Below are 72,089 nucleotides of genomic sequence, written 5' to 3' on the forward strand. Positions count from 1 at the left end.
ACCAGATGGAAGCATTGATCACCTCACTGGTGATACGAGTATTAAGAAATGGAATTTCACTTATTTTATTCTTAGTTTTAAGATAATCTAATTTAGCAAGTGATACATTACATATGGATATTAATATTATACATTATACATATATTACAAATGGATATTTTTTAAGTTAATGATATATTATAATATACATATTACGTGTAAGAATGTGAAATTGTGGTTTTGATATGGATTTGTGGTTTTGATTTTGTTATACTATACATATATTTTATAAAGGTTCAATTTCTTTTTTGGAGATGATGCTTTATACTTAATTTTATTTGATATTATATGATAATATATGATTTGCAAGGGGCAGGTGGGGCCACAACCCCCCTCCCCCAAATTTTTTTATTTTTTTTCATTATTTTGTATTTATTTTTTTTAATTATATAAATTTTAAAAATTTTAAATTTTTTTTTTATTTTTTTAAAATTAAATATAATTATATTCAAAATTAATAAAAATTAAATTAAGTATTTTTTATTTATTTTATAAAATACAATAATAAATAATATAATATAAAATTAAATATATAAAGAAACAAAATTATTAAGATATTTTTTATTTTCTCTCTCATTGTCTTTTGAATTTTTCATATGTTGTATTCTTCTTTCATGTTTATTTATTTTCTTTTGTTACTAAAAAAAAGACATAAACTTAGTATTTATATCCTCATTTTTTCATATTTGTTTCCATTATTAAATAAATAAATAAGGTAAATTTCTCTTATCTCACTTGATAGTGAACTATTTATTTAACATTTAGCATTATTTTTGATCTTATGACCTTTTTGTATATTCATTTATTATTAATGTAGAAGAAGAAACAGTGTACTATGATTTTTCATAGTCGATTTTTAATTGTAGCTTGATTATTATAGTTTTTTTTAGTAATTATTCTCTCAATTTTTGATTAGATTATGATAAATTATTTTTTAGTCTTAAACTTATTTTTTAAATACGTATATTAATGAAAAACAAAAGAATAAATTTATTTTTTAAAATTGATAGAGAAACTATTGGTGAAGATGAAAACATGATAATATGGTTATTTATCGCATAGCAATGAAATGAAAGCTTGCGAATATTTTTTAAATCAAATGCATGTTAATAAAATGGAAGATGAATATTTTGCAGATATGGTTATTTACATCGAAAAAAGTTAACTGAAAAATTTAATTATAATTCAATTACCATGAGTTCAAAAATATGAAAAAATGATAGACATTCCTTTAGATATGTGTAATTTCTTTGATAATTATAAATGTACTAGATTATGTATTCATTTTTATTGAATTAGTCACAATAATATTAAATATATAAATTTTGAGTATATTATTTTGACTCCCCCAAATATTTTGGTGAAGATCCGCCACTGATACCTGCAATGAGTTGAGCTTATTAAGTTCATCAAGATGTAATTATATGTATGATCATTTGGTATGCAGTAATGTTGTATTGACTAATAAATATATGTGTCTTGTTGATAGTGCAACAACTCATACAATTCTCAAGAGTAATATTTTTTTTCTCTTGTTTAGTTATGTGAGAAGTCAATATTAGCATTATTTCTAGTACTACAAATATATTTGAAGGCTCCAAAAGAGCTATTGTACTTCTACCAAGAAGTTTAATAGAAATTTATGAAGTTTCAATGATATTTGTCTAAATGAATATCATATTGAGACAAACAATGAAGGAGATATGAAATATCTTTATATCACTGGAATTGAGTTGAATAAAAAAATGTGTATAAGAGAATTGGGTTAAATTGGAGAAATTATCAGTTTTCTCTTATGATTTGTACTACACAAATATTAGCGTAATTGAAACGCATGTCATTGTAAGCCAGAAGCTTACAAATAAAAATGAATTCTTTGTTTGGCATGATCAGATGGGTCATCATGAATCTATTTTGATGCGAAAATAGTTGAAAAACTCATGTGGACACTCACTAAAGAGTCAAAAACTTCTTCATTCCAATGACTTCTCATGTAATGCACATTCACAAAGGAAAATTGATAATAAGTCTATCACCAAAAAAATTAGAAATGAGTCAAACTCATGTTTAGAACAAATAGAAGGTGATATTTGTGGTCCAGTACACCCATCATGTGAATCATTTAGATATTTCATGATTTTAATTTATGCATCAACTAGATGATCACATATTTGTTTATTATCAACTTGTAATCAGACATTTGCAAAGTTATTAGCACAATTAAGAACTCACTTCTCAGATTATCCAATTAAAAAAAATTGTTTTGATGATGCTGATGAATTTACATCTCATATTTTTTATGAGTATAATATATCAATTGGAATTGAAGTTGAACATCTATTAACACATTTCATACTCAAAATGAACTTGTAGAATTATTAGTAAAATGTCTAAAACTGATTGTAAGATCATTATTTATGAGAGCTAATCTTTCACTGACTACTTAATTATATACAATTTTACATGTTGCAATATTGATCACATCAAACCTACAAATTATCACCTACAAATGATCACATATATGCTACTATACAGTTGATTTTTTTGTTCAATAAGATAATATTTCACATTTAAGAATTTGTTTCTTGGAATAATATATTTTTTTACGAGAGAAAGTAATCTTAAAATGACACATGTTAAACAACATTTTTTATTATTAAAATTATATGTAAGAATATAAAAAAGTAAAATCTGTTTTACATTCTAATGAAAAACTGCATATTTTAATTTCTGAATTCTAATAAGGATCTTTTACTTTCCTTTTCTCTTGTATTTACAGTGTGACACAGTAGTAAGTTTCGTAGGGTGTGTAAAAATAATGTTTAAGGTATTAATTTGAGCCTCGAAAAGAGACCCAAACTCTTTGGTCATTAACTTGTCTCAACCTCTGGCACAGCATTAGCAGCATCCTCACTCACTCACCTCTCATGCAGTCCTGACACACCACTGCACAGGTGAGGGACCAAAACCAACTACCTTCTCTTTTCTCCTTTCCTCACCCATTTACCTTTTTTTTTTTTTTATTTCCTCTTTTTTCACTCTGTCTTCGCAAAAACTCCAACAAAACCTTCAATTTCAAGAAACCACACTGCATTACTCACTCTCTCACCACCTTTTACCTTCTCACACACTTTCTCTTTCTATATATACGTGTATATATATATATATATATATATATATATATATCTCATTTATTTTTCTACAATGCTTGTTCTTCTACTTACTCTTCCATACCTCTAACCAAGACGAACTTCACAAAGAAGACTTCTTTCTCATCCATGGATTTTAACCTCGAAAACCCTCTTGGAAACTTCCACGACCTTCCCTCTGAAGCTCTTCCTTCACTCTTCCTCATCGAATCCGACCACATCCCTCCACCCAATTACTGTCAAACTCTCAAAGCCAGCGACTTCGACATCTCTGTTAGGAGAAATGTTGTCTCTTTGATTTCACAGGTAACCAACCACCAACACCAATTCACTTTCTTTCACAAACACAAATATCCAATTTTCGTGTTTTTCTTTTTCTTTTTTTCTCAACGTGGCTTCTTGCTTGTTTCGTTTCTCTTCAGCTCTCCTGCACTTTCGATCCAGTTCTTCCTTACCTTGCCATCAACTACTTGGATCGCTTCCTCGCTAACCAAGGAATATTGGTAATTAGCCACACTTTTCGACTGAAATATCAAGCTTTTTGGAAATACCAGGGAAATTGTGGTGGTGGTGGTCACATTTGTTTACAATTTTGATTACATTTGTGCATGATTTCTCGCAATTTCAAGGATTGTAAGGAAATTGTGAAGGCAAATGCAACTTAAAACCTTAGTTTTGTACCAATAGAGAAAGAGTATACCCTGTTAAGATCTAACGAAAAATGGGTTTGTGCAACAGCAACCAAAGCCATGGGCAAACAAGCTTCTTGCAGTATCTTGCTTTTCTTTAGCGGCCAAGATGTTGAAAGCAGAGTACTCTGCCACTGATGTCCAGGTAAACTGTTTGAGCATTCTAAGGTTTTGAATCTCTTTCTTGAATTGAAAGTTTGAAGGCAAATGTTTTGTAAGAGGGATAGATTGATATTCATTTGAACAATACTGGTATTACTTTTGACCAGGTTCTTCTGAATCATGGTGATGGAGGTGTCATCTTCGAGACACAAACAGTTCAAAGAATGGAGGGAATTATCTTGGGGGCACTCCAATGGCGAATGCGTTCCATCACCCCGTTCTCTTTCATTCCCTTCTTCGTGAACTTGTTCAGGCTCAAAGACCCGGCATTTAGACAGGTTCTGAAGGATCGAGCATCCGAAATCATACTGAAGTCACAAAGAGGTATATATAATAATATAACTATAGCGAATGCTTAATTGACTTGAACATTGTAAGTTACATGAGTTAATTGGATTGCTAATCTAGGATTAGAGTTAAACAATGTTTGTTATTTTACTTTACTTTTCAGAGATAAAGGTGTTGGAATTCAAGCCATCTGTAGTTGCTGCGTCAGCCCTTCTGTATGCTTCACATGAGTTGTTTCCCTTTCAATATCCATGCTTCTTAGGAGCAATATCCGACTGTTCATATGTTAACAAAGTACACATTCTTTCATTCTTTTAATTTTTCTTTTATCCAACACAACATATATGGTAAAATGAGTGGTGAAAAAAACCAAACTTTTTGATACCATTATTGATAGTATTATGTGGAGATAACAGAGGGTACGATGATTTTACTGCAGGAAACTGTGGTGCAATGTTATAATGTGATAGAGGACATAGCCAGGGAGGAGTACGAATCTGTGTTGAATGTAAATTCAACTTCAGACACCCCGGTTAATGTGTTAGACGAACATTTTCTAAGCTTGGAAAGTGAAAAAACCAACGGCGTCATACAAGAGCAGGAGTTCAAAAGAAGGAAAATTACCGATTATGGCAACAAACGCACTGTCCCGTTTTCTCATTTTCATCAATGCTGAAGTACCAGAACAAGACCACATTTAATCCTCTGCTTCATCCATCACCGATTAATGTCGTTGGAAATATCACATTGTCGTGGTTTAACCGAAAAAAAATACGAGGAAAACCAATGAAGAACACAATAATAACAAGAGACACCGGTGGACTCAGAATGACAAGAGAAGAATTCGATTATCCGTAGTAACTGGACAAAATCACTGTAACGTGATCCTGGTACGACCTTCATTAAATCTGTTGGTTGTGTAAAGGAGCATAGATGATAAGATGGGTTTTTTTTTTTTTTTTTATGGTTTCGAAGAGAAAAAAAACAAAACGACAAAACGTGACTTTGAATTGTAGGGTTGAAGTTTTGTTTTTTGTTTTTTTGTTTTTCTTACTTTGTGGCTGCTTAAGCAACCAATTTTCTTGGAAAATAAAACACAGAACCTTTGTTCATGTATTATCATTGCACACAATGCATTGTTCATGTTTCTTCTTTCTTATCTGTGGGTTCAGGTCAGCGCAAACCAAGAATAGCGAAATCCCGTTATATAGCCCTGCATATACCTGTTTTCCACTGCAGATGCTAATGTATACTATTTCGTTTCAGTGATTCCTATATATATATATATATATATATATATATATATATATATATATATATATATATATATATATATATATGTTAAGGTAAAATATCGTTGTGGCAATAATTGGGCATCTGAGAAGAGTGTCCTCAAACACAACGAGGGTAAAAACTGAGTTACAAATACTACAATTTTTTTTGTATTTGATTTTTTCACAAGTATATCACCTCTTTATCGTAATCAATTTCTTCTGTTGGCAATGACTAATCATTATCTTAATATCATGAATCTAATTCAATCTCATACAAATTAGTTTGTAAAGTGAAATTAATACCATTAAATGAAACCTCCATACCTTGAACATCGATAACAAGAGGATAAAAAATGAATGTTACATAACCTGTCAACAAAAAGCTAAAAGAGGACACATTTAAACTAATTTTAAGGTAACATGTAATGTAACCAATTTTTTTTTTTTTTTACTTTCCCTCATACACGTATCTGTGAAGTTGGTTAATGTTTTTGAAGTAATTAGTGGGTAGAGAAGTGGTGAGTGTTTGGTTTGAGGGAATTTAGTGAAGAGTGGTGTTTTAATGTATATATATGAATGGTTGAAAGGTCCGAATGACTCAGACTTCTTTATCAAAGATATTTGTTCGGACCCATTTTTGAGATCTCTGTTATTGTACCTGGGAATTGATTGCAACTTCACAGTGGGAATAGGGACCACAGTGGGTTGTTTTCTTTTAAAAACAATAATAATCTTTGCTCTTTTATAAAGTTTTGTTCTCTGTTTTGTTGGGTTCTCTCCTCTTGTTTGAACTAACGTTTTTCGTGTTTATTATAATGGCGACACGGGTGGCGTTTTCAGTCGCAGACGGTCACTTATACTGAAGCATTTTCAATCCAAGTGATAAGAATCTAAAACAACACTCTTACCCTTCAAGTAACAAAATTTCTTACCTGTTCCCTGCCATAGAAAAGTTCGAGCTTGATGATGCTATGCGGTGCTTTTTTTTTTTTTTTTTTTTACTTTTGAATGCGCTGTCAGATTCCTAACATGAAAGCGCCGTTTGTTGAAATTCTTGTTTGACTCGAGATAAACAGCATGTGTAGCGGGGTTTCTGGTAAAGTAAGTATTTCATCAAACCCTTTTTACCATTTTCTATTTATATATTTTTTTTCAACACAGGTATATTATTACCAAGATTCGTTATTTGTTACCATACGTAACAGTTGTTTATAAAAGGAAGGAATATTTTCACGGTGTAATTTTTCTTTCGCGAAAACCGACGTAAGAATTCGCAAGAATAAAGACCATAAGTTAAAGCTGGGCTTTGAAATGTTGTCTAAGAGTTCAGTACTAAGTGTTATCTTCTGTAGCTGGGTTTACCAAACATGTGTCTCAGACCCGAAGTAAAACTTCTGTGTAAAAAACTTACCTTTTATATATGAACTCTTTCTGAAATTTTTAACTCTCATAAATCATCATGTGGTGGGTGGGGGTATAAATTAATAAAGAGTTTATTTTTTGAATAACCAAGTAAAAGGATTTTTAGATGAGAAATTAATAAGAAAATTAAAGCGATGCTGATATGCTTTTAAAATAGTTATTTTAATAAAAAATTTTTTTTATCATGTTTGATCATTTATGATTGAAATTTTGTAGTCTGTACATTCTAACGGAATTTTACAGTAAATGGACAAAGGTTTATAATTAGATAAAAGAAATATAAATGGTACATATAAAAGTATTTTAAAAAAAAACCTATTTAATTATGTTTTTCACTTTTATGTCATAAGAAACATTCATTTAAAAAAAAACTAAGAAGAGAAAATTAATTTCCTTTTTATTTTCAATGTAATTGGAAAGGACATTCATAAAATCTTTTCAATTTTCTCTCTCCAATAGATACCAAAACTAAGCATTTGTGTATGTATTTTTTTCTCGATTTCTCTCACTTTATAATGTCTATATACATGTGTCAAATTATATATTAATATTAAATTTGGATGACTCACTTTAAATTTATTTGTATTTATAAAGTAATATTCGTATTACTTATATATTTATAAATTCGTTTTTATCTTTATTGAGTTAGGTTCTCCAAATAGATGGGTGAAGTAAACTAAAGTTACATATATAGCAACATTATTTGTATCTTGTGAAGTTTTGCTGAGATGGTTTAGGGTGAAATGTGGAGAAGTGAGGTTGTAATTTACTGCTTCTGATGTAGGCACAAAAATAGTGAAGCAGCAATATGCTGTTATAACTTAAACTGATTCACTCATTTCCACCTAAAGAGACAAATATTGAAAACGAATTGCAACCTTGCGGGCCTTTGTTCGTAATTTCTGGGACACTGCACTCTCTTCACAGTAGATTGGACAAAAATATAATTAAAGAAAACAAGTACTCCATACCAAGATTTGTCGCAATGCTTTAGTAATGTTTTGTTTGGATTAAAATGAAAAAAGAAAAACAGTAAAAAGGAAAAGAAATGAAGATAAAAGAGACTGAATATTTAGTAGATTTGGATTTAGGGTATGAAAGAAAGAAATGAGTGGAAAATTTATAATAGAGAAGGTTTATGTAATAAAATAAATCGTTGGTATAAATTTAAAACATAGTTTTTTAAAAAACAGTTTTAAAATATAAATTGAGATAATATAAATTTTAAATTAAAATAAAAAATATTACCAAATTTAATAAATAAAAAATGTATATTTCAAAATACAAATATATTAAAGTAAATTACTTTATAAAATCTAAAATTTAAATTCATTATATTTATTATATTTATTATTTTAACATTTTATTTTACTCTAGTATAGTAATATGTATTAATAAAATATTAAATTATCTTGTTTTACTTTATCTATTATTTTAATTTTTTCGTTTTGATCATTATTTTCTATAGTACAAAAAGTGTGAATTAGTAAAATACTAAATTATTTTTATTAAATATAAAAAACATTATAAAAGGGTAATATGTATGTACACTTAAATAAGAAACATGTGAAAAATTATAATGGATTATACATATATACAATCTTCAAAAATCACCTCATTTTTCATCATCGATTGAGGATAACTATTTCCAATTTCGTGACAACCCTAAACTAGTTAATAGACAGGCTGGAGCAATAAATTTGGGAGTGATGCACACTGAGGCCCTGTCTTATGAACCAAGTAGATGGATGGGTCAGTGAGACAGTGACACAGTGAAAAAGATAAACTGCATGAATAGAAAGTTCAGTTGCATTGATATTGCCGACGATAACTCTCTACTCTTACGGTTTCACTCTTCCACGATAACTCTTATCATCAAACAGATAGAAACATGCAAAAGGATTACGTAATTACCGATACTAAATTAATCAACGTAGCAGTTGTTAAGTAATGATTGAGCAGTTATTAAGAAATTTACTTGTGTAAGAATAAAAGAATAGAGTGAAGGAAAGTATAGGTAATTAATGCAATGTGAGAATCTTGCAGGATGAGAATGGTACGAGTTGTTTTTTGGTTGAATTGGGGTGTGAGGGCAAGATGAACAGAGCAATTAAAGGAGTGGAACCCCCAGTCCTGGTGAAAGTCACATGAATTCTGAGACAAAAGAAAGAGAGTTGGCACTTGTCATGGTTATAGTTAAAGTGGTTACAAACTTACAATGATAAGCCTCCAAACTCCATAATACGAGGTGGTCTAGATCTTTGTCTCATTAGTGAAAAACAATATCCAACACACTTCTCATGCTACCTTCACTTCATATCTGCTTCCGTGCATCCACCATTTGCTTGGATTTTAAAACTCATGAAATCCAAACTCAACTCTTCTTTCTCCCTCTCTGTGGATATGTTTGTTCACAAGTTTAAAACTATTTTAACGAACTAAACAATACATATGAAAATCTATTTACACTTAAATGAAAGTTAGATAAATTTTATTCCACTACAAAAAATTACTCATTAACAATCAATTTTAATGATCAATTTAAATATCAATTTATAAAATAAAAAATATTAGTTACTAAAATAGTCATTATTAGGAATAAAAAATTATAATTGGTCTCTAAAATTTGTTTATCAAAATTTTAGTTATCAGAGAAAGTTGGTCACTAAAGATTAGCTACCACGGTTTTTTTTTTGCTACAAAAGGAATTAGTTTTTAAATTAGTTTCTATTTAATTAGTGATCAATTTAACGACCAATTATAATTTTTTATTCATAATAATAATTATTTTAGTTACCAATAATTTTTTATTTTGCAAATTGATATCTAAATTAGTTAGTATAATGACTAACAAATTTTAACCACTAAAATTAGTTGTTAATGAGACTTTTTTTTTAGTATTTAAAAGCATAAGTTTAATTAGGATTCCAAACAGAAATCTAAATAATTAATCATGTAAATCCTTCGTCTATATTAATGCATGCAATTTTCTTTTATGTTAAAAAGTAGGATTGAGTATAATTTATTGTCTTTAATCTACTTTTAGAAATTATATTTCATCCTTAAACTAAATGTATACTTACTTTCTTTGTGTACTATATGAAAACAATGTAATACATATCATTTTCAATGAACACGATGTGAATGTTATATTATAATTTATTTTGAAACTTCATTTGTCCCATGATAAATACTTTAAGAATATTTTACGTGACTTTCATAATGTACAAATGAATGAAATATGTATATATTTGGTTTAGGACAAAACACAAATTTCAAAAATAATTTAAAAAGGAAAAACATATTTAACTTAAGATTTTATTAAGAGAAAGAGAAAGTAATACGAATATACACTCCAATCTACCAGTAGAAACTATATGAAGCCATGCATATAAAGGATAAATGCAAACATGTATAAGATCTATACAACCTAATTACAAAACATCATTGAAATTGAAAAAAAAAAATCTAAAATACAATTTTAGTATGCATGATCCATGTAAATGTAAATAAGAAAAATGAGAAAGGTTGTGTACTAGAGTAAAAACGAAATAACTTTAGTATCAATAATAAGGAATTGATACCTCTACTTGTCTAATAAATTTTCAGTCAAAGAATTTCAAGTACTTTACCTTTAAACTACCAAGATTTCGTTTGGCAAGTTCCTGCTACTAACCTTTGTAACGTATATATTAACTAGTTTTAAAATTGACAAAAAAAATATTTTTCCAGATAAAATTGAAATTATTTAGATAAATCCCTTACTATGTGTGCATATTTACACACCTTTGAGTATGAGCCTTTTATTATTGCACATAAGTAAGTTCTCCGTGTATGGTGATTTGGAAAAAGAAACAAAGGGTGCAGGAAGAAACATCATAGGCCTTCATGTATTGGCCCATTCTATGTTAGATATATCCAAAGCAGCAAAGCCCATTCCAAATAATATACTATTGGAATTTGTTTTGGATATGCTGAAAGAAGAAAACAATTAGGGTGGAAAAAGAAGGGTAATAGAAAAAGTTGAGTAGAAAAACAAAATAAACTATTTTTTGTTTATAAAATAAAAAAAATGGAAAAGAAAAATTGTATAATTCACTCTAGGTTCCATCATAGACTTCATCATAGGCACATGCTGCACCATCACATTCTAAGTTAAAGAACACTTAATCTCATCTTGTACACTAATTATTTACTTACTACCAGAAATAACATTAATATTTTAATGTACCCGTATATAATTAGATTGATCATAATTAATCATCTTACAATTTAACAAAGTAGAAACAATTTTTTATAATCTACATCATCAATGATAAAAATAGATCTTGATCTTTCTACAAAAAATTGATTAGATAAATCAAATAAGAAATCAAGATCAACTAAAAAATTGAAAAAAAAAAATTCTCAAAACTTATTCTTAGTAATCATCTAAAAATAAATGCATGTTATATCCACGTGTTATTGTGAAAATAATGTTTCTGTGTTAAAATTAATTTTTCATCAAATAAGTTTTTGTTGTGTTGAATTAAAACTGAGTTTTATTTTAACTCTCATTTTTGTATTTATGTTTTTGTGAAATTTTATTATAATTGTTTGTTTATTATCATACCGAATGTTTATTCTAAAAATTATAGTTGATAATGAGAAAATAACTTTATAATTGATAGGCTGGAAATTTAAGAATAGAAGAAAAGAAATCAGATAAACTTTCTCTTTTATATTTCTTGTTATGGAACTCCAAAACTATCGTAATCATAATTTTCTCTAAATAGTTAAAAAATATTAATAAATAAAATTAAATTAACAGTTTTTATAATTTTTAAATTAATTCATTATCATTTAATTTTTTTAAAATACCATTTATTTTATCTGACAGGTTGTTAAAAATAGATCTGTCTAATACTCTTAACCACAAAGGGATCTGTGTTGATTAATGAGTTTCTCACTTGTTTAAAGTGTATCTTGAAGGAGTCTTTAAGGTTTAAAGCTTAGTTAATCAATCACACAGTTCTGGGTTAATGGACTGTTTTAAAACAATCAAGGAGAATTAAAAGAGAGAAGAAAGAAGCAAGACACACAATTTATACTGGTTCGATTCAAAAAGAATCTACATCCAGTCTTCTCCTAAGTAACACACTTAGGAGGATTCCACTAAACAGAAAGGTTCCAAGAATTACAAGCACACCTATGTAATTCTAACCCCCAAAACCCAAGAACTTGATTCAACAATCAAGAACTTCCCCTAGGAGCAATGCATCCACACAATTGCACCTAGGCCCACACTTCAACGACTGAAGCTACTGTAATCAAAGACACAGAAAACAAAACAAGAAACGAAAACACCTAAGTTGTGCAGATTTGACTTGATGCTCCTTGAATCAAGCAAGATCCTTCATGGTAGAGTCAACCATCAATCATTCTTGGATCTGTGCTTGGGTTATTGCAGAATCTTCTGAAGCTCTTCTGTCTCTCAGATTGCTCTTTCTCAGATGAAGACTGCGTGATCTCTCTCAAAAATTCCAGACCCAAAACAGATTACAAAACAGCTTTTATACAAGGTTTTTGCTGTCACTAATTCAATTAGCCATTTACCTAATCGATTATCGTGAGTATATTTTCACTTACTTAGTACAATACTCACAGCTAATCAATTAGTCAAGGAGCTAATCATATACAGAGTTACACAGCAAGCCTGAAATACAATTGATAAAGAGAAGCTAATATCCTAATGCATATCCTAACTGGACCAAGCTATGTTTTATCCCAGATCAGTAGACATCATCAAAATTGTTCTTCATTTATGGATGAAAGGCTCCCCCTTTCAACAATCTCCCCCTTTTTGATGATGTCCAAAACATGGACTATGATAAGCCTGCCTGCAGCACATTAAGCAAACACAACAGCAGTACAAGCACACAAGGCAAACAACAGCATAGGCATATAACAGATATCACTTTAATTTTATGCTCCCCCTATCAGTATAGCCTATCAATGCAGTGGCAAAATAATTCTCCCCCTTTTTGGACAGTAGCAAAAAGACATATTCAAGATGGGACAGAAAAAAAACAACTAAATAGCGCAGCAAAGTAAAAGATGCAGCAGTAGATAATGCATAACAACCAGGATAACAACCAGAATGCATAGCAATTTCGCATAATGGATTAGCGGGCTCCTTTTGAGAAATTAAGTAACAACTATGTGATGCAGAACTTAACACAGACTAGGCTTCAGATAGAGCACAATAATGGATTAAGGCCAAGGTTAGGCAAGCAGCTACACAGTTTGAACACAATAGGCATACAATGTATGACAATACTACCAACGCAGCAGGTGAAATCAGTAGCGCAGGTTAACATCAGAGTGCAGACAGCCATAATCAGTTGCAATATCACAATAGAAGAGGAACTTTTCACCTTGGCAATGCCTAAAATTTGACCTTTGTTATTAACACCTCTTGTAACATGACCAATAATTGGCTTTGTAAGATATCTTGCAGAACTTCTTCTCATCTCCTTTCATGTGTCTTGAGCATCCATTATATAAAAGCTACATTGTTTTCCTTGCATCAAGACACACCTGAAACAAAGATTAAAGAGAAGATGCAGGTACCCAATTGAACTTGGGTCCTTTCATGTTAGTGGTTTGAGGTGTTCCTTTAGGTACCCATCTGTACTCTCCTTTAGGAACCCCACAATTTTTAAAGTAGCAGGAATTAGAAAAATGGCCAGGTTCAGAACAGTAGGAGCAAATGACAGATGTTGGTTTACTCATATCTAGAAAACTTCTGGTGCCTAATGGATTAGATTTGCCACTGTAACCTATTCCCTCTTTATTAAGCACACTCCTTTGAGATCCTAACACTGCATCAAGATTTGATCTTCCCAAAGTGAATTTTGAGAGAGTTTTCATTAGATAATCTATCTTTTCTAGCTGTCCTGGGCATTTTTCACATTGGGGAGAGCTTGTGTCATCTTTGGACCTAGAGTGTTTCTTAGATTTCTCTAGTTTTTCAAGACTTGTTATCAGATTTTCATTTTCCTCTTCTAGTTGCTTTACTCTACCTTCAAGCCATTTAATTTCTCCTCTACGCTTATTATTTGACTTTTGCAATTTTGTAGCTTCCTTATGCAATTCATTAAAAGCATCAAGTAATTCATAGTAATTATTTTCATCATCATTGGAGTTGAAACTACTCACACTACTCTTAGAAGAGCTTGTTCCAGCCATAAGACAGAGGTTGGTCTCTTCCTCAATGCTTCCATCAGATTCACTAGATGAGCTGGAGTCACTATTGTAAGCTTTCCTTTTCTTCTTGTGCTTGTCTGTCTCACCTTTCTCTTCTAATTTTTGCTTCAGCTTGAGGACAGGGCATTCAGGTTTGATGTGTCCCATTTTTCCACACTCATAGCAAGTTGGAACATGTTTTTCTTGCTTCCTAGAGGATCTTTTAATTTCTGCAGAATTACTGGTAGCTTTGTTCTTGTATTTTATAAATTTTGAGAACCCCTTTACCATTAGTCTCAAGGCTTCACTGTCAGAGTTGTAATCATCATTAGATTCATCTACAATTTCTGCTTTCTTCAGTTTTGCTGCAGATTTTACAGCACTCTTCAAGGCTATTGTGTGCCTCTTTTCTCCATCCTCTTCTTCCTTGAGTCTTCCAAGCTCTAGTTCGTGTTCTCTTAGCTTTCCAAAGAGTGTAGCTATGTTCATGCTAGTGAGGTCTTTGGATTCTGAAATTGCAGTGACTTTGGGCTGCCATGTCTGTTAAAAATAGTTCTGTCTAATACTCTTAACCACAAAGGGATCTGTGTTGATTGATGAGTTTCTCACTTGTTTAAAGTGTATCTTGAAGGAGTCTTTAAGGTTTAAAGCTTAGTTAATCAATCACACAGTTCTGGGTTAATGGACTGTTTTAAAACAATCAAGGAGAATTAAAAGAGAGAAGAAAGAAGCAAGACACACAATTTATACTGGTTTGATTCAAAAAGAATCTACATCCAGTCTTCTCCTAAGTAACACACTTAGGAGGATTCCATTAAACAGAAAGGTTCCAAGAATTACAAGCACACCTATGTAATTCTAACCCCCAAAACCCAAGAACTTGATTCAACAATCAAGAACTTCCCCTAGGAGCAATGCATCCACACAATTGCACCTAGGTCCACACTTCAACCACTGAAGCTACTGTAATCAAAGACACAGAAAACAAAACAAGAAACGAAAACACCTAAGTTGTGCAGATTTGACTTGATGCTCCTTGAATCAAGCAAGATCCTTCATGGTAGAGTCAACCATCAATCATTCTTGGATCTGTGCTTGGGTTATTGCAGAATCTTCTGAAGCTCTTCTGTCTCTCAGATTGCTCTTTCTCAGATGAAGACTGCGTGATCTCTCTCAAAAATTCCAGACCCAAAACAGATTACAAAACAGCTTTTATACAAGGTTTTTGCTGTCACTAATTCAATTAGCCATTTACCTAATCGATTATCGTGAGTATATTTTCACTTACTTAGTACAATACTCACAGCTAATCAATTAGTCAAGGAGCTAATCATATACAGAGTTACACAGCAAGCCTGAAATACAATTGATAAAGAGAAGCTAATATCCTAATGCATATCCTAACTGGACCAAGCTATGTTTTATCCCAGATCAGTAGACATCATCAAAATTGTTCTTCATTTATGGATGAAAGGCTCCCCCTTTCAACAATCTCCCCCTTTTTGATGATGTCCAAAACATGGACTATGATAAGCCTGCCTGCAGCACATTAAGCAAACACAACAGCAGTACAAGCACACAAGGCAAACAACAGCATAGGCATATAACAGATATCACTTTAATTTTATGCTCCCCCTATCAGTATAGCCTATCAATGCAGTGGCAAAATAATTCTCCCCCTTTTTGGACAGTAGCAAAAAGACATATTCAAGATGGGACAGGAAAAAAAACAACTAAATAGCGCAGCAAAGTAAAAGATGCAGCAGTAGATAATGCATAACAACCAGGATAACAACCAGAATGCATAGCAATTTCGCATAATGGATTAGCGGGCTCCTTTTGAGAAATTAAGTAGCAACTATGTGATGCAGAACTTAACACAGACTAAGCTTTAGACAGAATACGATAATGGATTAAGGCCAAGGTTAGGCAAGCAGCTACACAGTTTGAACACAGGAGGCATACAATGTATGACAATACTAACAACGCAGCAGGTGAAATCAATAGCGCAGGTTAACATCAGAGTGCAGACAGCCATAAATCAAATCAGCAATTAAGTATTGCAATATCAGTTTAAATCAGTTGCAATATCACAATAGAAGAGGAACTTTTCACCTTGGCAATGCCTAAAATTTGACCTTTGTTATTAACACCTCTTGTAACATGACCAATAATTGGCTTTGTAAGATATCCTGCAGAACTTCTTCACATCTCCTTTCATGTGTCTTGAGCATCCATTATATAAAAGCTACATTGTTTTCCTTGCATCAAGACACACCTGAAACAAAGATTAAAGAGAAGATGCAGGTACCCAATTGAACTTGGGTCCTTTCATGTTAGTGGTTTGAGGTGTTCCTTTAGGTACCCATTTGTACTCTCCTTTAGGAACCCCACAATTTTTAAAGTAGCAGGAATTAGAAAAATGGTCAGGTTCAGAACAATAAGTGCAGATAATAGAGGATGGTTTACTGATGTTGAGGAAATTTCTACACGATAATCGATTAGAGTTGCCACTGTAACCAATTCCCTCTTTATTCAGCACACTCCTTTGAGATCCTAGTACAACATCTAGGTTGGATCTTCCTAGGGTAAATTTTGAGAGAGTTTTCATCAAATACTCTATCTTTTCTAGCTGTCCTGGGCAGTGCTCACATCTGGACCTAGGATGCTTTTCAGATTTTTCTAATTTCTCCAAGCAAGTTATTAGATTCTCATTTTCCTCTTCTAACTGTTTTATCCTACCCTCAAGCCATTTAATCTCTCCTTTACGCTTGCTATTTGACTTTTGCAGTTTTGTAGCTTCCTTATGCAGTTCATTAAATGCATCAAGCAATTCATAGTAATTATTTTCCTCATGTTCAGATGTGAAACTACTCACACTGCTTTTGGATGATTCTGCTTTAGCCATCAGACACAGATTATTTTCCTCTTCAGTGCTGTCATTAGATTCACTGGATGTGCTGGAATCATTTTCTTCCTAAGCAATGTAGGCTTTCTTTTTCTTCAGGTGCTTCTCTGCCTCATTTTTCTCTTCCAGTTTCTGCTTCATCTTCAACACTGGACAATCAGCTTTGATGTGTCCTGTCTTACCACATTCATAGCAGGTTTGAGTTCCAGATCTGGACTGCTTCTTGTTTCCTGCATGATTGTTATTAGTTTTATTCTTATACTTCAGAAATTTTGAGAACTTTTTCACCATTAGTCTCAAGGCTTCACTGTTAGAGTTGTGGTCATTGGAGTCATCTGCAGAATCTGCCTTTTTCTGTTTTACTGCAGATTTCACTGCACTCTTCAAGGCTATAGTGTGCCTCTTTTCTCCATCCTCTTCTTCCTTCCGTCTTCCAAGCTCTAATTCATGTTCCCTCAATTTTCCAAAGAGAGTGGCTATGCTCATGCTAGTGAGGTCTCTAGATTCAGAAATTGCTGTCACTTTGGGCTGCCATGTCCTATTTAAGCTCTTCAAGATTTTGATATTGAGTTCCTCTTTGTCAAAGGTCTTGCCAAGAGCTAGGAGGTGATTTACTATATGTGTAAATCTTTTCTGCACATCACAAATGCTTTCTCCAGTCTTCATTCTGAACATCTCATACTCTTGAATGAGAGTATTCTTTCTTGCCCTTTTTACTTCATTTGTGCCCTCATGGGTTACTTCCAAGACATCCCACATTTCTTTGGCTGATTCACACACGGATACCCTATAAAATTCATCCAAGGTTAGTGCAGAAGATATAATATTTTTGGCTCTAACATCATAATGTGCCCTCTTATTCTCATCAGGGGTCCATTGTGAGAATTCTTTAGGAAAAGTCTCTCCATCCACTATTTTAATTGGTTTAAAAGGTCCATTCACCACTGCATCCCATACCCCTTTGTCTACTGATTCAAGAAAGATTTTCATTCGAATTTTCCAGAAGGGATAGTTTTCCCCAGCAAACAGAGGGGGCCTGTTAATGGATGCCCCTTCAGCAAAGGTTTGAGATGTATTAGACATAACAGGATCTTTCTAATCGATTATCGTGCGATTAGCCAGCTCTGATACCAATTGTTAAAAATAGTTCTGTCTAATACTCTTAACCACAAAGGGATCTGTGTTGATTGATGAGTTTCTCACTTGTTTAAAGTGTATCTTGAAGGAGTCTTTAAGGTTTAAAGCTTAGTTAATCAATCACACAGTTCTGGGTTAATGGACTGTTTTAAAACAATCAAGGAGAATTAAAAGAGAGAAGAAAGAAGCAAGACACACAATTTATACTGGTTCGATTCAAAAAGAATCTACATCCAGTCTTCTCCTAAGTAACACACTTAGGAGGATTCCACTAAACAGAAAGGTTCCAAGAATTACAAGCACACCTATGTAATTCTAACCCCCAAAACCCAAGAACTTGATTCAACAATCAAGAACTTCCCCTAGGAGCAATGCATCCACACAATTGCACCTAGGTCCACACTTCAACCACTGAAGCTACTGTAATCAAAGACACAGAAAACAAAACAAGAAACGAAAACACCTAAGTTGTGCAGATTTGACTTGATGCTCCTTGAATCAAGCAAGATCCTTCATGGTAGAGTCAACCATCAATCATTCTTGGATCTGTGCTTGGGTTATTGCAGAATCTTCTGAAGCTCTTCTGTCTCTCAGATTGCTCTTTCTCAGATGAAGACTGCGTGATCTCTCTCAAAAATTCCAGACCCAAAACAGATTACAAAACAGCTTTTATACAAAGGTTTTTGTTGTCACTAATTCAATTAGCCATTTACCTAATCGATTATCGTGAGTATATTTTCACTTACTTAGTATAATACTCACAGCTAATCAATTAGTCAAGGAGCTAATCATATACAGAGTTACACAACAAGCCTGAAATACAATTGATAAAGAGAAGCTAATATCCTAATGCATATCCTAACTGGACCAAGCTATGTTTTATCCCAGATCAGTAGACATCATCAAAATTGTTCTTCATTTATGGATGAAAGGCTCCCCCTTTCAACACAGGTTGCTGGGTAGAATAATATTTTCAGTTAGTTCCGTAAGCCATCTTTCAAACTGAAAAAAGAAAAAAGAAATTAAAGGTTTAAAATAGTTAACATACCGATATATAATAATATTATAAATTGAAATTATAAATATTTATAAATAAATTTCAATTATTAATTTTAATTGAATGATTTATCATATAAAAATAATAAATTTTTTCAGTTTATTAATTTAACATATTAATTAACCAATTAAAATTTAAAAAATATTTACACAATCAAATATATTTTAGGTTAAAATATCTTTTTTGTCTCAATTTTCGTCTAATTTTTTCAAATAAGTTTTAGTTTTAGTTTTGTATTCAAATAGGTCATAATTTTCGTCAATTTTGTTCAATTGGATCCTTTTTAGCTAACACCATTTATATCATTAACGACTATGAACAGTGACTACCACGTGTCATTTCGTGGTTTTTTTTTTTTTTGGAATTTTTTTTAAGTTTTTTTAAATTTTTTTTAAATGTACACGTGTCAACCCAGTAGCGGCATACCACGTGTCACTTCGTGGCTTTTTTGAATTTTTTTAAATTTTTTTTAAATGTTCACGTGTCAACCCAGTAGCGTGCCACATGTCAAAGTCAATATTCTATATTCAATTGGGTCCCTATATTTATTATTTTTGTTCAATTTAATCTCAATTTTTGTTAACATTAACCAATTTGCTCCCTGTCGAAGATGTGATCAAATTTAATTTTTATATCAAAGTTATAATGATGTGAATTTTAATATATTATATAAAAATATTTAATAAAAAATGTGAATTTTAATATAAAATTAAATTTGGTTTCAATTTAGAGAGGGACCAAATTGGTTAATATTAACAAAAATTGGGACTAAATTGAACAAAAATAACAAATATAGGGACCAAATTGAATATAGAACATTGACTTTGACACGTGGCATGCTACTGACACGTTGATATTTAAGTTTTTTAAAAAACAATTCAAAGAAATTAAAAAAAAAATCAAAAAAACCACGCACGCTATTAGGTTGAGACATGTACATTTAAAAAATATAAAAAAAATTAAAAAAATTAAAAAAAAAACCACGAAATGACACGTGGCAGTCACTGTTCATGGTTGTTAATGAATTAAACCGTATTAGCAAAAAAGGACCCAATTGAACAAAATGGACGAAAATTGGGACCTATTTAAACACAAAACCAAAATTAGAACTTATTTAAAAAAATTTGACGAAAATTAGAATAAAAATGTATTTTAACCTATATTTTATTATATAAATATTAAAAAATAAAAGTGAGAAAATGTAACAAATTGACTTGACAATATTCTATCCATGTCAAAATTAGAAAATGAGTCTAACGTATTCTAAAGGAAAAACAATAAAATAAATGACAAGCAAACATGTTTTGTCATTCATATCTTTATCCTTTAATTTTATTGTTTTATTATTACTTAGGATAAAATTTGTGCACATAATGACAAGAAAAAAATAATATTTAATTTGTTTGTAAATATTTGAGGACTTTACTTATGTTTTAAAATACAATTGACAAGGGCATAATAAGAATGGGTTTACTTTTGACACTCTAATTTTTCTTTAACATTTCACTTACAACTTCATATAATATTGTAAATTGATGTCTCATTTCGATTTACTTCAATCATCTGAGTTTGATTCACTTTTTCATATTCTTGTTTTAAAAAAGTTATCCACTTTTAATCATTAGATAGTTATTTTAAACAATATATATATATATATATATATATATATATATATATATAATAATAATAATAATAATAATAAAAGATTCTCTTTTTTACTATTCATAATTTTTTAAATTTTATGAATAATTACTTTTTTGAAATTTAAATAAATATTTATAGAAAAATTACACACAATACAGGAAAATTTATAACAATTATTTATATTTATATTCACTTTTATAAAATTAAATTTATAATTTTATATCATTGATAAAATATTACTTTTTATAAAGTAATTTATTGTTGATATCGCGTAGCGGAATGTTTGAGCGTGCTGACAAAACCAACAGGAGGGTGAATTGGTTTTTAAATAATAAAATTAATACTTTAAAATTTTTCCAAAATTTATCAATTAGATCAATAAATAATTTCTTTAAAACACAATAATAGATGAAATAAAGAGATAGAAAAGAAGATTTGAACACAAGTATTTATACTGGTTCGGATCAAAAGATCCTACGTCCAGTTGTTAATCTCTTAAAAACGAGATTAACTAAATCACTAACAAGTAACAAATTTACAATCAGATATTAAGAGTGTAAGGAAAGAAAACACCTTTCTTGAATCACACAAGAGATTAACACCTATCTAAATCACACAGAGAACCTTGACCTTAGCTTTCCTAGCAACAACAACACTCAATCTCCTAGAACACCTCTCAGGAAAAGTTATCGCTCTACCCACACTAGGTTTTTCAAAGCTTCTATTGAGAACACTCAGAGAACTCTTTTGCAGTCACATCACTAGTACTCTAGCTTCTCAAAAAGGTAAGTGAGAAGTAACTATGAGGTTCTTAAATAGGGGTTCCAGAAATTAGGTCAAAAAAACTGAACAGTCGCGCCCAACTGACCAGGATAATCGATTATCACTAGTGATAATCGATTATTCCAGTGTGGTTTTATGAAAAACAAATTTTTGAGCAGATAATCGATTATCAGAGGTAATAATCGATTATTCCAGTGTTTTCTTGAAAAAAATGGTTCAGCTCAGGATAATCAATTATTCTAAGTGATAATCGATTATCACTTTGATTTTTCGAGAAACACCAGGTTTTTCTTGTATAATACTGATTCTAACTAATCTAATTACATTTTACAAGATAGCTTTAAACACTACAACACATGGTCTTCATATTGACTTCTAGATGGCTTTCATGACTTCTTTTATCATCATCAAAATCTTACTTCAGCATTTAGGCTTGTATTGCTTTTGCCAACATTTATAACAATTACTTTTTACACACAATACAGGAAGACACTTATATTTTTAATGTAAAAAACTCTAAATATGAAAAGTAAATAAAAATCGAATAAAGATATCTAAACTTTTTCAACACAAATATTTTAAAATAATATAAAAAAGAGATTTAAAAATACTTTTATATGAGTTATCAAGTTTGTGGTGTACTTTTTTTCATGAAAATAAGTTGTATTTATAAATGGATGGTAATATTAATCACAAAAGAAGAGACCAATATCTTTAATGTAAAAAACTCTAAATATGAAAAGTAAAAAAAAATTCACTAGTACAAATCAGTTAATTAAAGTTCACCGAGGTTAAATACAGGTACAAGAGGGAACTATATAAAAAAAGCACAACAAGTTCCTACATGACCCACACATACTTCAAAGCAATAACTCTTTCAAATTTAAAGAACACAAAAACAAACCTAAAATAGTGCAATACTAGTTTTTTTTCTTCTTTTGGTAAGATAAAAAATATATAATTAAATGAGACATTTGACTTGTCCCAATCCATACAAAGTGTCCAAAACAAAATGAAAAACTCTATTAAGACAATTTTCAAAAAGAAAAAAAATCATTAGTTGAGTGGAGAAATCTTAAGACATCAATTTTTTCTATGACCGACTCCCGTTGGAGAATTTCATTCTCAGAAGCTCTAAAAGGATAATTTTATGGATCAACAATAATAAATTAATTTCTCTAACCACAAACCTTTAATTGACAAATCTAATTGTCAAAATAAATAACCATATATCACAAATTTTTTGTCAAAAATTGAATTCGATCCAACAATGAATGAAGTAATAATTGAAAGTTTACTAATGTGGCTTGATGGATATGCCAACCAATTTTCTTTTTCTCTCTTTTTATTTCCTTCCAAGTGTTATAACAGTTAAAACTACCATGATCCAAAAGATCCACCTCTATTTGGAGTTAGGGGTGGGCAAAAAATCTAATTTTCTTGATCCAATCCACTTTTGCTCTGATCCAATCCATTTAAAATCTATTTTATTAAAAATCCAATCAATTTAAAATCCACTTAATGGATATGGATTTCAATCTAATCTATATTTTATATATTTTATGGATTGGATATCCTTTTTATAAATCAAGATTTTCAAATATGGATAATCCAAAAAATCCAATCCAAATTTTTAATTTAAATTTTTAGTTGGGTAAGACTAAAGGTTGAGATGGACTAGGCTACATTCACACTCGGACGGGCCTTGCTCGACGACCTATACAGATCGGGCAGGCCCGACGACCATAAGAGGTTGGGCGGGCCTAAAGATATGAACGGGCTAGTCGAGCCCGACAACCTGGATGAGTCGATCGGGCCCAACGATCCAGAAAATTCGGGTGAGCTCAATGACTCGAATGGGTCAGGCGGGCCCGACGAACCGAACAGGTCAGGCGGGCTTGATGACCTGAACGGGCAAGGCGGGCCCGATGACCCGACGAGCCAGGTGGGCCCGAAGACCCGAACGGGCCAAACGAGCCCAAAACCCAAACGGGCTAGGCAGGTTCGAAGATCCAAACAAGCCAAGCGTGCTTGAAGACCCGAACGGGTCAGGCGGGCTCGAAGAACCAAACGGGTCAGGCAGGCCCGAAGACCCAAACGGGCCTGACGGTCTGATGAGCCGAACGAGTCAGGCGGGCTTGAAGAATCAAACGAGTAAGGCGGGCTCGAAGACCCGAACGAGCCAGGCGGGCCCAAAGGACCGAATGAGCCAAGAGGGCTCGAAGAACCGAACGGGGTAGGCAGACTAGATGACCTAAACGGGCCCGATGACCTGAACAGGCACGGCGGGCCCGAAGACTTAGATGGATTAGGATGGGTTGGCCTGAAAACTTAGACAGATCGTGCCTGACGACATATACGAAGTAAGTCATGTTGGCCTTAATGACATAAGTTTCAAAAAATTCAATTTAAATTTTTTTTATAAAAAATGGATTATGGATTTTGAACTTGATCCAAATATTTGAATTAGATTTAAATCTTGATCCAAATATTTGGATTTGGATTTAAAAAAAAATCCAAACTACTTTTGCTAAGAAAATAAATTTGGATCGAAAATCTAATCAATTATTTGAATTTATTTGGATCTAAAATGAATGTGGATTGAATCATTAAAAATCCAATCCATAATCACCCTTATTTAAAGTAAGTGAGACAAAAATTAGCTTCTCTGGTTTGAACGTTTTAAACACATAGATGGGAACCATTCAAATAAAACTGACAAGTAACTTTTTTTCTCTCATCGAAAACATGTTAGATAAGATCTTTCAAGCTCTCCAATGAATTTAACATCATCACCTACAATTATGAATGGATTGTCTTCATCACCACTATGGGACTACCAATGACTTCACATCTTAACCTATGACAACCAAATGATTGTTACTGTCACCATTATTTATAGAAGTGTTATTGTCATCCAATCGAGTTTCAATGAGTGAAATAAAAGTCATCAATTGTTTTACATCAACAACAATATCATATTTGTATTAAGTACAATACCTCATATTTTTTTACATATTGAAACAAATAACTTAGATAATGAAACTAGATAACAAGTGCATCACCCATTTAATGAAAAAATCTCAATTAAAAAATATAAAATTTGTATTACTTACCAAATAAACATAATAGAGACTTCATTAAAAATATTCAACTTTGTCAAAAAACAAATTTTATTAAACCTATATAATTTTAGTTAATGTTTTTTTGTTTTATTACGTTGAGTTAATCCAATTTTATCTGTACAATTCAAGTTTTCACGGTGTCGAGTTTGAATCAAATAATTAATATAATATAAAACATTCAACTGATAAAAATAAAGATAAATTCGTCTATGTTTGTATGATAGTTATCTAAATTTTGGATAACTTCTTATACAATGAATCTGGAGTTTATATTATATTATTTTAATGTTATCAGTTAGATATCTTTTAAAATTATTTTTAAATCCTAAAAAGTCTTTTTTTTTTTTTATTGTAAAGCTTTCTTTTAAACGAAGCACTGAAAGTATTTCAAAAACTGAAGCTATTAAACATTATATATGGCCTAAATTTTGAGTAATGTTTTATATTAATTTTACTGAGCTATTAACTTAACATAAGATTTGAGGTGAAATTTTAATATTATTCAAATGAAATACAAATAACTATTTATTCAAAATTCGGACACCAAACAAACAAATAACTAAATAAACAAATAGAAAAGTGAATAAAATAAATAGATAGATAGATAAATAAATAAATAAATACACTGACTTTGGAATCAAATTTTACATCATAATCAATAGTGTGCAACGAGGTTTTGAACCTCTAATCGAGGAAAGTCATGGCTCGTGTTTACGGCTTTCACAATGATAAGAACAAAAATGCAAGACCTAGGTCATAGCCCTTCTTTTTTTATTGGTTAAAATACTCCGTTAGTCCTCGTTTTTGTAGCAAAATCTCAATTTGGTCCTCGTATTTTGATCGGTCTCAATTAGGTCCTCATTTTTGTAAATTAGTATCAATTAGGTCCTTTCCGTTAGTAGAGAACTAACACCGTTAAGTAGGTGCCACGTGTCAGCTTCTCATTTTTTTGAATTTTTTTAATTTTTTTTATTTTTTATTTTTTAATTTTTTTAAATTTTTTTTTTAAATTTTTTTGAATTTTTTTTTAAAAATATTTATGCCACGTGTCACTTCTGTAATGTGCCACGTGTCAATCTAATATGGTGACACGTATCAAATTAATGTATGAATCTCAATTTGGTCCTCATATTTGTTAATTTGATTTGATTTCAGTCCCAAATTTTTTTAAAATAAGTTTAATTTCATATGCTCCAAATTTAGAACAAATTTAATTTTTTTATAAATGTAATGATGATACTTTTTTTACAAGTGATATTTCTATTACATATTTTTAACAACATTTAATTTATTTAAATTTATATTTTACATTAAACTTTATTTAAATTTTATTTTAAAACTATAAATATATAAATTAATAAATTTATATTCAAAATATTTGTATAATATTCAATATCAACAATATTTTAGAGTTGGCTTAAAAATAACAATTTTATAAATTTAAAATTTAAAATTTTAAAATAATTTTATAAAAAATTAAAATAAATATATTTAAAATTTTAATATTAAATATAATTAATATTATTAAAATATTTAATAAAAATATCAATTTTAATAAAAATAATCATAACATTATATAAAAGTAAAATTTGGTCTAAATTTGGATTGCCCGAAATTGAAATTTTTTTAAAAAAGTTGGGACTCAAATCAAATCAAATCAATTTAACAAATATGAGGACCAAATTGAGATTCGTACATTAATTTGACACGTGTCACCATATTAGATTGACACATGGCACATCACAGAAGTGACACGTGGCATAAATATTTTTTTTTAAAAAATTCAAAAAAAATTCAAAAAAAAATTCAAAAATTCAAAAAAACGAGGAGTTGACACGTGGCACCTACTTAACGGTGTTAGTTCTCTACTAACGGAAAGGACCTAATTGATACTAATTTACAAAAATGAGGATCTAATTGAGACTAATAAAAATACGAGGACCAAATTGAGATTCTGCAACAAAAACGAGGACCAACGGAGTATTTTAACCTTCTTTATTTTTCCTTTTCTCATTCTTTCTTCATTTTCTTTGCAAACTTATCTCTTTTCTTGCTGGTCAAATTTTCCTTTTTTACTTTCTTTCTTCACTTGAAAGTTGTTCCACACACTTTTCACGCACAAATCTAATTACTAATTAGAAGACAACTTAACATAAAACATTTCTAACTTGTCAATCATTTCGAATACGTTTCTTTTGGTTCTAAAATATTTTAATATCAAATTTTTCAACTCTAAATAATATATTTGAATTTTTAGTTTTTTCATTACTTGATAATATTATTTTCTCAACTAGATTATCATAAAATAACTTTTGAGTATTGATATTGAAATCATTAATTTTGAGTGGGTTTTTTTGTGGTCGCTAATCCAACTTTTTCTTATAGTGAATGGATAAGGTATTAGTTGGATATTACAATTTCATTTTTTTTTTGTAAGACTTTCTTTAATGATTAATGATAAATTATAAGAAGATGTGTTGATATTATAACTTTGTATATATACATATAATTTAAAAAATTTAAGTGTTTATTTTTGTTCACGTTTTCTTATCTCATGATGATAACTATAATCGCATTTAATATGAGACTATAAAATATTGCAGAACTGTATGCTGTTACAAATCTGAGATTATATATTCAATTGGTTTTTTGCATGAGAAACTTCTATATATAGTTTTGTAAACACAATAATACAAGACTTTAGTTTATTTTATCAAACATGAGTATATATAATTGTACCTCTCTCTCTATATATTGTAATAATGTGTCTTTAAAGTTTGTGTCGTATAGAAAAAATTAAATTATCCCAAGTTGTATTAATTAATACTAGTTATTAGACAAATCTTTAGCATGAATATAATCATGGGTAGGAAAATCCTGTGACATACATTGAAGAGTGATTAACTTCGTGTCATGAAATGTATAAATATTTCTGTGAAAATATTGCAACACGAATTATTTTATTTAAGTGACCTAATTTAAATATTTGGCAACGACCCAAATAATTTGGTTATTTATTTGTCGAAAAAAGGAAGAAAAATATATTAAGTCGTAATTAGGCTCAGCAATTTTTCACAACAGATATTTTTCTGGGTTGTATGAGTGAAAAGAAAAAAAAGAGTTGCCTTACACTGAATTAGTTACATTTATTACAAAAGTATGAGCTAATTATTTATTCATTGAAATAAGTTGACGTCTAAATCATGAGAATTATCGTTGAGACACCAGAGATCTTCGGAATCATACGTAGAAGAAAAGTACGATTCGGATTCGTTCACCAAAGGAACAAGTAACTCGTTCGGAATAAGAGACATATCTGCCACGAATGCTTCTGTCCAAGAATTTTCAGTTATCGGTTCTATTGCTCCTAGAAAGCCAAAATCGTCATTTTCCACAACCAGATTTTCATTATGGTACGACAGAGGAGACTCTGCCCGAACACATTCCATAGCTTTCGCAGCATCTGAACCATGAAAATTGTCGATACCATTGGCTTGTGTTGTGACTTGAGAAATATGAAATGACTCTGTCCAGATATTTTGGTTCACGTCCTCTAAGCATGCATCCAGAAAATCGAACCCATCTTCCGCAAACAAATTTTGGTGAGTGGTATAATCCGAGGACGAGAATTCGCTTGAGGATAATTCCGGGGACAAAGGGTCAGGGTCAGGGTCAGAGGTTTTCGAAACTGTCGGAGAGTGAGAACCTTCGAGGAAGAAACCATTGTTATAAATGGAATCCTTGTCTGGGTTGGCCCCAGAACTGTTTGATTTTGCGGCTTTCACGTGTCTTTCAGTGTGAACATTCTTTCCAAGACGCTTTTTGAGAGTGGTGTGCCAGTGGTTCTTTAAATCGTTATCTGTTCTTCCGGGTAAATGAGTGGCAATAACAGACCATCTGCAAAGGGAGATAAAAGAAAACACAAATTAAGAAATTAAAACGGAATTTCCAAGATGCAAATAGGAAATTTTTTAAAAAATATACCTTTTATATTTTTGTTGCTATTCTGTATGAAAACTAAAAGTTTACTTGGGTAAAACTGTAGTTTTTTATTTAGTGAAACTGCTGTTTTGATGAGAAAATAGTTCGAAAATTGTTTAAGAAACCAGAATTAAGGTTTTCCCCTGTCTAGCTTTTATTGTGAACATACTTGTTACCCAGCTTTTCGTGAAGTTTGATTATAGTTTCTTCTTCTTGGTCAGTATAGTTTCCTCTTTTTATGTTGGGTCTGAGATAATTGAGCCACCTGAGTCTGCAGCTCTTCCCACACCTTTGCAGACCTGAAAACCAATGCATCATCAATGGCATTAAATTGTAGAACTCTGAACTTATTGAACTTTTTCATTTCATGGAACAAGATTTGAGTTATACGATGAATGATGAACATGTTGAATGATATACCTGCAAATCTTGGGAGTTGGCGCCAATTCCAAGAGCCATATCGAGTGACATAAGCTACAAGCTTTCTATCTTCCTCTGGAGTCCAAGTACCTTTCTTAAGTCCTCTGTTGTCACAGGAAGGGGTTCTCACCATCTCTGTTATGCTATGTTTGCAATGTCGTTTCAGTCACAAAAATTACACTGAGAGAATGATGATGATGATTAATTTTGGTGTATGTTGTTTCCTCTGATATCCGAGTCTAATCATTGAAACCTTTGCTTATTTATATTGGAATTTACATGCGTTGCTGTAGCCAACACGTGTTTCATGCTTCGTCAACACAATTCCAGTAAACTAAATAGTTATTACACACGATAAAGGACAAAGTTGTAATGGAATGAGGTTTGGCTATGTTCCTCATATTCAAATTATTGACGTTGATTTAGATCGACTACTTTGCTGCTTTTGTCGATAAAAGACTAAACATTAGATTCAGTATATTAAATATTAACATATTTTATTTTTAATATAATAAAAATAGTTTTAATATAATCTATGTTTTTTTAATGGGTTTTCATTCTCGCAAATAACATTTATTTTAACTGTTTTACTGTTTTAATTTAATCTGTAATATTTAACTTAACCATTTTGATTAATGCAAACATGTCTTATATAGAGTTTCTCCGAGTGGTTATCCACAAGAAAGAAAAGAAGTTATTATTATACAGTGTAATGACGAATGATGACATTATACGTTAAAACTGATATATTAAAGAGTTATTTAATAATATATTTATAATCCCAACCAACAAATCAGGTCACAGAAGTATTTGAACTCAATATAATAAAGAGAACTTTAATATAAAAAAAAGACACTAGAAGTTTCCAATTTCATAAAATAAATTTATAAATAACTTTACTTGACTTGGGAAACACAAAGTTAACTTTGTAGAGAAGATGGTGTACTTTTACTAAGTGGTGTGGTGGATCTTAAAAAAAAATACTTTAAACATGTATTTTTTTTATAAATATATACAAATTATATATATATATATATAATATGTTAAAATAAAAAAAAAATATTTTCATTTATATATAAATATATAAATATATAAAAAAGTTGGAAAACCAATACCTCCTCACTCAGTCAAAATTCCTAACTGATTGTAACTATTTCAATCACAAAATGATATTATTTCCAATTAATCACCACTTTTTTAAAATTTGATGATTTCGTAACAGATTTACTTAAAAGAAATCTTCTAGAAAATCAAAGGATGAATTTTAGACAAAAAGTGCATACTTTAAAATAACATATAATATCAAGTTGTTTTTATTTACTAATAATATTTTATATCTGTAATTTATATTTATGATTGCAAGTAATTAGCATTTGGGTAGAAAAGATGTAAGCAAACTTAATATTTTTTATTATTTTATAATTTTATGATAAAACACTTTAGGGTGCCAAAAAGAGAGAGAGTAGAATAAAAAGTATTAGAAGAATTCTAATAAATAATAAAAATAATTAAAGTGACTTAATTATAAGTATGGCTATAACACCCCTCTTAATCAAGAGGGTCGTGTCAGGTCTGCAGTCCAATACACCCCAACTCCTCACTCCTCAGGCCATACAAGGACCATCAGGTAGGTTGTTGCCAGTTGGAGTCGAACCCCAGACCTGACCTTTAACACCCTCTTGATTAGTGAGACTCGATTATTTTAATATTAAAAGGTTTTAGTATAAATAGAATAGTTATAAACGAGTTTCATTATTTTAAAATACACTATCTCTCTAGAAACCACTTTTCTAGAGTTCTCTGACTTCTCTCTAGAGGTTCTGTCTCTCTAGTCGTCTGATTGAAGAACCGAGACCGTAGGATTGATCCTCTCGGCAAGCTCTTCAAATTGGACCGATCAGTTTCTCCGTTCGCGTAAGTTGAGTTTCCGCTCTCTTTTTAGTCTTTTTTTTGTTTTCTGTTGCATGCAAGCCCTCTTCCGCTTGCATACGATGTTTTAATCATCAGTATGAGTATCTGTTGATCAGTGATCATAACGGTATGTTCTGATCGTTCTTGTGATGTTTCTATGTGTAGATAGAGCATCCTGTGGAGTTAGAGGTGTTGACGTTTTTAAGGCGTTGACGTTTATAAAGTTGTCTAAACAGGATAACAGGTAAGGGAAGCTAACCACTCTTCTTAATTTGAATAGAAAATCCGTAGATGAGCTTGAATTACGTGTTTGATAGATGAATTAGTGTTTGAATTGCATGATTTGGTGAATAATTGATTTGTGCTTGAGGCAAACTGATCCACTACATGTGGGAACATGTTCGTGACCTGGTATTTTCGCCTAGGCGAGTGACGCTCGCCTGAGCGAAAACACCAGGAGACGCACCTCTGTTCCTGCACGAAGTCTCGCTTAGACGAGCTGGGGTCGCCTGAGCGAGAGACGATCTCGCCTAGGCGAACCAGCCTAGCCTGAGCGAGAGTTCGTCCAAGTTTTCTCTTTTTGCCACTGTTAGTGTCTCGCCTAGGCGAGACTGGCTCGCCTAGGCGAGACTGGCTCGCCTGAGCGAGATGACCTCTCGCCTAGGTTAGACTTTTTAGCCTGAGCGAGAGCTACGGCAGTAGTAGTGCTCTAATTCTGTTTTCTTTGGTGGAAATGTATGTTTTAATGTATCCTTGTGCAACTTAGGCCCTGTATGGTTGGAATGCTACCATTAATGTATTGTATGATTAAATTGGATGAATACAAATTATGAGAAGATGAGGTTGAAATGGAATTTCAAGGGAAATCCAAGTGGAATTGTAGTGTGTGTAAGGATGTAAGGAATCTATAATGGTTGGTATCCTGAAACTCCAATAATCATTCAAGCTCAGATAGAGCAGAATGGATTATGTCGTGAGGAGTAGCAGGAGGTCCTCGTCGTTGGACTTGATCCAGTCTAGACGTGGAGGGGACTTACCCTGGGAACGGTCGGGTGAATACTCCATGTGTCCAGACTCTGCAGAGTTTGGGAACCGTAACAGGTGCAAGCCACCAAGAGATCCAATGTCGCTTACATAATCCGGATATTGAGTCTAGAGTCATGTATATATGTTGTGGTGGTCTATATGATTCTGGTGATAATGAGAAAGATTGCATGGTTTTTGTTTATAATTGAACTGCATGATTCCTTAATCATATTAGCTTACCCTTGCTTTTTGTGTTCCTGTCTTGTGTTGTATGTTTCCTTTTGCGATGATCACCTATTCGGTGGGAGCAGATGTGGTTGCAGTGTCAAAGGCACTTCTGGAGGATGAAGAGCCATCGTGTTAGTGTTGAAGAGGAGGTTTCCAGTGGGAGCTTTAGCAGTGGTCAGTAGTACAGAGTTTATTAGTTTAGTTTAAGTGTATAAGTGGTATATTTTTATAGTCATGCCTTTTGTAAGACTGTATTAATATATCGTGTACACTAAATTATCTGTTTTGGAACTATGATGAAACTCCCTATTTTTATTAGTTTTAAGCTATTGAAATTGAGATGTTACAATGACAATGTAAAGACATTAAAAGCTAAAGGATTTTATAGATGTAATGGAAGTAATAAAATGATTTGAATATAAATAAATAGATTTTTTTTATAAGTTGAATAAAGGCAAAACAATTAAAAGTTAGATAAAATTAATATAAGAGATAAAAATTAGTAACATAACCTAAAAATAAATTAAATAAGTAAAGGAATGAATGAAATATAAAAGTTCTAATACCATATCTAATGACTCTATTTTCATCAATATTACTATATCTGTTAAATAATTTTATAGTATTAATGTGATATAATGATTATAGTATACCATATCTAATGATTATTTTATAGTATACCATATCTAATGATTATTTTTATATATTTATAGACATTTGACACATGTTCCTAAATTTTTTTATTTTCTTTATATCCATTTATTAGCCGTGTTTATCCTTTATGTGATTTTTCATGAAAATCTTAAATATTTTAACTTCGTAAATTTATCAATAAAATACTCATATTCTCTCTCACCGTTAACTTTTTCTTCAATAATTTCCTTTCATCAATATTTGTTCACAAAATCTATGACCTCCTTCATATTCTCCTTGGTTATCGAACTTAAATACGTATATATGTGGAAAGTTATATATACACACTTGAGTATCCATTTTCTGATAATTTAATATAATTTATTATCTTCTATTATCATAACAAATTAATACATATTATAATATGCCATTCGTTTTCACTACTAGTAGAGATAATATATATATATATATATATATATATATATATATATATATATATATTTTAAAATTTATATGTAACTATTTAATTTATTTAGATTACATGTTTATTTTAAGTAAATTGTTCTTAAAAATATTATTTTTACTTTAAATAAATAAAATAATACAGTTAATTTTGAACAGAACAAAACTTAGATATATGATTTTAGTAATAATTATTGTAATAAACTATAATTATACATAATTTATTATTAAATACAAAAAAATAATTTATCAAAAATAAAATTTAAAATATATGTACATTATTTATAAATATTAAAAAATCACTTTAATACTAGATTAGATACTCATATAAAATTGTAATACACTGTTTAAACTTAATTATAATTATCTATTTTACTTAATTGTATTTATTCAATTTTATTTTATCACCCTATTCAATGAAACCGTGTATTCAAATTCATTTCAAAATCTTCTATTTGGTTCTTATATGAATTTTCAGGTCTTTTCACATGTAAGCCGCCACGACACCTTTTAAGTACGTTCTAGGAAACTAACAAGAAGTTTGGTGTCTCTATGTTTCTATAAATAAATTACACGTTCATTTCCACATCAACGGACCACGACCACCTATTAAAGGAGGAGTGAACCTACAAGAAATATCATCTCAGGTTTTCAACATCAACACTTTTAAAGTTTGAATTAAATACATATTAATATTATAAATTAATAAACTTACACTCTCTTCTCTTTGATTTATATATAAAATTCAATTTAAACAACTATTTAAATCAAAATTATTCTCTTTATTATATTATGTATTTTTCACATAATATATTGTAATCAAATATTATTTTGTTCACCTTATAATATTACATCTTTTTTTATTTAAACTATAAAAAAAACTAAAAATAATTCAACAAATGTTAAAATATTATAATAATCATTTACTTTCATAATATTGAAATAAAAACTAATAAATTAAAATTAAAATTTATATAAAAACATTATATGTAATTTATAACTTATAGAATAAAAGTTTTTGAAATAAACTATTTTATATTTATAAAAAACTTTTATATTGCTAAAATTATCTTATACAATAATCATTAACTTATTTTTATTATTGAGTATACTCATGAACTTTAATTTTTTAGTCAAACATAAAAACAATACTACTTTGTTTATTCGAAATTAGTTGCATTTAAAATTTCACATGACTAGGTAGAAACGGTCATGCACAAATACAAACTTAGTTATTCCTCTTTCTCTTCCATATGTGTATATTCGAATATTCGTTTTATTTCTTGTATTTCCTAATTTTTCTTCGTTCAAAGTCATATTTATTTATTCAAAATTAGTGGGACATTTCATGGTGATTCACGAAATTTACGATGTCATGGATAATACTTTCTGTTATTTGTACAAAACTCACTAACTCCAATTATTCAAATTATATTTTAAAAATAGATAAAATATTGCATATTCTAATTACCTTTTTACTACAAATCATTTTACTGAACTAACTTTCGTATGATAAGAGAAATATTATTTTAATAAAGTTTATAAGAGTTTTATTTTATATTAAAAATAATACCTAATATTTTAACTCCCTTAAATATTAATGATATGTACTATGAACAAATAATACTTTGAGCCATGTGAACTTACAAGCATGTGAAGCACAAGATATGAGATGTAAGGAAATAATTTTTTACTACATATATAATCTCATACTTATATTAATTTTATTTTAAAATAAATTCAATCATACAAATTAAATAAAGTGGATGTTTAATACAATTATTTCAAAAGATACCCATTTTTTTTTTAAATTGTCGGAAACATCTCTTCTCAAGTTAAACTCACTTCAAGGTAATATTTGATTTGAATCTTTTAAATGTTTAAAACCGGGGTTTATGAAAAACTAAAAATAATATTCTTAAAGCTTAAACTTACGTGTCAATTGTTATTTAAAGTTATAATTACTTTAACCTAAACATTTGGAATTAAAACCATTGCGACTGTGTTTTCTGTTCCACAACTAAGAATAAATAAATAAATGAGAAAGTTTTACAAATTAGTTTATTTAAAAGATCTTTTGCATATCTTTTGAAGTGCTTTTATTTTTATAATTTTGTAAAAATTGTATTGAGCTTTCTATATTTTGAATACAAAAAATAAAAATAGAAGTACTATAAAGATTGTATTGAACTTTCTCTATTTTAAAAGACAAATATTTTTTCATTATTCTCAACTACATATAACCATGAACACTATAAATTGAAGTATAGAAATTAATGAAGTCGAACCAAAATTTCAAAATCTGAGTTTCATGGTAGTTAGATAATTTATTTGATTTTAGAGAATAAAGTTTAAATTAAAAAAAGAATAATGAAAGTATACTTTTTAAGATAATTTATTTTATTTTATAGAATAAAGTTTAAATTAAACAAAGAATAGTATACTTTTTAAGATAATTTATTTGATTTTAAAAGTTTAAATTAAACAAAGAATAATGAAAGTATCTTTTATTAAAATATTTTATTTTTATTCTTGTATAAATTTCACTTTTAAAAAGCTTTTTTGTTTTTTCTAATTTTTGGAATTAATAGTCTATTATTTTTAAGATCAGATCATACTTTGGAAGAGATGGTACAAAATATTATGATCTAGGTGAATCCCCTTTTTCATTATTATTATTGGTTTTGTCCTTTTTTTTTTTTTTCTTCTTCTTTGTACATGGAGTTTTATAATCTATTTGTCCAAATCAGTTAAAGAACAGTAATTTCTTGGTAATATTGTTGATTTTATAAGTTGACCTTTTACAAAGATTATTAGAAGCTGATTAGGAAATGTATATATTCGAGGACTGTAGGTTTGATTTTGAAGATTTCTTAAGTAGCAAATAATCTTCATACAAGAGGAGTTAACTTGCAAGTGTGGATTGTTTTTTGTATATATGTACTAAAAATCTTTTAATTGTATTGAAGTTGGATTGATATATTTATGAATTCAAAATATTAGAATTGTTGTTAATGATATTAATATCTTTTATGTTATCTTGGACCTATTTTTGAGTGTTGAGTAGCTATAATTGACTTGAATTATTATATTTACAAACTATAGAGTGAAAAATAAATTTACAACAACATTAATGTTATATTTGAATGAAGCAATTTAGGTAGTAATGGTTAAAAACAGATTTGTCTAATTATCTTAACCATAAAGGAATCTGAATTGATTAACAAGCTTTTATAAGGTTTAAGATGAATCTTGAATAAATCTTTAGGTTTTAAAGCTCAATTAATCAATTTCGCAGTTCTGGGTTAATGGACTGTTTAAATCAATCAAGAAAGATTATGAGAGAGAAGAAAGAAGCAAGACACACAATTTATACTGGTTCGATTCAAAAAGAATTTACATCCAGTCTTCTCCTAAGTAACACACTTAGGAGGATTCCAATAAACAGAAAGGTTCCAAGAATTACAAGCACACCTATGTAATTCTAACCCCCAAAACCCAAGAACTTGATTCAACAATCAAGAACTCCCCCTAGGAGCAATGCATCCACACAATTGCACCTAGGTCCACACTTCAAACACTAAAGCTACTGTAATCAAAAATACAGAAAACAAAACAAGAAACGAAAACACCTAAGTTGTGCATATTTGACTTGATGCTCCTTGAATCAAACAAGATCCATCATGGTAGAATCAACCATCAATTCTTCTTGGATCTGTACTTGAGTTATCTTGCAGAATCTTCTGAAACTTTGTGTCTCTCAGATGGCTCCATCTCAGATGAAAACTGCATGATCTTTCTGATTTTTTCCAGCCCCAAAACAGATTCCAAAACAGCTTTTATACAAAGGTTTTTGCTGTCACTAATTCGATTAGCAATTTACCTAATCGATTATCGTGAGTATATTTTCACTTACTTTGTACCATACTCACAGCTAATCCATTAGTTAAAAAACTAATCATATGCAGAATTTCACAGCAGGCCTGAAATACATTTGATAAAGAGAAGCTAATGCATATCCTAACTAGACCAAGCTATGTTTTATTCTAAACCAGTAGACATCATCAAAATCATTCTTCATTCATAGGTGAAGTAGTTCCCCCTACCAACAGTAATTTATTTATTTATTTAGAAAATTTATTTATTTTTAAGTAAAATGACTTGTTTCGATGAGAAAATTAAAATGAAATGAAATTGATAAATTTTAAAAAGGTATTTCAAATAATTAAAATAATAGAATTTGAAATTCATTAAAAGAAAAAGGAAATTGAAATTTCACAAGTTGTGGAGTTCTTCGTTTGTCAAGATGAAGAAAGTCCGCAAGTTTAAAAAGTCGACTTATATCGACCTTCAACTTAGGCTGAATCATCTCACCATCTAGCTCAAGCCGACTCGACTCATTATGAGCTCATACTGACTCGACTCGATTATGAGCTCATACTAACTTGACTCGGTCTTTGGTCAAAACTAAAAGTCGACTTGAGTCACCTGAGCTTAAGGTTGAGTCATGTTGGTTAGTGTCAATTTGACATAAACTGAAGGTTGAGTCAAATCGACATAAATCAAAGGTCAAACTGATTTGAATGGAGCTAAGAGAATTTCCTGAAGCATCAACCTGGCAAGTTTGATGGCAAGACTAGTCCTTACCTAGCAGACCAGTGGATGAAGGACATGGAACGGATCTTCAACGCCAATAGGTGTCCTGATGAGAGCAGGCTGGCTTACTCAATGTACATGTTGGCTGGGGAGGCTGAGCATTGGTGGGCCAACATGAAGTTGGTCATGGAAGAGAAAAGAGAACAAATCACCTGGGAAGCCTTCAAGAAGAAGTTCCTCTCCGAGTACTTCCCAGATGGCGTAAGATACGCTAAGGAGGTGGAGTTCCTCCAGTTGACCCAGGGCAACAAATCTGTGGTTGAGTATGCAGAGAGGTTCAAGCATCTGGGGTGCTTCTACACCATGCCATTAGATGAGGAGTGGCGGTGTAGGAAGTTTGAGAATGGTCTCCATGGAGATATTAGGTTGATGGTGGCACCATTTTCCATCAAGGACTTTGCAACTTTGGTGGAGAGAGCTCGAGTTATGGAGAGGATAAAGGTCGAGGTGGAGGCTCAGCAGAGTCAGCATCAGCAAAAGGTCGATGGATCATCTGGGTCCACACCTAGAATAGAGGAGAGGAAGAAACCTTATGCTAAGCCGTAACCTAAGGTTGCTAAGGGGTTCCCATCTCAGCGGTTGTCTTAGTCAGAGTTTGAATGTGATTATCAAATCCAATGTGAAACATAACACAAATGATGCAACCAAAAATTAGGGGAACAAATTAAAATTAATAAGTTGAATAATATTATCTTTTAAGATTCAAGTATTAATTCTATATCAATTTATCTATATGATTTGTCCTAAATATTTTGTATAGATTTTAAATTTAATTTAAAAATATTTAATAAAAATTTCAGTTTCAGTAAAAATTTTAAATAAGATTTATACAAAAATAAATTTTGTGTCAATTTAAACAAGGATCATATTGTTCTATTTTTTAAAAAATTGAATATAAATTGAATATAAAAAATAAATGTAGGAACCAAATTAAAATTTTGTCCACATGGTACTGTCACATCACACTACTACTACCACGTCACATTGAGTCATGTCGCACAATTATAAAATGACATGTGTAAAAAAAGTAATTTTTTTAAATAATTAAAAAGAAAAGCACAAAATGACATGTAACACTTGCTTCAACTCTAGTTATGAAAAACTAATAATAATGATCAAATTGAATAACTTCTAACATAATTAGAATCGAATTGAATCATATTAAAAAAAAAGTTAGAATCAAACTGAGACGAACAAAATTAAAAAAATTAAAAAACCGACTTGACATTTATTTAACAAAAGCAATAACTAATGAAGAGATGATGTAGATTTATAAAATAGGTTGAAACTATATCTCACTAGATCTCTATGTTAAATTCATCTCTCAAAATAGTCATCAAAATTTTAAACATGGAGATATCAAAATAGTCATAAAAATTTTAAACATGGAGAAAGAATAAAAAGAAAACTTTCTACTCACTCATTTTTCATATTTCAAACAACCTTATAATAACTTCTTTTGCTTTCTTCTTTGTACATTCATTTTCACACGAACACCCCATCGAAACTAAAGAGCGATGCAAAGAGGGAAAGACGTGAAAACATGAATCTCTTCTCCATTTTAGGATATGGTGGACCAGGCTAGCTCAACATGGTCGATGCTCACATTTCACCATCGTTAGCTGTATTTGGACTTCCAAACTTCATTATGATGAAGGAGAAGACTCTACTGTGCATACATGTCACTTCGATCGATCGGAACAAAATCAGGTCTCCAACTCAATGCTTCATTGCCCTCCACATTTACGATTTCCTCGCTTATTAACTTTCACACATGTACTTTTTTTCTAGTTTCTAAATTTTTAAAAAACTCTAATTTTAATTAATTAAATTATTTCTTAATAGTATGTTACGATTATCGCGTAATTATTGACGTTGGACTTTAGGCTCTTGTGTGTACCATGTTTTTGAACCAAATTAATTTAAATTGTGAATATTTTTATATCTGAAACCAAATTTGAAAAAAAAAAAAACTAAAAATCACTAAAAGAAGAAGAAGAAAAACAAATTTTATAATCTACACTGACAGTGGCGGAACTTGACCAAAAATCTTAGGAGGCCAAATTATATTTGTTATATATAAATTATTATTTTTAATTAAAATAAATTAATTTCTTTACATCATTTTTTTATTCAAATTTCTAATTAGAATTCAATGAAAATAAACTCAATTACCTGTAATAATGAAAACATATGAACTAGGTCGTCCGCTTGATTTTTTACTAAAAAGATAGCACGGTAAGCAATATGCAACATCTTTTAATGGCGAATACTCTAACCATGAAGAAAATAAGTTAAACCATGTGTACTGAAATCTTCTTGGATGATCATCTTTACTAGACAATGGATAATTTTCTAGATGCGTTTGATATGGACCCCATTTTAGATAAGCCCTTCGTACCTCATCAATTTGATTTGATGGGTATTGCCAAATTTGAAGACGCTTTCACGGATCATGTTCTAAAGTATTTTCAAATTCATTATATGTAATTTTAGAAATCTTAGAGAGTTGTTTTTCGTTTTCTTCAATATTTGGATTCTCATGAAGTTTCTCAATTTTAGATGACGTAGATGCATTTTTTTCATCTTCATCACAAGCCTTCCTCTTGAAAAAAGAATCAATTATTTTACTCTTTATCATAATTTTTCTAATATAAATTTGTCACCTCTCACCTATTTACAAAAAAATAAAATTATGAATACCTCAAATTAAATCTTAAAAGCAATATTCAATATTTTAAGAAAACTAATAACTTCTAAATGATTAGCTTCCCTTACCTTAGAGTAAATTCCTAATCTTGTTGTTTTCTTACACAACTTCAAAGCCTAAAATAACTCTATCTACACAAAGAAGAGTTTGATCAACAATTAAAGCATGATTTTATGATCTCTAACAGATAGAGATATGCCTAGAGCGTAGAAAAGCCACATACAAGAGGGAAACAAATTGCTTCAAAAAAAAGGGGGGGAAATGAACTTACTCAAAAGAAGAAATTGTTCGGTCCAAAATGTTCATTAACTCTTCAATTTTGTCGTAGTGCAATTTGATTTTGAAAACAATAAGGAATTGACGGTAAAAATTGAGATGAAAATAAAACGAGAGAAAAAGATGGAGGCACACAAGAGAAAAACTAAATAAAGAAGTATAAGAAATTATAATAGAAAAAAACATAATTTTTAAATTTAAAAAAATATTCCAAACTAAATTAATATAAATAAGATAATAATATATAAATAAAACAATAATATATAAATAAAGTAATAATATATAAATATAATTTTTTAAATATATAGAAAATAAAATAAAATAAAAATCAATTAATATAAATAAAATAATGATATATAAATATTATTTTTTAAATAAATTAAAAAAAATGGTTGAGGGAGTCGTGGCTTCCCTATGTCACAACGTTCTTCCGCCACTGATATTCACTTCTATTGATTTGATAAATCTACTTCTATGATTGATATAATTTATTGATTTGCTGCAATTCAGTTTTTATGAGGTTTAAATATTTGTATCAATTAATTGATTTGTATCTTTTATGTATTATATTTTGGATATAAAATGTATAAATAAAATTCTTCCTATCAGTAGGAAGACAAGGGATGGCAACGGAGTGGGGAGGGCACGGATTTCGCTATCACATACCCATCTCCGTAAAAAAAAATTCATCTCCATGTCCATACCCAAACCCAACGGGTATTAAACTTTTGACCTATCCCCATCCCCACCGGGTAACGGGTATAATCTCGTACTCATACCCATACCCATTTTCTTACTACTTCAATATTAATTTTAATTATTTTTTATAAAATAATAAAAAAATTATGATAAAGGAAACATAATATTATCAAATATTCAATATTAGAATGATGGTTGTTTCTTCGATATCAAATACTTTAAAATAAATTATAATTGTTTATATTTTATATTATAATACCAAATAAAATTTCATGAGAACCAAAACAATTATTAAATTTACAAATATTAATGAAATATAATTGATAAAATTTAAAAATATTTTTAAAAAAATATAAAATAAAAACAAATATTCAAATTAAAATATATTTTAAATGTTTGTTTACTTCAATCTTTTTAATTCTAATAAATCTCTTTTTTATACACTAATAAAAGTTATAATACATCATTTGATCAAAATGATACAAAGAACAAATAATAATCATAATAAAAGTTTAAAATAAATTATAATTGTTTACATTTTAGATTATAATACCAAATAAAATTTCATGAGAACCAACACATTTATTAAATTTATAAACATTAATGAAACATAGTTGATAATATTTAAAAATATTTTTTTAAAAATATAAACGAAAAACAAATTTTCAAATTAAAATATATTTTAAATGTTTGTTTACTTCAATCTTTTAAATTCTAATGAATCTCTTTTTTATACACTAATAAAAGTTATAATACATCATTTGATCAAAATGATATAAAGAACAAATAATAATCATAATAAAAGTTTAAAATAAATTATAATTTTTTACTTCTTAGACTATGATACCACATAAAATTTAATGAGAACCAACACATTTATTAAATTTGCAAACATTAATGAAACCTGGTAGATAAAATTTAAAAATATTTTTAAAAAAATATAAAAGGGAAACAAATATTCAAATTAAAATATATTTTAAATGTTTGTTTACTTCAATCTTTTAAATTCTAATGAATCTCTATTTTATACATTAATAAAAGTTATAATACATTACTTAATCACAATGATACAAAGAACAAATAATAATCATAATAATAAAATTTTAACATAGATCTTGTATCTTTTGAACTTCAATTATGTTGGATGGTGATAAAAAAATATTAATGACAATTACATTAAATTTTTATATTGTAGTAAATAAAAGTTATTTATACAATTATAGTGAAAAAATTACAGTATGATTAATAATGAGTTAAAAAATAAAAAATAATTAGATAAATATATCAAAATAGTATTCTACATAATGAAAATAAACAAAAAATAAAAATATTAAAAAATTAATAAATGTTCACAAACAATTTGAGAGACTATTGAAAGAAATCGCACAAAGAAAAACAAATGTATAATTAAGGGTATGATAAGTTGAAAAATATCTTAGAGATTTAAGAGAACTTTTCAAATATCAAAACATATATACTTTTGAGAAATAACAAAAATTGTTTTAGTGAAATAAAAAATTTATTCAAATGAAACAAAAATTAATAATAAGAATAATAAGTAAATGATTTTTTTATATTACCTAGTAAACGAAATGTTTGTGAGTATTAAATATTTTTATGTGAAAGAAAAATATACATTAAATAAAAATATTAAAAAATAATAGAAATATTCAAATGTGAGACATAAAAAATTTTAATTGACATACATATTTTTAACATAATTACACAAAAGTTATGATAAGATGAAAAATATAATTGAAATTAATGACAAATCAAATAATTAGAATAAATAAAAAATAATATATATATATATATATGTGTGGTTATTCAATTAATTAGGAATATTTTAATAATTTAAATGGGGACGGGTAATATGGCGGGGATATGTACATCCCCATACCCATCCCCATATCCAATTGAAAAAGTCGGGGACCCATACCCATACCTATACCCAGTCAATGCGGAAATTCCCCATCAAAACGGGGACGGATTCGAGTAATATCTACGGGGACAAGTTTATTACACATATAAAAGTTGCTCCTTCTCTCTTATTTCTTCTCACTCTTGCATTATTTTCTTTTTTTTTATTTTCTCTGTTATTAGCTTTATTTTATTTTATATACAAGAATTTTTTCTTTTTTTTTTGTGTATATGAATTTGTTTGTGTATTCTATGCTAATAATATTTTTGCATTACAATATGAAAAAAATGCTGAAAAAGGTATTAGTGGAGATAGCTCTTTCATATAATAGTTTCATAAATTAAAAAAAAATATATCTAAAATAATTATTAATAATTAATAACTTTATTTATAAAATAGTGTCTAATTTAGTCAATATAATAATTAATTAATTTAATGTCTAAATTTTATTTAATGATTTTCTTATAGTAATTAAACAAAATAAATAAGTCACGTGATCAAAAGTTAATAGTTACTATATTATTAGTTACTAAAATAATCATTATTATGAATAAAAAATTGTAATTGATCTCTAAATTGATTTCTAAAATTTATCTAACAAAATTTTATCTACCAAAAAAAATTAACAAGATTTTTTTTTTACAAAAAAACTGATTTATAAATTATTTTCTAATTAATTAATAACAAATTTAACGATTACTTATAATTCTTTATTCGTAATATTTTAGTAACCAATAACATTTTACTTTATAAATTCGAATCTATATTATTTGGAAACTAACAATTTTTATTATTAAAATAGATTGTTTATGAGAAATTGTAGTGCTATCGATATAATTTTTTATTATAACACAACTTTAATGCAACATATTTAATCTATTTTATTTTTATATAAAAAAATTACCTAAAAATACAAATAATATAATTATAATTATAAGAGAGGATAATATAATAAGATATAAACACATAACGCGAGATTAGCATCGCAATTATTGCACAATATTTAAAAAATCAATTATAGCGGCCGGTGATCTAAACTGAACCACGTCCATTTTGTTGGATAATATTTCAACCTTTTTTTTTCTTATGTTTGAATCAGGTGTGAACAAATGAGATTAAAATAATAATAAAATAAAGGTTGTAAAAAACAGACATCTTTATCAGAAAAAAAACGACGTGATTTGTCTAGGATCTCTGATTTATAGTTAAAAATAATATTTGAGAACATAATTAATGACGCAAATAGTATTAGAAGAAAAATAGAAATTTATTTTATTGACATGTCTTTTTCCATAATTACGTGTTCTTTTAAAACTCAAAGGTAATTCGTTTGTTGCTGAGTTTATTAAGAATTATGCATAATCCAAAATATAAATTAAGCATAAAGTAAACTATTACTAGAATTTTAGGGTAACATTTCAAAACTTTTATAGTTTTAACTACAGTGTAAACATAAAACTATATATATTTTTTAGACTTTTATTTTTAACATGTGTTTAAATATATATATATATATATATATATATATATATATATATATATATATATATATATATAAACATTATATTATCATGATGAATATTATTTTATTTAATCTATTTATGAGCACAATTATAGTCTTATTAGGTATATTATTTGATGATTATTTTTAATGAGTGTAATTTTGTCATAATGTGTAAGAGAGTTTTGTGATACATATTTATATTGATAACTTGATGAATGGAAAAGAATGAACTTTCTTGCTAGAAAATTATCATGGTAGCAAAAGTTTAGAAAATTCTAGAGAACTCTTTCACAATCATAAGAGATTATGGTAAAGAACAATAGTAGTTTGTCTCATGTTTTATCAAAGAGAGGTGGGTCAACATGAATATTTAACATCACTATATAGTATAACAATAACATTTTCTTAATATTTTTAATATTTCCAAAATCATAGCTCACTTTCATGGTAAGAATTATATTCTTTGTATTAGTGCTACTAGAGTCTCACATCATATGACAAAAAAGAAAAATTTCTCATAAATGTAAAAAAAATTATAAACATACAAGTGTGATTGTCAAATGAGAAATATGATACCACTATAAAGAAGGACAACTTGATTTTAGATGGTGGTTTGTAACTTGATAATGTTCTTTTTGTATATCAATTAACTCGCAACTTAATATCTCTGTCACAATTAATTGACGGTTTCAGTTGTATTGTTCAATTTAATCATTGTATATAATACAAGACTGAAATGTGAGATGTTGATTAGGGTGGGTGAACAAATTGACACTACAAAAAATAGTTATTTTGTGGAGATTTTTATTTCAAATTGTAAAAATACATAATAAATCCTATTAGTCACACTTTTGTCATAGTTACCAAAAGTATTTACATGGCCCTTGTTGATGCCTTACAGTCAGAACCACACCATATTGTAATCGAAGATGGTTGCAAGAAATGCTCACGAAATTCATCCAAGGTTCAAGAAATAAATTTTGGAAGTGAAGTTGTAAGGAGTTAAATGCATAATATTTTGCATGGTGGAGTTTCCAATTTCTTTCTTGCTGACCCAAGCCAAAGACGTCCTGTACTTACGACTTGCATATGTCACAAGGAGAACAATTAGTATATTAAAATTTCGTTACGACTTGCAATCCTATTTGCATAATTAATTTCTACTCTTAACTTTTTTAATTTTTATGTTATTTAACTAATTCACTTATTTAAACTTCATTGATAAAAATAATTTTAACTATAGAGAAACATTTATCCCAATTTTGTTTTTATAATATAACCCTTCTTTTACTATTAATTATTTATATTTCATTATTCTTTTAACTTTAGTGTTATTTAATTAATTTATTCATTTAAATTTTATTACTAAAAAAAATTTTAATTATAGAAAAATATCTATTCTAATTTTTTATTAATGTAAAATTTTTATTTTTATTAACTATTGATTTTTTTATTCTTTTAATTTTACTGTTAATTAATTAATTTATTCATTCTAATTTTGTTGATAAAAATAATTTTAATTATAAAAAACATTTACACCAATATTATGGTATAATATTGTAATATTTTTACACAATATTTTTAAAATCTAATTATGTGACTTAGGAAGAAAACACCTTATAAGTAAAGCTCATGATTGCATACTCCATAATTGAAAACTCATTGTCAAACTATTGTCTAAAGCTTAAGTCACACATTTTTGAACTAAATAAGATCTTTAGTTGTTGTCTACTTACGCTTTTGTAGTTTATCACCCATCTATGATTTAATATCAATTACTGTGTGTCATCTTATATACTAAATCATCTACTCGTGGTTATTCATAAATCACTATGTTTTAATTTATCACAAAAAAACACCTTTTTTTTTGTTATGTAAAAACTCATTCTCATTCTCAAATATTCATTCCAAATCAAAAATTCATTGGAGAGAGGAGGACCTCATCAACAATGGTGGTAACATGAACGAGGTATGCTTGCTTGACCGTCATTTCTTCAAAACATAGAGAACTCACAACATTCACAAAATTAGGGTGACAAAATAGATAAATTAGATAAATTTCATTTTCAATTGTAATTACTTGAATAAAAAATAAATTATTCATTTATTTTCCTATATTGAAAAATTATTTAAAAAATTATTCATTTTGATTTATTTTACAAAAATTCATTAAATATAATTTTTATAAATTCCTTTTATGGACCTATATAAAAATTCGCCCATAAAATGAATACTACCTAATGTTCTATTTACATGAAGATTAATAATGAATAATTAAATTAGTTTTAATTAGTTATTTCGTAAATTTAAATTTAATTTTAATATAATCATAAAATAGTTTGTGATGATCATTCCTTTTAGTGACATTATTTTTAAAGACTTGTTTTATAGTTTTAGGTGAGAGGGTTTAAAAGTTAAATGAAGAAGGATAGTTCTGCTTTATATTTAGTTCCAGGGTTAGAAATAGAAAAACAAATAGTTTCATTTTTTTTTATAATTTATTTTTAAATATTTGAAATTGAATATTTTTTATATAAGAATATTTTTTTATAATAAATATTTTATAATATTTTTTTATTATAATTTTTATTTTATTTTTATAAAAATTAATTAATTGGTATTAAATAATAAACAAACAAATGAAAACATGGACACCTATGCGGAGGGATGAGAATAAGACAAAATAAATTATACACAACGGATCTTAGTTTAGTGGGTCATGGCCCCCAAAATATTTTTTTTTAAGAATATATCTTAGAAGTTTTAAAATTATATATAATATATATTATTGAAAATTAAATTAGATAAATTTTTATTTTTTATAAAGTATAATATTTAATATTAATAAATAATAAAATATAATAAAAATAAAAAAATTTATGAGATATTTTTTATTGTCTTTTAATTTTTAATATTCTATTATTTTTTACTCTCACATGTTTTCTTTTATTTTTTTAAACAAAAAAAATAATAATTAGATCCAATTTCATTTTTTTTCTCTTATTTTTTTTCATTTGTTTTCTTCCGTTTTTAACATAAATAAGACAACTCTCTCTTATCTCTTAACAATGAAATATTAGTTTAATAGTTAATATTTTATTTTTATCTTATAAGTTGTTTGTATATTTATTTTTGTTTGAATACAAAAGAAAAATTTATATACTATATGTTTTTTTTTTTCATAAATATTTTTAGTTCTGACTAGGGATGTCAAAAAAATTCGTACCCACGGGTATCCGCGGATAAAACCCGCAATGGGTAGGAAACAGATATTAAAAATAGATATCCGCTACCCGTGGGTACGAGTATTTTTGATACTCGCATGTTAACGGGACGAGTACGGGTATCATAGTATCCGTACTCGTGGATACTCGTACCCACTAAACATATATATATATATATATATTAGTAAAAAACATTATGAGTCTTCATTCAATAAAGGTGGTTGGATTCTTATCCCACATCAGAGCAGATCACTTCTAGATACTCTGGAGGCATTGGTGTATCTCCAAGATTGGTTATGGACCAATATGGAAGGTAATGAAATTAACACTTTTACTTAGATATTTTAATAAAGTGATGGTTAGAAACTTTTAATGAACTTTTTATGTTTTCAGGCTCTTATAGATGAAAATTGGACAACATGAAACTTTATACAATGTTGCAAGATGTGGACATTGATGAAATTAGTAATTTCTTTAATATTTCATTCAAAAATAAACTACAATATAAATTGTTAATGATCTTTTATTTGTTTGTTTTTCAGAAATCAATCGGAGAAAGTTAACATGTTGATTTAAGCACTAATTATGGTTAAATATTTATTTTTTTAAAATATTTTTGTAAATATCCGTGGGTACCCATGGATACCCGCGGATATGAAAAAAAATAGACGGGTACCCGCATAACGGATACCCGACGGATATGGATACGGATACGGGGCAAATACTTATCCAACAGATAGGTATGGGGGAGCTATTACTCATACCTTACCCGCCCCGTTAACATCCTTAGTTATGACTTGATTTTCACACACACACACACACGCACACACGCACGCACGCACGCACGCACACACACACACGCACACACGCACATGCACACACACGCGCACACACACACACACACACACACACACTCACACACACACACACACATATATCTTTACGTCTCTTAATTTTTGATTAAATTTTGATAAATTATTTTTAGTCTTATATTTGTTTAGATAAGTTTATGGATGAAAAATAAATTAATAGATTCATTTGTTTTAAAGTCATAAAAGGGAAGATATCCATGAAGATTAAAACAAGACAAATTTACTTTTTATATATTTTCAAACATGATACTAAAAATCGGAATTAGAAAAAACCACTTATTAAGATTCAAATAATTATAAGGGGTTTCCTATTAATTATTTGGGACTTGTACCAGAAAAACGATATCAAATATAAGAGTATCCAAATAAGTGAAAGAGATAAAATTATAAAAACTTATTTAAAATATATTATATATCAAATACAACTTCAAAAGTGTCCATTTTCTAATCGAAGATTTTCGATATTAATAATAACAATTAAATATATGAATTTTGAGAATATTATTTTCACATTTTCAAACTTTATTGTCAACCTCCACATCCACGTAATTAGATAGAAAAGTAAATCTTTACTTTCAAAACAAGATGAGATAATAAAACCTCTCCTTATCTCATTTGTTTGTGATTGCTAATTGTAAAATAAAATTATATTGAAAAACTTCATGATTTTTATTCAAGTAATAAAAACTATATATATATATATATATATATTTTGCAATTTTATCTACACGAAAACTAATTATAAGCACAACTATGACTTAATTAATCTAATTTTTTAATATAGAATAAAATAGATGATGGAGATTAAAAATAACTATTTTTATTTATTTTTAGATTTAGTTTATTCAATTATTTTTTTAAATTAATAAATTGGAAAATTGTACTTATAGATGAATAAAAGGTAATTAATTTATTTCATTATCATGTACGAAACTAACTAACAGTGAAATAATAAACAAATAAAAAGAGAAAAAATATTTCCATCTTTATCTTTTAAACAAGACAACTACGAATGTAGGAGGAGAGTTAACTATTATTCATATTACATAAGAAACTATCCCTTGTAATCTTAATGTACATGTTTAAATTTTTTTAGTGATGTTGGATTACACCAATTAAATTTATAGCAGAAGGATTAAACTGTTTAAATAATATCTAATTTTAATATTTATTTTATTCTTTTTAATTGAAACAACCAATTCGATCTGTTATTATAACTTTGACATGTAATTTATTAATTATTTATTGTCTTAGTGATATTTTATTGTTTTATCCATTTCAAAAATATATTTTATTAATCATTAAAATTCTAGTGATTAAATTGTTATTGTATGTTTAATTGTTGATTTCCCATTGGTTGAAAATTCAATGCATGACTTAAACCTAAACATAGTACGCAAATTAGTTTTGTAATCGTTTATCTTTGAAAATGCGAATAGTTTTTTTCTGGCTTTATCATAATTTTTTTATTATAAGTTTTATCGTATTGTCTGTTAATTAAGGAGTTTAGTGTTTACGAAGAGTTGAACCGACGGTTGGTTTTGTAGTTTTTATTTTCAATTTTTTAAAATATGAAAAACATGTTATTTGACTTCTTTTTTTCAAGCAACGAAAATGTTGAACACGAGTTTGGTATTTGACCATTGTAAAAACAATTTATAACTTTTTTTTATTCAAAACGAAGAAGGAAATTTTAAAAGATAAAACATGTTCACATCTTCATCAATACTAATTTAGTTATAAATATATTCATTTATATCCAACGATATATATATATATATATATATATATATATATATATATATATATATATATATATATAAAATTAATTAATTAATTAATGTATAACGACGATCACAGTAACTAGAATTAATCAACTTATGAATTTCATGCTTTTGTATGGAATCAAACTGTTTAAAAGTTTCCAATCCTTCGTCTCGTCTTTGCAAGATTCTCTTTCATCTCATCTTTGTATGATTCTCTTTTGAACTATTACTTAACGATGTTTTTGGAGAGTAAGTAAATATTTACATGCATTCCGATATTCGAGTCAGTGATACTTTCAGTTTGAGTATGAGTAAAAGGTAAATGTAAAGATAAATCTCTTAGCTTATACATCTGTATGTATGTCTGAATCCAAATGTACATGTTTGTATGTCTGATTTTGTATGTACGAGAATTTACATCTATATTCCTAAACTCAGATATACTAAGATGTACATTTGTACCCCTAAACTAGAAGTGAATTGTTCATAGATGTATTTGTCCCTTGTTGAAACCAAAATGTATTCATTTATGGGATCGATATTACTGGGCTACCCTATACAACATCTGAGCTGTATAGTTAGTTTGTTAAATATAATCGGTTTTTAAATTAAGCATATTTGATAATTTTATAATTAAAATGTTAAAAATGGGTTCACTAATTATTCACAACTTGGGGACACCAGAAGCATTTATCGTTCAGCTTGATTTAGTTTTGAATTTTCTTTCTTAATCTTTTATTCGGACCCACACGAATGTAAATGGTGTTTTCTTTTTCGTTCTTATGTTTCCATTTTCCAAGAAACTTAAATATCATGCATGTGTGGCTCTTAGTCCCTCTACTTGTCACGAACGGATCTATATGAATTTATACATTCAAACAGAAGAAAATTGACATCCTTAATATAGTACCTTTGTGAGCTCAAAATATATTATTCCAACTTTAGTAAGGGCTCTTGCTGTAAAATAAAATATTGTAAAATTGTCTTTAAATATATTTTAAATTGAAATAAGTAATGAAATATATAAATAAAAATAAATTCATCTTCTTTTACCTTATCTACTTAAAAAAATGTTGATTATTAAGTTAACTTTATTAAATATATAATATTAATTGTATAGTTTTAAATACTTTTGATAGTTTCCTAGACAATCTCTGGCAAAACAAAATTCTTCAAATTCAAACTTACATTTAACTGTTTTTTAAAAAGTTATAAAAGATAAATGTTACATAAAACTGTAAATATACAGAAAAAATTGAAAAGTATTTAAGAAAACGGCAATAAAAATATAAGGAACATATGTATACGAGAAAAAGTTGTAAGTATATATATGTAGGAAAATTCATGGAAAAAGAAAATACGTAAATAATCATAAGAAAATAAGGCATGGAAATCAATAAAAGCTAACCTTAATTGATTAATAATATTAGATTTACGTTATGTATATGGATGGCAATGCGGGCCGGCCCGCACATTGCGGGTGGGCCCAGACCGTCTTGCATTTGGCTCGCTTTTTTTAATTTTTTTTTTAATTTTTATGATAAAATTTTCAATATTTAAAAATTAGGAAACTTTAAGACGTTCACAAAATTAAATAAAGACTTTAGAGAGTTTGATGATTCAACATTTTCATCATATTCATATTATGACATACACAATGTATTCTTTAAATTTTACAACATTAAAAAATACATAATATTTGGCTTATGTGGGCTTATGTGAGTCGGGCCACTACGGGCTTGCAGGCTCACTACCCTGGCCCGTCCCGTGTTTTTATCGCGAGCCTGCCTGACGAGTCGGACCCTAATTGCCACTCCTAATTATGTGTATAAGTGACTTCAAAAAAAAAAAAAATATATATATATATATATATATATATAAATTAGTTTCAAATTGTATCAATAAATGTGAAATTAAATACATTTTAAAACAAAATATGTTCGATACTAATAATATTACTTTAATTTACATCAATTTAAACGACATTTATAACAATGATTTTTAAAAATACAATACGTTTTGCATTCATGATCTCAATTTTTAACAAAATACAATATAAACAAAAAAAGAAAAAGAAAAAATGCATTGGATGAAACACATGAACTAAGGAATGAGAGTGTGAATAAAAAAGATGAGTACGATCTAATAGTCTCACGTAACAAATCTCTCTCATTATACTTGAATACAAATTAAACAATCGTATTTTTCCTTAAAAATAATTACTCGAACACAAATCTCTTATCATCAAACCAAGTAAAATTTACCAAATCCTATATTTCTTAACCATCATCAATTTAAATGCATTCTCACACATTAAAATAAAATTTACCAAATCCTATATTTCCTGACCATTATCAATTTAAATGCATTCTCACACATTAAAATGTTGTATGCCAATTACATATATCATTAATTATATAAAATTAATTCTCAAACTGCTAAAGAGATAAAAACACATTAAATTATTTTTATTCTAATACAAACTTAACATAAAAATTTCATTTCATCAAATATATTCAATTGTAATTTATTTAAAGGCATAAGTTTAGTCATAACTCACCCTCTCAATACCATTTCTATCATTTATCGCTACGTGACTCAACCATCCAAAACAAATTTTCTTTCATCTTTCACAGTTTAACAAATCTAAACATTTAGTACATTACTTTCACTTTTACTTGCTACATAAACAAAAATGAAAACATTGATTTATACATGTGATTTAATATATTCAAACATAACCAGGTATACTTTTGCGCAATATCAATTATTTGTAAGTAAAATATATTTTCTAATAGGAGAAATATGTTATTTCCTTATGCATGAAAACAACCATTGGATGTTATGCCACTTTAAGCAACATCAATTATATATTAGAAATGATATTTATAATTAAGACTTTTTAGCATAATAAAATTTTGGCATCCCAACAAAATTCAGACGTTAAAACTTGTCTATCATTTGTCTTCTTCACCCGTACCTTTGGTTGAATTTATAATTTACACTGTTCACTCTTAAATATCATATATATGATTGATGACTTAAAGCATAATTATTAAACTATTACTATCCATATATTTAAATTGTTATATATATTTTTTAAATTCAATATAAAAAACTACGAATAAAATTTATCGAAAAAATCTTGTCACCACATAATTTATATATGGATTTCAGTCCGTAGATCATGTTAATACCAGATAAATCCAAAGGTAAATAAATATCCATATTACTACGGACATATATACCACTAGATTTTGACAGTAGCTAATATTGACTCTTCTTTTTTTTTTCGTTTTATAATACACGACGGTTTCATTAAACATGACATACAAAATTATATCATCTATAATATTCATAATTTTTTTTTCTATTTAGCATCTTGAATATTTATGATACATTTTTCTTTTCATATAACTAACAGATTGGGAAAAATCTCTGAGCTGGGTCCAACGGAAAGGTACAAAGAGTAACTTCCGGGTCTTACTAGTGTTGATATGAAGATCTCATTATACTTAGATCTTAGCATGTGCAATATCAAAGACAAACCCAAACTCTCTCTCTCTGTACATGGATCTAAATTATAGTGATGGAGATGTTGAACTAAAACTATTTACGCACCACTGTTCCTTCTCTTATTCTAAACACCAAATATAGTTACAATCACACATAATCACACATAAAGAGTAGAAGCAGGGTAGAACTTAGAAGTCCCATGTGGCACGGAAAGGTTCTCACCATTGGAAAAAACCCTCACATTCCTGCAGGAACAGCTCATTCTGGTTCCAAAGTTGTACATCGTACATAGGACTGAGGTAAACAGGTTCAGACTCGGGTGGGACATAGGAGTTGTCAAGTAAATAAGGTTCTGTCCAGAAATCTGCAGACACAGGCTCCGTGTATGCATCCAAGACAGAAAGATCATCATAACTTTGATGATTTGTGGCGGTTGCTGCTGCAGCAGAAGCAGCAGCAGCAGCAGAAGCATCACTTGTTGTGTTGTGGTCACTGTATAAGGTCTCCATTGATTTGGAAATAGCGGCTTCTTTTTCATTTCCGCGTTTGGCCACAGGTTTTTGTTGAAATCGCTTCTTGAGGACGGTGTGCCAGTGGTTTTTTATCTCGTTATCAGTCCTCCCTGGCAATTCAGCAGCAATTGTTGACCACCTTCACAACCACCAAATTACTAATATCAAACACCACATAATAATTTCCGTACCCAAATTAATGACCCCGTTCAAATACACCACACAATAACATGTATTCAAATATTGCTTTATCAGTCCTTTTCATCCTCTTAATTTCGAAAAGAATTTTGCCTCTGCTACTAGTTTTCATACAGTTTTGGTCTCCCTTTTTGCTTACCATTCAATTCTAATAAATTTTGCTTTATTAATTATTTGAATATTCTATAAACACTTCTCTTTCAGCACAAACTCTTATGATCGGTCTATTTTATGCCCATCCATATATTCTTGCAAATATTATAAGATAACAAGCCCTATAGTTGAAGTGTTTGAAAAGTTTTAGTTATGCCATAATTCATAATTTCATTGGCTAAGTAGAGAATCACATTAAGTTCTCTAACAACACTAAGAGGAACAAGAAGCAATTATTCACACTTAATCGTGACTGAACTATTTTTTACATTATCCATCAATAAAAAATCGTTCTCAAAACTAGTCTTTTTCAATGGTCATTATAAATATCAGTGATTTTTTTTACTAATATGATGAATAATAAAACTATTTTTACTAATATGATAACATAAAGTTTTATATATATATATATATATATATATATATATATATATATATATAATTCTTATTATAGAATACTAAACTATGCGATTTTTATTATATCGTAGGCTACAATAATGGGTGACGTTAAACGTGTGAGGTCAGCTTGATTTTCTTATAGCATACTAGGATTTCTTCTTCTCTTTCTTTTTTTTTTTCTTTTATATCTCAACATAGATATAAATTGCAACAAATCAAGACACGGAATAACGTCTTTTTGACTTCAGAATAGTTTTTACTATTTTAATATACAAGAAGTAAATTATAATATTTGTTTTTGTAAAAGAAATTATAAAATACATTTAGTATCTAAGTAATATAAATAAAATTATAATAAATAAACTGTATTTTATACTTATAAAAGTTAGTTTAAATTCTTAAGTACTGAAATGTTTTCGAAAAGCAATTGAAATTTTATTGAAAAAAATAATAAATTTAAAATATATAGGGTTAATAAAATCTTACATACAAATTAATATGAATGAAGACTAATTTGGGATAGTTTAGAAACAAATTTTTAATTGATTACGGGTTAATATACATATTAGGTGTATCTCCATTATACATAAATTGAGTGAGTGAAGTGATGAAGAGTTAAAATCTTGAAATTATCTAGTTCAATTTATGATATAACAGCAGATTGAATCCTATAATAAACTTACAATGCGAGTGCGAATGGTGTAATCGGATTCATGACAATGTGTTCAGCTTTTGACGCGACCAAAGTGAATTCTGAGTTCTGCAAACTCAGAAGAAACAGTAGTACCAGGCCCAGTAATTTATACATACCTATTACCGAGCTTTTCGTGAAGTCTCACAATGGTTTCTTCTTCCTCGTCACTAAAATTCCCTCTTTTCACATCTGGCCTTAGATAGTTCAGCCATCTCAGTCTGCAACTCTTCCCACACCTTGCAAGACCTAAAACTCAACATGGTTAGAGCTACAACGACTGCAGCATGACTTAGAAAATCTCTGAGGTGTTATTTTTGAGTCTGTATGTGTTTCTATAAATGTATGTATGTGTGTTTGAAACTCGTGAACCCAAAAACTCTTGAATATTACTCAAATAACTTCACCATTAGGTCCCGATGATGGATTATGGACTAGATGTTACTTTTGTGTGTGAATTTATGTATATGCAAAAGTAAATATTTGAGTATATGCATACACTGTTATTTGAGTAAATATGTTAACATAAGATATCCTGGAACAAGCAATTACAGATGAAACCATGTTCTTTTGTATAATTTACAATCGCTGAAGAAAAGAAGAACAGTGGATTCAAGAGTAATTGATATAGTTTTGTGAGTGTTGAAAATACAAGGAGAAGTTTGAGCTTAAAAACTGTTGAGATTTCAGCATTAGGTCAAGCATAGTGGATTGAAGAGTAATGTACCTGCAAACTTGGGGAGCAGGCGCCAATTCCAGTGACCATACCTGGTGACATAAGCGATCAACTTGTTGTCTTCCTCCTGTGTCCATGATCCTTTCTTGAGTCCATCTTTGTCGCAACAAGGGGTTCTCACCATGTTTGCAGGTGTTTAGATGTTTTGTTTCCAATTCTGTGGTTTCCTGGACTGTGATCTTCAACTTAAACCTAAGACTGGGAAACACAACCAGTGACGACAAAGACTTTGTTTACTACTTTCTTGGCTTCTCACCTGAAAATCTCGACTCTTTTCTCCTCTAGTATATAGCAGCGTTCACAAGTGAACGTGTTACACGACCACAACGTAATAATATAATTCTGGAAAAGAAATATTTTCGTATCAAGAAAAAATATAGTAGTATAAAACTGACTTGATGGAAGGAAAAGGAAAGGTTTAATTAGTCATGATACTCATCTTTGATCTTTCGGATGTATTTGTTTCGTATCTATTTTTTAAGATGTGTCCATCCTAATTTTTGAAAAATTATCTCAATTAATTTTTTTTTAATAAAAAATTATTAATGTTGTTATTTAATATTTAAAATAATTTTAAAAATTAAATATTGATATTTATATTAAAATTTAGTAGTAAAGTCATGAATAAAACTAACGGTATTAATAATTTTTTTTTACATGGAATCTAATTGAGCAATTCTTCAAAATTTTGGGCTCGATTGACACATTTTTAAAAAGTGTACCAAAGTGGCACATATGAACAAAGGTAGATACCATTCAACTAATTAAACCAAAAGAAAATGATTCAAAATTATGTTTTATATTTATTATTATTAATGAAATTTTTGTTATTATTAATATTGTTATTATTATAATATTGAAATTAATATAATTTTTTGTAATTTTTTATAAATAATTTTTATTTATTTTTTATTTTTGTAATTATAAAACGGTTGTATTTAAAAAGGCGTTCAAATAAGAAAACGGTTAAATTTAGAAAAAAATTATTTAAAAAGTGAAATTTGATAAAATAAATATTTTAATTTTAAAATTATTTATTTAAAAAATAAAATTAGAAAATAAATGTGAAAAAATTGATTTTTTTATATATAAGTATAGATATTATTGACTTAAGTATATCTATATTTCTAATCAATGATCAGATTTTATTTATAATATTGGTTATAGTTTCTTTTAGATTTTCCTTTCGGGCATTTTTTTTTCTTGTGAGATATTTAGATTACGTGTTCAATAATAGAATAAAGTAATTTACACTGTTTTTAAGACACAAATAAAGTAAAAATTATTATTGCAGGCCGAAAGAAATTACATGTTGTTAATTAATTAGGAATAAAACCTAATTTGAATATAAATATATACTAACTTTAGCCATAATAAATCTAAAAGCAAGACCAACATTTATTTTCAAGAGATAAAGACCTGCGAGCGATACTAGTGGTCCATGTATTTCTTTCTTTATGCTAGTAGTTCATGTTTTATTTTGACTTAAATACCCAACTCTACATACAACGCAATAACATGCAATATAGATACAATGCAATAACATGCAATACAATATATTAGATATAGAAAAAATTATGCTTGATGGTTTATATTTGTTCGTATGGAATATATTAAGTTTAGTGTTTAATATAAGATCTAGTCCTTTAATTTGTTTAATTTGTTTGTTTGATTTATTTTAATCTTTTTATTATTTTTTGTTTTAATTTGGTTCATTAATTCTTTAAAAAAGTTCAAATGGTCATCTCTGTTAAGTTAACAATGTTAACACCGTATTATAGATGTCACATGTTTTTTTTTAGAATTTTCTTTCTAATTTTGTTTTAAATTTTTTAATTTTTTTTAAATTAAATTGTCACATATCATGTTATTATCGTATCATATGTCAATTCATGAAATTTTAATTTTTTTAATTTAAAAATACAAAAAAAAAACACTTGGCAGGTCATGGCTGCGTGTCAAACTAACAATGTCTATTTTCAATTCAGTCTCTCTATTTAATATTTTGATTCAATTTAGTTCCTTTATTTTTTTTAAATGATCTATTTTTGTCCTCTCTAATTTAAAATAAATTAGTAATTAATCTTAAATACAACTAATATATAGTCAAATTAGAATTGAAAAAAATATGATTATAGGAGTTGTTTCTTAAAATTACTCGTTATTTCTTAAAATAACTTTTTAGAATTTATACATCAAACTACTCTACCTAAATATTCAAATTATTTTTATTTTTGAGATATGTAAAAAATTACAAGTGAAGAAAATGTAAAAAATAAAATAACGTGAGTATTTATGAGTGATTTGATGTATAAATGATAAAAGAATATTTTAACATGAATATATAAGTTTTAATTCAGTTTAATTACTAATTTAGTCTCAAATTAGAGAAGACAAAAATTGAATTATTTTAAAAAATAGGAGACTAAATTGAATCAAAATTGTAAACAGAGAATTGAAAACAACCATTATTAGTCTGACATGTGGCAACACCATTACCTGTGCATTTTTTTTAAACTAAAATAAAATAATAATAATAATAATAATAAATTTCACAAATTGACACGTGACATAATCATGACATAACACTTGACAGTTTATTTTTTTATTTAAAAAAGTTTTAAAAGTATTAAAAAATGAAAAATTTCACAAAATGACATGTATCATATATTAATAACATAAATTACACAAGAATTTAATTTATTACATCTGATCTCAACAAAAAAGATTAGTTCTCCATCCATGGTGGAGAGCCTAGGGTTTATAAATAGAAGAGATGGAGAAGAAATGAAAATCAAAGAGAAGATGCAAGTCCTCTCTCAAGATTCTTGCCAGTTGAACCATGTTCCAATATTACATGATAGTTTTAAAAGTAACGGACTTAGACTCATCTCTTTCTATTTTCTTATTTATAAATACATAACCCTTTGTGTTCAATACACTTTAGGAATTCATGCTATGTCTCTTTCTCTTTTATTTTAACTAGAACAAACTATACTTAGGTTTAATTGATATTAAAATAAATAGCTAAGTTCATGCACGTATAAGTTTAGGAATTAAATGAATTTTGTTTAAGCCATAGGAATTAAATGAATTTTGTTTAAGCCATATTAGTGTTAGATAGTCAATTTTTTTCTTAATTAAGTAATTGTGAATATAGAAAGTCATTATATGAGGTTTAAAACTTGATAGAAGAATTAGATTTCAGTTTTATGGAATTGTAAGTGTGATTTTATTTGATCGGAAATAATGAATCTTATTGAAATTGTTATTCAATATTGAATAGTCGATTTGATTTGAAATTTTTGGAATAAAATAATTGAGCCATAATTGTAATTGTGCATTATAAAGTTGTTGGAATAGAGAAAATGGTTGTTTAATCTTGTAACAAACTTTACAGAATTGTGCAGAAATGTTGGTTTAGAAAAATTCACTTAGCAACGAATAATGTCGTTTAACACATTTTAAAGTGAGAACAATTAATTAAATTCATTTAGCGAATGTTGATTTTAATAAACAAGTATTGACCAAATAGACAATTTAAGTCCTAAATTTATTCAACAAAATGACTCTAACCCAAGTATCACCTTACTTGTACAAAACATAATTTTATTTTTATTTAGTATCTAGCTTTCTCAACATTTTTTTCTTTAAAATATAGTTAATTAAAATTTAATTGTATATTGTCATGTATTATTTTTTAAGACATGCATATAGAGATTTCAAATGATAGATTTAATTGAATTGATGTATTGTATGTTAGATTTGATGGTTTAAGTCACTTTTTCTATGACGATATGATAACTCTACTTAGTATATTATATATACTAAGTACATGTGTCTATATTTAATAGAGATGTCCAAGTTTTATTGATTGCGTCTAAATTTTATGAATTAAGATCTCAAATAATAAGAAGAAGAAGAGTTTATGTGCATGTATATAGGTATTACATGTCTTAAATTTACCTTTACTTAATGAACCGATATTTGCATACCTAAAGTGTTTAATATGTCTTTCGTAATATATGAATTGACGATTATATTAATATTCATTTCATACTTATATCCATGTGTTGATATATAGTAAAGTGATGAATTAAATAGAGAATTGTTTTTCTTATACTCGTATGTATATGATTTGATTTGTGAGATTTATTTATGTATAATTGTGTTTGATAGTTTAACCTTCTTTTCTTGTGATTTGAAATGTATATGTTATATGATCAGAGAAGACTACAAATTCAGCAATTGAATTAGTAGATACTATAAATATTTAAAAAAAAGAAAAAATAAATAAATATATATATAGAGACTAAATAAGTAGTTTTGTAAGTCATTTATTAAATAATACAACAACATATTATATGTATCAAGATTATAATTACATGATAAGTTACAGAGTGAGTGTTAGTGATTATATAATGAATTATAAGTTTACATTGTTTTTTTGTTCCGGGTAACGACACTTTAAATTTGTATTTGACTTTTTTTTGTTTATACTTTTGTAGTAGAGTATTGTAAAGTTTGGATTAAATTCTTATTTTGGAAAGTGTTGAAGTACTTGTGATCAAAGGGCATGTCAGAAGTTATATATGTTCTACAAATTTTCATATAATACTGTTCTCTAATTGTTATTAGACAATGATCATAGTTTTTATCTAATTTTGAAGTTTTCATGTTATATTTGTATTTATGTATTCTTGTTTCTTTATCTTATTTCTATGTTAGTATGATGATTTTCGGAGTAAAAACGGTAAGATTTTTAATTAGTAATGTATTTTTCCCGATAATTATCCCAGCTCACCCTATTTATGATTTATAAAGTAAAAAGTTATGTTTAAATTGTCTATAAAAGAATTATTGTTATAGTTAAAATAATGATATATTATAATAAATTAGAAGATGAAAACATAATCAGAATAATATAAAATAATAGTAAAAAATATGATTGTTATATCTATGTATATGGGGAAAAATTATTATACAATTGATTATGAATTCTTAGATAATCAAAATAAATTAGAATATATATACAAGAAAACACGTACTAAAAAAATTAAATCGATCTCTCAACATAAAGGTGGTGTGAGTGAGACATAAGTTATTGCAAGATGTGAAATGTGATCATGCATAATTCATTGTAGAATGCTACTGTTCCCTGTATTCCATGAGTGTGAACACGTTTGAAGACTAATACTACTGTTCCACCTATAATTGCGTCGCAACATAATTGTCACATATCCACATTTCTAGACCCAGTTCACCTTTTTACTTAATACTATTAATTTTCTCCTATCTTATCTATAAAATTTAACATAATTTAAATTAAATACATTTCAGAATTTGAATAGTAAACTCGTGTTTGAAAAAAAATATTGGAGTGCAATGGATAAGAACCACAAATTTCAAATAAATAATTTATTTAAAAAATCATAAATGTTATGTTATATAAAAGTCAATGCAACTATAACATTTTATAGTTAGGAAAAAAAGAATGAAAAATGTAATATGAAAAGTAAACCAATTTATTAAATATTTTTCCCATTAAATAAAAAGGAAAATTACAAATGTATCATTACTTAACAAAGTAGATAACCGACACAAGATGACATAATCGAATTCCAATTGCCTTAGAAAAAAATGATAATGATATAACAAAGATATATGATTGAGACAAGATGATATTCTCAATTGCATTGGTTTAAATTTGAGTATATAGAAAAAAAATATTAAAGTAGTGTAATGAAAAATTAATAATTAAATTCCAATACATAAGTCACTTACTTAAGTAAGACTTATTAAATTAAGCTAATACTGAGTTCTGATATTTGAAAATATAGTTTTTTATGTATTTAGTAATTTTAAAATTTTACTTTTGTGTTAAGTAATTAATCATTGAATTTAAGATAAATAGTAGATTTAGGTAAAATAAGTATCGAATATTTCGCTTATAATACAATATAAAAAAATTATAGTTTTAGTACAATAACTTTTATTTAGATACATTTTTTTTTTAATTACAAAGAAATAAATAAATAAAGACTCCTTTTTAACGATAATAACTTATATAATGTTATCAACAAACACACATAATAAATATGAAGATGAAACATGTGATTAATTAGTGAAACAATCCATATTAACATAATCAAATTACTAATTATATTATACATATTTGATAATGAATATAAACATGCATATAAATATAAATATACAAGATGTTTTTACGATTTTTACGAGAAATTATAATTTTAAACCTTAAAAAAATTCTATAAATTATGAGAAATTATACAATACAAATGTTATAACTTATGCGACACTACTTTCTAAACAAACACTCAGCAGTCTCATTATTGTACAACTCTTTCACCAACACTGTCATCTCTTTATGTATAACATACGATTATCACAAGTGAAAAACTACAAGACAATAAACAACATGGTAAGATAGTAAAATTTTTAATAGGTTATATTCTCAAACACCGATCAATACAAACATTCAAATATATATAATCACACCATTCAATATTAATATTCATAAGACAAATATATGTACTCTAGATACAATTTCTGCAATAAACATGTATTGAGTTGAATACATTAAGCCATACTTGTCATGTAATATCATATAATAATTTAACATATAATAAAAGTAATAATTACTTTAATTTATCTAATTAGAGACATTCATTAATCAATTATAAACTTAATAAACAATTATATGATTAAATATATTTTTAATATATATATATATATATATATATATTTATATAACAAATTTTATAAATATAAAAAAGTAGTAGATAAGCACATAATTTGTTAAGACAAGTCAACATTTTTTTACTCATTTTATCGTGACATTTTAACTCGCTTCATTTTATTTTTTAATCAACAATCCGTGTGTAAAAATTGTTCAAGTTAATTCGATTTGTCACTCATAATTTTCATAATTGATTAGACATATATTATTTCTATTTTTGAAATATTTGTTCCATCAGAAAAAATAATTCAAACATTAATCTTTTTATTTTTTAAAATTTCAATTAATTAACAATATTATCGTTATTATTATGTAAAGTTTGATATAAGAGAATATTATTTTGTATTAGACTCAACGGATACTCTTACTTATCTCGAAGTGCAAAGAAGAACTAAAGTACTAGTTCTTGTTAGAAAATTTATAAGTATCATGATACTAGTAAATTTTATATTTTTATTCAAAAATTATGAATTATCACAACTCATAAACATGTCAACGGATTATCGATGTGTACACTCAAGTCAGTCTAATAATTAATTATGAATTATTCTTTTGTCATTATCATCATTTTGCTACTTCAAATTTTATAAATTTCATTTTTAACAAAAATATTAAAACAATGAGTTGTCACATCCTGCATATTTAAATTAATTCTTTCAATATTTTTAAATTCTATTATAATTTTTAATTAAAACATAAAACTTGATTTTAACAATTATGAAATATTTATTATGATTGAATATTTTCACATTTTCAATTTTGCAAAAGATTTATATTACAAGATGTCACAATCTGCATCGTTAGTCTTTTAATAAAAAGGCATGTGACATTCAATTAATTTATATGCATTTTTAATTGTTATTGAATATTATATTTTGAATATATTCTTGTTTTCATAATTTGGTGTGCTTTTAGTTAAAATTTTGTTTCTTGTTAAACATTTAAAAGACAAAGCATTCTTTAGCTAATAAATTGTGACTAAAATTATACTATATTGCTATTATTTAAAAACAATTAGCTAAGATGTCAAATTGTCACCAATTGTGTCTTAAACTTTTACATTTAATAAAAATTTCCAATTAAAATATTTTTTAATAAAATATTATCTTAAATAGTATTTATACTCAACTAAGACTATTCTAATAAGTTCAAAAGCATTTGTTTTATGTAATAATAGTATTAAATTTTAGAAGATTGACGTTTTCAAATAATATCTCAAATAATTAATGAGAAATAATAAGTATTTAATTGTAGAAAACATAACCATAACAATATAATAATATTGTTAAATCATACATCAACAATCTATATCCTACGTGGCTAAATAAAATAAATTGCATAATATATTAGGCCAAATTTAATTTTTTTCAAAAAATTTTAAATATGAAAAAAAAAATTGAAACCAAACATTAACCATTATTAGGCCTTTATATATTATTAAGAAAGGACAATAACTTTTATTAAAATAAGGAAAGAAGAATGACAACAAAATATATAAATAAGATATAAAAATAAACCGGTAATAACAATAAAAAAAGTTAGTATAGAAAATAAGAATAATTATAAGTGTTAAATATATTTTTATTTTTTAACTTTATTTGAAACTAGATTTTTTTTTATACATTTTAGTCTTTAAATTAAAAATTTTAAAAAATAAGTGAATATTTTTTAATTTAATTTGTTTTTTACATTTTAAGTCTGTTCCGGAACTAACATTATGGTGAGAATTTAGTGAAAGGTATAAAATAAAACTCAAATATTATCGTATAAAATGAGTTTGATTTATAAAAAATATTTAATATAATTTAATTAAAATAGATGTATTTATTTATTTTTAAAATTTTTAAACAAAAAATATATCAAAACATTAATATAAATGTATAAAAAAATCAAATATGAAAAATTTTTATTTTACGTCAAACACTAATAATAATGATTGTAATAGTAATTACAAAGTTAAATTTGTTAAAGTAAGAAGAAACTCTATTATTATATTTTATTTTAACTAATATGATAGAATAAACAATACGATAAGAAAATACTTTCTTATTGTCTTATCAAATGTAGAGATGAAAAAGTAAGCTCATACACACAAATAACATCTACATTATGTCGTTGAGTCTTAAAACAATTGTCAACTATAAAAAACATGTCTACTGATTAGATACCTGTTTGAAAAATATTAAACAATTACTTTTTACTTATAAATCCTTTTTTTAATATTTTAAATAAGATTATTTAAAATTTATTTTTTAAAATATAAGCTCAAATAAAAAGTATCACCCCAGATAAAACGGCATCATAAAATACTACTAGAAATAAAATTAATTATTTAAAAAAAATAAATTCAAGCTGCATTATAAGATATAAATTAAATAGTTAATATATTTTAAAAAAAATTAATTCTGAGTCTAAAAAAAATATCTAATGTGAAAAGAATAATATGACAAGAGATTTGAATTTTATGTCTTTGATTTAATGACTTAATGACTCGTATTCAAACCACAACAAGAAAATGTATTATTAAGTACAAATTTTAGTGATAAAAATTATTAATTATTCTAAGTATCAATTTACAAAATAAAAAATTATTAGTTACTAAAATAATTATTATTATAAAGAAAAAATTATAATTAATCTCTAAATTAATTTATAAAATTTAGTTACAAAGATTTTAGCTACTAAAGAACTACTAAAATTTTTGCTAACAAAGAAATTTGTTTCTCAATTAGTACTTAATTAATTAGTGATTAATTTAGCGACTAATTGTAATTTATTATTCATAATAATGACAAATTTAGTAACCAATAATTTTTTATTTTATAAATTTGTATCTAAATTGATTAATGACTAAGAACTCTTAATCACTAAAATTAATTGTTAATAAAAATTTTTTTTTGCAGTTAACCCTTCTTTAGTTTATGGTGTCTTTCATATAATATATAAACCCTTATTTTTTTTTCATACAAGCTTTGTTATTTGAATTTTGTCTTTTGATTTAATGTGATATTTTTTTTTACCGAAGATAAATATATAATAATAAGGATAATTTGATTCTATAAATATACATCCCAATCTATAACAAATCTATTTCCCGATAAAAACATTGATAAGAAAAAGAAAAGCAAGACACCTTTCTTAAAACCCTGTTTTACGAAAGAAAAAGGATAAAATTTTGAAAAGGAAAAAGACTTAGCTTTATCAACTTTGAGACAGTGGCACGTTGGATTCCTCCAGTGACATGCACATGCGAAAAGAAAAGAAAGTTTAGGATGATGTTTAATGGTTGAGAGCTTGAGGAAGAAGAGCAGGAAATAAATGGAGAAAGAAAAGAAAACAAAGATCCCCACAACAGATTTTGAGACGTGAAAAACATAAAAAATAAAATAATTTTTTACTACTAAATTTTGACAACTTTTTTTAATATAAAATATTATTTTATAAATAATTTTAAAATATTAAAAATAAAAAAATAAAAATTTACTTAAAATATAAAATATAACAAAATTATAAAAGAATTGTCAAAATTTAATAGTCGAAAAATATTTTTCAAACGTTAATACTCCAATAATAATCGATAATAATCGATAGTGAATAAGACAGGCACAGACAAAATATGTGTGGTGTCTGTGGATTTAGAAGTCAAAGGGTGGAAAACCAGGGGCAACTACTTTTTCATTATAATCAGTCCTTATACAAAAGTTAACATTTTTATGCATCACGCTTAAACAATATACGTCATTCCACTGCTCAAATCTCATTTTTAATGATCTTCTTTCAATATATATTTTTCTGATAATGATTAGATGTATGGTTGAAAATTATAAGGATGTCACTGTGTGACAACTTTTTATAAGGATATCGTGATCCTCGAGCCATTCGAATTATAGTAAAGAGTGAGTTAGAATTGGTTTATGAACTTCGAGTTAAATTGACACCTCTGATTTTAAGATACAAAAACTGTTTAAATATTTACTTTTCTCCTTGTCCTCAAGTCTATGTATAGATTTATGGTTTTTTAATAAACACGAAATAACTCAAAATTATAATTAAGTTTAATTTTAATTTCATTAATAATGCGGTATATGCGGGTCTATATTTATATGAGTGGTGAAGCAAGTGAAATCTAGATGAATTGACTTTGAACTTTAGGTTAGAGTCAAAGTTTGTTGAAGGTAAGAGGGGGTGAGCTTAGTATATGGAAGGTTACGCAAAGATATTAGAAATTTTCATTTCTAGTCACATCAAATCAATTCTTCTTCACTCTTACTATGCTACTAAGTTTTATGTTATGCATCCTCTTTTAAACTTGAGAAAACCATAATATATCTCATCTTAGGTTTTGTTCTAGGCAAACTTGTCTTCCTTCTTCCTTCCTCAAATTTCTCTCTAAGTTTCTAAATGTTATGATTTTGAATTGGTGTTATTCTTTGACACAAATGTCATTTTGTCGAGATGTGAGAAAAACAAAAATGAACATCTTGGTTCAAAATAATTTGCATATTGTTGTGAATGTTTCTTATATTTATATTATAAATCTAGGTTTATGATAAATGTTATGAAATGTAATGATAATAAGTTGTGTGAAATGATATGAGATAAAACTATTAAAGTAGTGGTTTTTATACAAAAGTTATTAGGATTTTAATGTTATGATTATATTAGTATTGTGTAAGTATTAGAGATGTCAATGAGGCGAGTAGAGTACGGGTAGTAGTTTCTTTGTACCCTACCCGCTAAATAAATATTTGTCCCGTATTCGTACACATGTATGTGATAGCCGCATATAACGGATACCCACATATTTTTTTAATATTCACAAATATCCACGGGTACCCGTGAGTATTTAGAAAAGAAAATTTTAATATTTAACAACAAATTTTAACTATAAATTTAAATAAAAATACAATGCATAACATTTATAAATTTCCAACAAAGTGCAAATAATTTATATAAATAGTATTGAATAACAATTTACAAATAAATGGAGATTTTTTAAATCCAATTGATAAAAAATAATCCGTTCAAAATCAATGTATTAATATTTTAATCATTTTTTAATTTAAATTAGAGTATAGCAGGTACGGGTATCCACGGAGACAGATACTATGATACTCGTACCCGCCTTGTTAATATGCGGGTATAAAAAATATTCGTACCCATTACCTACGAATATTCACTTTCAATATCCATTTCTTACCCGTTGCGGGTTTTATTCACGGATACCCGCAGGTACGAATTTTATTGACATCCTTACTAAGTATAGAGATAAAAAGTCATTAATGCAATAAAATATCCAAATTTTACTGATAATCTAAATTATATAAATGAAAGTATCATATAGAAAAACTTATGAAAGTCTTTTTTTACCATAATTTGATAACGTGGATTAGCAATTAGAATCAAAATTATGATTTTGATGCTTGGATATCATTATCATATATTAGGTCAATCTTTGAAAAAAAATACTAATACCATCTTTTAGAAAGTTTGTTCGAATCTTAGAATTGTGCACATATCTTTGATGAGTCAAGAAATAAAAGTGTGGCAAGTAAAGAGCTCACGAGTCATTTGATTTATACGTGCTTATAGATTTACTATACTTTTATTAGGAAGAATATATAATTATAGGACTTACCTTTTTAATTAAATTTTAGGGTTAATTATGTTTTTGGTCCCTCAAGTATCGACCATTTTTGGTTTTCGTCCCTCATTCAAAAGATGCGCTATTTAAGTCCCTCACATTCTGAAACGCATGGAATTCGTCATCATTTTTAAACACCGTTAGGTTTATTACAGAGCTGGCAGACGGAGTGCCACGTAAGAATCTCGTTTTTAACAGTGTTGATTTTTTGATTGACACGTGGTAAATTTAGAAGCTGAGTTTTTAAGACTAAGTCGTTTTAGTTTATTAAGAAGCTGCGTTTTATTAGGGTTTGCGTTTTATTAGGGTTTAGGTTAAAATTAGAAAGAAAGGGGTTTTGGTGAGATTGAAATGCGTTCGTGAAGGAGGACCATCGCAAGGGATTGGAGAGATTGAGATGCGTTCGTGAAGGAGGACGGAATTGCAATTTCGACGACGAAGTTGAGATATTTGAACGAAGAAGACAGCGCTGTGATCAACAAAGAAAGCAGGTTCGTTGTTCGTCCCTCTTCGAGTGTTTAGGGTTTCATTTGGTTGTTTGTTGATTCCGTTCATGATTCGATTAATGTGTTCTGTGTGTTCGTTTGAAATGTAGGGTTAGGAATGGGATTCAATGTAGCTTTTCACCATATGGGTAGGTTCGAAAGAAATAGGGGACTGAAGTACGTTGGGGGTGAGATTCATGTTGTTAAGGGGATTGATCCGGATTTTTGGTCGTTCTTTGAAGCATTGGGTATAGTGAAAGAGTTCAAGTACGGTGGTGAAGTGAAGCTTTGGTGGAAGGGGTCAAAACAAAGTTTGTTAAACAACCTTAGACTACTGAGTGATGATAAGGAAGCTATAGAGTTAGCTAACTTTGCCGAGAAGAGTAAAGAGGAAGTTGATATCTATGTCCAACATGTTCCTAGTCAGGCTGAAATAGTTCACTTCATTTGTGGATTGGATGAAGTTGTCGCTGAAGAGGATGTCGTAGTTGAGGAGGCAGAGGTAAATGGTGAAAATGATGTGGTTAGGGAGGCAGAGGAGGCAGAGGTGAATGGTGGAAATGATGTGGTTAGGGAGGCCGAGGTGAATGATGAAGAGGCTGTGGTTAGGGAGCCAGAGGTGAATGGTGAAAATGATGTGGTTAGGGAGGCAGAGGAGGCAGAGGTGAATGGTGAAAATGATGTGGTTAGGGAGGCAGAGGTGATTGGTGAAGAGGATTTGGTTAGGGAGGCCGGGGTGAATGATAAAGAGGCTGTGATTGGTGAAGATCATGTGGTTGGGGATGCAGAAGTTAATGGTGAAGAGGAACAAGATCCACCTAGAGATAGACTAGATGATAGTGAAGAAGAAAGGATGGTTGATGATGATGATGGATTTGGGATGGACAACAATTCAAGTCGCAGAAAGATTGGCCCTATTTTGGAAAGGTGGAAAGAGTTTAAACGAAATTCAAGCAAAGTCAAAAATAAAAGATATGTTAGTGAAGGGTCTTTTGTTACTAATGAAGAAATTGGAGAGCATGAGATAAATGAGGAATACATGAGTGATGACTTAGATTCTGATGTGGACAGTGATGATGGTATTCTTAATGTTGGACCAAAGTTTTCAAAGTATAAACCGGAAGATATGAAGAAGGATTTCAAATTTAAATTGGGAATGGAGTTTAGTTTTCTGAAAGATTTTAAATATGCACTAATGGAGCATAGTGTGTTAAATGGTAAAGAAGTAAAATTTGTCAAGAATGACCACAAGAGAGTGAGGGCTGTTTGTAAGAGAAAATGTGGGTTTTTAATTATGGTGAGCAAGGTTGGAGGTAAGCAAACCTTTAGGGTGAAGACACTGGTGGGTGGTCATAAATGTGGACGTGTTTTTGGTAACAAAAATGCCAACACAGACTGGATTGCTCAAGTTTTAATAGACAGATTCATGAATGTTGGTTTAATGACAGTGAATCAAATCATTGATGAAATCAAAAAGACATATAGTGTTGGTATCACTGCTTGGAGGGCTGGAAAAGCAAAACAAATAGCAATGGACAATTTGGTGGGGGATGGACAGCGTCAGTACAATCGTTTATTTGATTATGTTGGTGAATTGTTGAGAGTTAAAGCTGGAACTTTCAAGGTTAAGATCAACCAACCACAACCCACTTTGCCACCAAGATTTGGAAGTTTCTATATGTGCTTAGATGGTTGTAAGCAGGGGTTTGTGGCTGGGTGTAGACCCTTCATTGGTGTTGACGGTTGCCACTTGAAGACAGCCTATGGTGGTCAGCTATTGGTAGCAGTTGGTAGGGATCCCA

General features: G+C 28.1%; 5 protein-coding genes across 5 annotated transcripts in view; 3 read left to right on the forward strand and 2 right to left on the reverse strand.

Moving 5' to 3' along the window:
* Positions 1-3,226: 3,226 nt before the first annotated feature.
* On the forward strand, positions 3,227-5,484 carry CYCD6;1 (Cyclin D6;1). Its single transcript, XM_028071263.2, has 6 exons — positions 3,227-3,494; positions 3,611-3,691; positions 3,927-4,022; positions 4,147-4,363; positions 4,491-4,621; positions 4,767-5,484. The coding sequence occupies exons 1-6, from the start codon at positions 3,318-3,320 to the stop codon at positions 5,001-5,003; spliced, it is 939 nt and encodes a 312-aa protein (XP_027927064.1). The 5' UTR covers positions 3,227-3,317; the 3' UTR covers positions 5,004-5,484.
* Positions 5,485-27,909: 22,425 nt separating this feature from the next.
* On the reverse strand, positions 27,910-29,527 carry LOC114184319 (uncharacterized). Its single transcript, XM_028071629.2, has 3 exons — positions 29,306-29,527; positions 29,055-29,184; positions 27,910-28,801 (listed from the first exon to the last, which is right to left on the reverse strand). The coding sequence occupies exons 1-3, from the start codon at positions 29,436-29,438 to the stop codon at positions 28,081-28,083; spliced, it is 984 nt and encodes a 327-aa protein (XP_027927430.1). The 5' UTR covers positions 29,439-29,527; the 3' UTR covers positions 27,910-28,080.
* Positions 29,528-38,236: 8,709 nt separating this feature from the next.
* Positions 38,237-38,767, forward strand: LOC114184725 (uncharacterized). Its single transcript, XM_028072035.1, has one exon. It carries the CDS (start codon positions 38,237-38,239, stop codon positions 38,765-38,767), a length of 531 nt encoding a protein of 176 aa, XP_027927836.1.
* Positions 38,768-54,523: 15,756 nt separating this feature from the next.
* On the reverse strand, positions 54,524-57,595 carry LOC114186213 (transcription factor MYB4-like). Its single transcript, XM_028074255.2, has 3 exons — positions 57,390-57,595; positions 56,782-56,911; positions 54,524-55,360 (listed from the first exon to the last, which is right to left on the reverse strand). Exons 1-3 carry the CDS (start codon positions 57,520-57,522, stop codon positions 54,928-54,930), a joined length of 696 nt encoding a protein of 231 aa, XP_027930056.1. The 5' UTR covers positions 57,523-57,595; the 3' UTR covers positions 54,524-54,927.
* A 12,810-nt stretch (positions 57,596-70,405) lies between these two features.
* The window catches only part of LOC146886502 (uncharacterized), a 1,886-nt gene continuing 202 nt past the window's right edge, over positions 70,406-72,089 (forward strand). The window contains exon 1 of the mRNA XM_085673476.1: positions 70,406-72,089. This exon is cut by the window's right edge and continues 116 nt beyond it. Within this exon, the coding sequence (XP_085529602.1) occupies positions 70,406-72,089 (1,684 nt within the window).

The sequence above is a fragment of the Vigna unguiculata genome, chromosome 5, assembly GCF_037176805.1.
Source record: "Vigna unguiculata cultivar grain cowpea cultivar isolate G323 ecotype 2 chromosome 5, ASM3717680v1, whole genome shotgun sequence".
In the NCBI taxonomy this organism is placed as follows: domain Eukaryota; kingdom Viridiplantae; phylum Streptophyta; class Magnoliopsida; order Fabales; family Fabaceae; genus Vigna; species Vigna unguiculata.

Coding starts and splice junctions, on each gene's coding strand:
- LOC114184725 (XM_028072035.1), top strand. CDS start 38,237: ATGGAACGGATCTTCAACGCCAATAGGTGTCCTGATGAGAGCAGGCTG.
- LOC114186213 (XM_028074255.2), bottom strand. CDS start 57,522: ATGGTGAGAACCCCTTGTTGCGACAAAGATGGACTCAAGAAAGGATCA. Junction 56,912..57,389: donor CCTGCTCCCCAAGTTTGCAG/GTACATTACTCT, acceptor GTTGAGTTTTAG/GTCTTGCAAGGTGTGGGAAG. Junction 55,361..56,781: donor CACGAAAAGCTCGGTAATAG/GTATGTATAAAT, acceptor GTGGTTGTGAAG/GTGGTCAACAATTGCTGCTG.
- LOC114184319 (XM_028071629.2), bottom strand. CDS start 29,438: ATGGTGAGAACCCCTTCCTGTGACAACAGAGGACTTAAGAAAGGTACT. Junction 29,185..29,305: donor CCAACTCCCAAGATTTGCAG/GTATATCATTCA, acceptor ATTGGTTTTCAG/GTCTGCAAAGGTGTGGGAAG. Junction 28,802..29,054: donor CACGAAAAGCTGGGTAACAA/GTATGTTCACAA, acceptor CTCCCTTTGCAG/ATGGTCTGTTATTGCCACTC.